At 41.5% G+C, this 72,089-nt stretch overlaps 1 protein-coding gene across 2 annotated transcripts; it reads left to right on the top strand.

Annotated features, from left to right (window-relative positions):
- Positions 1–32,494: 32,494 nt before the first annotated feature.
- Positions 32,495–50,015, top strand: nkx2.2a (NK2 homeobox 2a). 2 transcript variants are annotated; one of them, XM_021584617.2, is made up of 3 exons: positions 32,495–32,669; positions 38,128–38,433; positions 39,093–40,004. In XM_021584617.2, exons 2-3 carry the CDS (start codon positions 38,178–38,180, stop codon positions 39,641–39,643), a joined length of 807 nt encoding a protein of 268 aa, XP_021440292.1. In that variant the 5' UTR covers positions 32,495–32,669; positions 38,128–38,177; the 3' UTR covers positions 39,644–40,004. The 2 variants fall into 2 exon arrangements, with proteins under 2 accessions (XP_021440292.1, XP_021440293.1); XM_021584618.2 differs by lacking the exon at positions 32,495–32,669 and adding an exon at positions 49,540–50,015 and having other exon boundaries at positions 37,778–38,433; positions 39,093–39,395.
- The last annotated feature ends 22,074 nt before the right edge of the window (positions 50,016–72,089 follow it).

A 72,089-nucleotide genomic window follows, 5' to 3' on the forward strand; every position in this document is an offset into this window, starting at 1 on the left:
CCCCAAAAACAACTTTAGTAGTACTTTAAAGTATTTTTACTTAAATACTTTACACCACTGCTCAACAGTACAACCAGAGAACTTCCAACACAAGCTCATAAAGCCTTATCGGCCTCCTCATGTCTTAGTGTAATTGGAAACAGAGCGACAAGGAAAACAACAAAGTCATGGAGGACAGTGATATAACTAGAGTATACAAGAGGCCTATTTTATATCCTGCATCACTGCATACCCATAGCTTGACTTCATCAAACTTTTCTTTTGGACGATTTTAATTGTATCCTCTCATGATCTTGTGTCCTCATTCTACAATTCAAATGAAATGCTTCTACTGAAGAACTGTTTGAAGAGTGCTGAAACCACTGAATTAAAATTGTGCCAAAAGGCCATAAAGAACAGTTTGTTTTCATTTGTCGGAGAATTCCAGCACCAGTTATCGCTTCACACCACACAGAGAGAGAGAGAGAGAGAGAGAATGTGCGTATGTGCTTGCATGCATGTTTGTGTGTGTTAGAGAGAGAGCGAGGGAGAGAGCATGACCGAGCCTTGCTCCTTAACAGTAAATAGGCCCTGGGGTGAACCCCCCCCCCCATAGTAGTTTACATATAAACACCCTGAACATGCAGGTGGAAATAAGGGCCTATAGGGGTGAATAAATAGAATTCTGGCCAACACACAAACAGTGGAATTTTTCAGACAGACTTGGACTTGAACAATCTCTTATGACTCCACTTGTCTTTTGCCACGTAACACTGACAACTTTGTTATTATATAATCTTTGTGCTTGATGAACCAGTAATCACTGAACACATTGCAACTTTAGTATCAAACATTTGTTTCTATATAACATAGGATGATATTATGAACGTCGTAATGATTTTGAATGAGAAGGAATAAAGTTACAGTAAGACAAAGCATTGTGTGACAGAAGAACACATACAAGGACAATTCATGTCTAGATGACAAATAATGTATATAAAGGTCTAAGGTGATAATGCGTAGACAGGTCTAAAGTGATAATGCTATAATGCTGTAATGCTCATAGACTACTATCATAGATCACAGAAAACATTGTAATCCCCCTTCGTATGACCCAATCCACAGCAAAAGGACCATTGTTAACTTATACTCATCAACTGGTTGATGATCGATAAGAAAAAATATTTAACCAAGACGTTCACAATACTACGATCAGGATGAAGTTCTTGTAAAGAGGCCCTGGTTAAATTTCTACCAAGTGCAAATGCACCACCGTCTGGTCTGGAGTGGAACTTCCCTCTCTAAGATCTATTTACATACAGGAAGCCCCATGACACCATGTACATTACTTATTTCCTGGTGTAGGGTGGAATAAGACAATGGTTGCATTCCCCTGCTGACTTTGCATGCATTAACCAATGGTTGTGTTGACACGTCATCGACTGTGTTATCGACTGACAGACTGCTATAACACATGATGTGGTTTGCTGATAAGTAAAACACAGGCGTTAAGATCTGGCAGGCGTCAGCAACGTCTGTGCAGAGGAACGCACCCAATATCAACCTATACTTACTTCACTTCCCCTGAAGTGCAACGGACATTGCCCCTGCTAAGTAAATGATAAATATCTGCATTAAAGCAAAAAATAAACACATTAATTCTGACCCAAAAATCAACTGCAATAATCAATATCATGAACATTTCAATTAAACATATATCAGTTGTTGGTTTTGAAAACAATCCCACACAGGATTTGGGGCACCACTGATGTACTCCACTCTCTTCCCAATCCAGTAGATGGCAGCATAGACCAGAAAAATGAGGAATTGGTTATCCCTGAATAGTCTGAGTAGTCAAAACGATATACTTTGCCCCTCCTAGTCTACATTGCTTCATCTGCACCTCCTGTATCCTTCCGGGCTTAATTCTGAATGTGTATAGCCTTTTAAAGTGTTTTATTCAAACAGATACTATGAAATACTCAAATACAGACATCAGAACATATGTAGAACCACAGGAGTTATTAAAAAGGGAGTCGTCATGAGTTTCATGTTGCACCAGAGGGTTATAGTCTTTACCCAGCAATCTCAGAGCCTGGGCAGCACTGCTCTAACAGGCATATGGGATGAAAGGAGAGAGGAGGAAGAGAGGAGTGTAGCTTACAAAATGTAGACATTGTTTGTAGGGCCGGTCAGAGACATAAATTGTATATACTGTATCTATTATGTTGAGATGATACTCTACTGGCCTTGGTGATGAATCTATCGAGGTTATGAAAGTAGGCACACTGGTGTAAAGCTGGTGTAAGTTGAGGTTTTAACATGTGTAGACCCATCTATTGTGCATGACATGCCCGACCAGGGCGGAATAAGGCCACATTTGATGACTTTCATTGAGTATATTTAAAATACAAAGCAGCTTTACGTATTATGTAGCATTTTAATAAATCTGTTCATTGTTGTAAGACGAACCTTTTCCAATCATTGATGAAAGACTTCAAAAAACCTTAAGGAAGTGCATCTTCCAAACTGACTTAGTAGAGGTCTATGATCCTCTTTCTCTCTGTTGAACATTCAGGTTATGGAATGGTTAACCCCATATTGTTTATCCCTATTCACTGTATTCCAACTTCAAATCTATCATTTCTTTGAGGTGAAACGACATCAATAACTACAGCAGAGACCCGGCAAGAAAACAGAACCACACATCTAATTGAGTTCACACTACATGTCACCCAATTGTGAAAGTGTGAAGAAACAGTCTCTAGAAGTTGAAAAGATACCTCTGATGGATTTGACTCTTTATATGAAGAAATATTGACATCTAAGCAAGGGATTTCTTTGAGGTTTAGAGATATCAGTCTCCCTTGACTCTGCCATTCATCTGTTCAACCCATTCCCCTCCACGGTGAACGTTGAACAAATCTGCTGACATTGATCCTGCTTCTCTGCAGACCTAATTTCATTTCAGTCCAGGAAGAGCCGACTATCTTCCAGAATCTTGACAGACAATTGTATTTACTATTTTCTTTTCACAAGCCAATAAAGGAGGAGCAGTTATTGCATCAGATTATATGCATTTTTTTCATGATTCCAATTTATAACTCTACACTGAATAATGATACAGTTAAGAGATGACAGCCCATGATAAATGGGGCCTCATATAAAACACATTCAGAGTGAAGATTGGCTGGAGATGAATTGCTCACTGATGCAAACTCATGATAAAGCACAGTAAGAGCCACTAGAAGACGTAATAATCTGCTATTCATTTTGAAGTGATTTTGCTGGTTAATAAAAGAGCCCAAATTAAAAATATATTTATTCTGAAAAGACGTTGGGGGGGATATCTCCCCTGTCACACACCTATCCCATCCCGTCTCATCCTCCCCTTAGTTTGAAGCTGAAGCTTTTAAGTCCCCTTCAGTCCCTCTCCAGAGCAGCACAGCGTCTCTGACTCAGTTTTAGAGTATTTGCGATTTCCACCTAGGCATCCGTCAATAGCTTGTCCACAGAGGGGACTCCAGAACAGGCTGATATCACTCATGTTGCTTGGGGAGGCGATTTGGAGTGCATAATGTGGACATACAGAGCTATGACAGACTGCCAGCAATGTAGCGTCTACAGCAAGTCCATACTAGTAGACATGGAGGTGGTTGAGTGTGTGTCGCTTTGAAGGGGTTGATGGTATGCCCCTTAGTTGCCCTGGATGGTTTGAGCTGTCTGGCTGGTGTTGGTGAGCAAGGAGAGGCAGGAAGCAGAATATCCAGTGCATGTTATTTATATTAAGACTCTTGGAGCCGGTGCAGGTATTTACAAAATGTACAAAGTACCCAACAAGATACTGGACCAGGCTCAAAGTAATGTAATGAATTGATAAATAACTAGTCAACTGAAATACACTATGTACTGTATACAAAAGTATGCAATCTCCACAGACAAACATTGGCAGTAGAATGGCCTTACTGAAGAGCTCAGTGACAATTAACGTGGCACCGTCATAGCATGCCACCTTTCCAACTGTTTGTCTGGAGCTTAATAAAATGGGTTTCCATGGCTTAGCAGCCGCACACAAGCCTAAGATCAGCATGCGCAATGACAAGTGCCAGCTGGAGTTGTGTAAAGCTCACCGCCTTTGGACTCTGGAGCAGTAGAAACGTGCTCTCTGGAGTGATGAATCACGCTTCACGATCTGACAGTCCAACGGACGAATCTGGCTTTGGCGGATGCACAGTGCTAACTGTGAAGTTTGGTGGATGGTGAATAATGGTATGGGGCTGCTTTTCGTGGTTCAGGCTAGGCCCCTTAGCTCCAGTGAAGGAAAATCTTAAACCTACAGCATGCAATGACATTCTATACGGTTTTCTACTTCCAACTTTGTGGCAACAGTTTGGGGAAGGTCCTTTCCTATTTTAGCATGACAATGCCCCTGTGCACAAAGTGAGGTCCATACAGAAATGGTTTGTCCAGATCGGTATGCAAGAACTTGACTGGACTGCACAGAACCCTGACCTCAACCCCATCAAAAACCTTTGGGATGAATTGGAACGCCGACTGCGAGCCAGGCCTAATTGCCCAATATCAGTGCCCGACCTCATTAATTGTCTTGTGGTTGAATGGAAACAAGTCCCCGCAGCAATGTTCCAACATCCAGTGGAAAGATTTCCCAGAAGAGAGGAGGCTGTTAAACAGGCAAAAGGGGAGACCAACTCCATATTAATGCCCATGATTTTGGAATGAGATGTTCGACGAGCAGGTGTCCACATACACCTTATATTTAAACTCAGTTTCTCACAATTCCTGACATTTAATTAATCCTAGTAAAAATTCCCTGTCTTAGGTCAGTTCGGATCACCACTTTATTTTAAGAATGTGAAATGCCAGAATAATAGTAGAGAGAATTATATATTTCAGCTTAAATTTCTTTCATCACATTCCCAGTGGGTCAGAAGTTTACTTACACTGAACTAGTATATGGAAGCATTGCCTTTAAATTGTTTAACAAGGGTCAAACGTTTCAGGAAACCTTCCACAAGCATTCCACAATAAGTCGGGTGAATTTTGGCCCATTCCTCTAGACAGAGCTGTTGTAACTGAGTCAGGTTTGTAGACCTTGCTCGCACACGCTTTTTCAGTTCTGCCCACAAATCTTCTATGGGATTGAGGTCAGGGCTTTGTGATGGCCACTGCAATACCTTGACTTTGTTGTCCTTAAGCCATTTTGCCACAACTTTGGAAGTATGCTTGGTCGTCCATTTGGAAGACCCATTTGCGAACAAGCTTTAACTTCCTGCTTCAATATATCCACATAATTTTCCGTCCTCATGATGCCATCTATTTTGTGAAGTGCACCAGTGGCTCCTGCAGCAAAGCACCACCACAACATGATGCTGCCACCCCCTTGCTTCACGGTTGGGATGGTGTCCTTTGGCGTGCAAGCCTCCCCCTTTTTCCTCCAAACATAACAATGGTCATTATGGCCAAACAGTTCTATTTTTGTTTCATCAGACCAGAGGACATTTTTCCAAAAAGTATGATCTTTGTCCCCATGTGCTGTTTTTTTATGGCTGTTTTGGAGCAGTGTCTTCTTCCTAGCTGAGAAGCCTTTCAGGTTATGTCGATATAGGACTCGTTTTACTGTGGATATATATACGTTTGTACCTGTTTCCTCCAGCATCTTCACAAGGTCCTTTGCTATTGTTCTGGGATTGAGTTGCACTTTTCGCACCAAAGTACGTTTATCTCTAGGAGACAGAACGCGTCTCCTTCCTGAGTGGTATGAATGCTGCATGGTCCCATGGTGTTTATATTTCCATACTATTGTTTGTACAGGTGAACGTGGTACCTTCAGGCATTTGTAAATTGCTCCCAATGATGAACCAGACTTGTGGAGGTCTACAATTGTTTTCTGCGGTCTTGGCTGATTTCTTTTGATTTTCCCATGATGTCAAGCAAAGAGGCACTGAGTTTGAAGGTAGGCCTTGAAATTATTTGACAGATACACCTCCAATTGACTCAAATCAGTAGCTTCTAAAGCCATGACATCATTTTCTGGAATTTTCCAAGCTGTTTAAATGCACAGTCAACTTAGTGTATGCAAACTTCTGACCCACTGGAATTGTGATACAGTTAATTATAAGTGAAATAATCTGTCTGTAAACAATTGACCTTCTCAACCGATTGCTCTATTTGGCCGGGCGGCCAGCTCTAGGAAGAGTCTTTGTGGTTTCAAACTTATTCCGTTCCATCAGGATGATGGAGGCCACTGTGGTCTTGGGGACCCTACGGACAATTCCTTCAACCTCATGGGTTGGCTTTTGCTCTGCCATGCACTGTCTTCTGCAATAATTCGGTGATACGGATTGAATCCAGCCCTTAGACTAGAAAATAGTACTGCTTTTTTAGACTAGCGAAATGATTAATAAAGTTTCTGATTTAGTCTTAATTTTTTACTGTCATATTCAATGTTTGGAAAATGATTTTGTTTAGATTAAATACAGGTTGTGCTGACCATTATTAAACACACATGTACACTGAGTATACCAAGGAACACCTTCCATATACTGAGTTGAAGTGCAGTAACTTTTGGGACAGTAACCGAAGGTTGCTTGTTCAAATCCCCAAGCCGGCTAGATGGAAAAATCGTCTGTTCTGCTCTTAAGCAATACAGTAAACCCCCACAACAATTCTTCCTCGGGCACCGAAAACGTGGACGTCGATTAAACCATCCCCCCGCACCTCTCTGATTCAGAGGGGATGGTTTAAATGTGGAAGACACATTTTGGTTGAATGCGTTCAGTTGTGCAACTGACTTGGTATCCCCTTTCCCTTCCCTTTATGAAGCAGAGAGCTATGTTTATTGGAAATATTCTGATTCCATTAACCATGCTTATTTGACATTCATAGTCTCACTGAACATGTAAAAAAAGTGGCAGAACTTTTTAAATCATGGTCAAGTGGTAGACAATGCAGAATATTTGTAGCTGTCTCTGCAGAGGAAAAAGGCTACCACACAAATAAATCCTAAAAAGATAATCGATATTCTTCTACCAAAGCATTGCCAAACAATATCAAACAAGTAGGCCTGTTCTTGTTGGACATACTACAAGTTTTAAGTACTAAGTGCTCTTTTCACTAATCCCGCTATGCCCTCAGACGAACCATCAAACAGGTAAAGCGTCAATACAGAACTAAGATTGAATCCTACTACACCGGCTCTGATGCTCGTTCGAATGTGGCAGGGATTGCAAACTACAAAGGGAGACCCAGCCGCGAGCTGCCCAGTGACGCGAGCCTACCAGATGAGCTGAATGCCTTTTATGCTCGCTTTGCGGGAAGCGACACTGAAGCATGAATGAGAGCACCAGCTGTTCCGAACGATTGTGTGATCACACTCTCCGTAGCCGATGTGAGCAAGACCTTTAATCAGATCAACATTCACAAGGCCGTGGGGCCAGACGGATTACCAGGATGTGTACACAGAGCACGCGCAGACCAACTGGCAAGTGTCTTCACTGACATTTTCAACCTCTCCCTGACCGAGTCTGTAATATCTACATGTTTCAAGAAGACCACCATAGTCCCTGTGCCCAAGAAAGCGAAGGTAACCTGCCTAAATGGATACCGCCCCATAGCACTCTCGTCGGTAACCATGAAGTGCTTTGAAAGGCTGGTCATGGCTCACAACAAGACCATCATCACGGAAACCCTAGACCCACTTCAATTCTCATACCACCACAACAGATCCACAGATGACGCAATCTCAATCACACTCCACACTGCCCTTTCCCACCTGGACAAAAGGAACACCTATGTGAGAATGCTATTCATTGACTACAGCTCAGCGTTCAACACCATAGTGCTCACAAAGCTCATCAGTAAACTAAGGACCCTGGGACTTAACACCTTCCTCTGCAACTGGATCCTGAACTTCCTGACGGGCTTCCCCCAGGTGGTAAGGGTAGGCAATAACACATCTGCCACACTGATCCTCAACACTGGGGCCCCTCAGGGATGCATGCTTAGTCCCCTCCTGTAATCCCTGTTCACCCACGACTGCGTGACCAAGCACGACTCCAACACCATCATTACGTTTTTTGACGACACAACAGTGATCACCGACAACGATGAGACACCCTATAGGGAGGATGTCAGAGAGCTGGCAGTGTGGTGCCAGGACAACAATCTCTCCCTCAACATGAGCAAGACTGAGGAGCTGATTGTAAACTACAGGAAAAACAGGGCCGATCTCACCCCCATTCACATTGATGGGGGTGTAGTGGAGCGGGTCGAGAGTTCCAAGATCCTTGGTCTCCACATCACCAACTATCATGGTCCAAACACACCAAGACAGTCATGAAGAGGGCACGACAACACCTTTTCCCCCTCGGGAGACTGAAAAGATTTGGCATGGATCCCCAGATCCTAAAAAAGTCATACCGCTGCACGGTTGAGAGCATCTGGACCGTTTGCATCACCGCCTTGTATGGCAACTGCTCGGCATATGACGCAACTGCTCAGCATGGCGCTACAGAGAGTAATGCGTATGGCCCAGTACATCACTGGGGCCAAGATTCCTGACATCCAGGACCTATTTACTAGGCGGTGTCAGAGGAAGGCCCAACAAATTGTCAAAGACTCCAGTCACCCAAGGCTCCTTAACAGCTTCTACCCCCAAGCCATAAGACTGCTGAACAATTGATCAAATGGCCACTTGGACTATTTACATTGACTCCCCCATCCCCTCTCTGTTTGTACACTGCTGCTACTCGCTGTTTATTATCTAGTCACTTTACCCTTACCCACATGTAAAAAATAACCTGTACCCCCGCACATTGACTCGGTACCGGTACCCCCTGCATATAGCCTTGATATTGTTATTTTATTGTGTTACTTTTTGTTATATTTTTTACTTGTTGTTAAGGACTTGTAAGTAAATATTTCACTGTAAGGTCTACTACACCTGTTTACAATTTTATTTTATTTGTAAATGTAGTGTACACGGAACACAGAGAAAAAATATTTTGGGGTAGGATCCTGCTGCATCTTCAGGTGGCCTATGAAGTGGATGTTTAGCGCTTGCCCGCCACCCCTAGCCTTTCTTTATTGTTTGGGGCGATGTGCATGGAAAGAGCGATATTGTACACATTTGAATGATAAAAGGTGGCTGGCTAATGAGAAAATGCAAATGAGTTTCCGATGACAGGCAGACAGTGGCCTCAATTTGATGTAGAAACAAGGATGAGGGGAGAAATTAGCGGCGGAGCACATTCAGCTTGACACCTGGGTGACGGATGAGCTCGCCATCATTGTGCTCATGGGTACAGACAGATGCACAGGGTGTCTTTCTGTTAAAGTGTGTGCATGTGCGTGTGTGTGTGTGTGTGTGTGAGGGGGGGGGGGGGGGGGTCAGAGGAAGCTCATCAGGACAGGTGACACCACATGAAGTGGAGGGGGGGCTCTCTGTCTCCAGGAGAAGTGGCTGATCAAATGCAGGATGCCAGGGGTCGACAGGGTCAACCTGTCCCAGTGTCTCTGTGAGTGGATGGAAGGCATCCTCCTCATCACTGGTTCTACAGTCCACAGGTAGAATACAGGATGAACACAGGGGGACTACAGCAACACAACATCAAGAAGCAGTAACACACTGTACGAGTGATCATCTACATAGTCGACATAGAAGAGATATGATGATGGAAAGTGATGATGCATCTGGGGTGTTTCTTCCTGTCAATTACATTTCTTAAAATTACTATTTTTATAAGAACACTTTTAATGCAGGTTTCTTCCTAGATTTTGGCCTTTCTAGGGAGTTTTTCCTAGCCCCCATGCTTCTACACCTGCATTGCTTGCTGTTTGGGGTTTTAGGCTGAGTTTCTGTACAGCACTTTGAGATATCAGCTGATCTAAGAAGGGCTACATAAATACATTTGATTTGATTTGATTTGAAAGGGCTAAACTCAACCAAGAATCAGTGGTGTGTAATCATGGATGTCAAGGGAAGCCAGGCGTCCCCAACAATGCTAACAAAAATAAAATAATGTATAATTTATCCTTCGTCTCTCTGTTTCATAATTGTTCTTCAAATCGCAAGTGGTTGAATGTATCTCACCGAAGAAAGCATCCGAGAGTGCAAAACACCACCCATCTGTCTCAGTATGTGTAGCCCAAAAAGAGTAGTAGACATTGTTGCCGCCCGTAGCATTGAATTCAACAGCAAGGGAAGCCAGCAAGCACTTGGCATCCCTTGATAAAAAAAAGTATAAATAAAAGCCAATCAGTGTTGAGCTAAACTGAGTGAGTTCAACTGTGAATGGTCCTGGAGATGGGAATTGTTAGGTGGCTAATAATATTACAGAGAAACAAAAACAGGACAAATCTGAGGGGGCACCTGCCCCTGTGCCCCTGTGCCCCCTATGTGCATGACGCCGCTGCACACACACACACACACACACACACACACACACACACACACACACACACACACACACACACACACACACACACACATAAATCAGTACAATGGACAGCAACGTGATATTCAGCTTACCTTGATTAGACTAAGTTGTTTTTTAGTATCTTTAAGTTATCACTGTATAGGTGATTTGATGGTATTGAAATGATGAAGTTGAACTGGTGCCGGAATAGTGGAGGCAGCTCCTGATGTCTTTGCAACTTGCAGGAACTCTCCATGGTCCTAAATCAATAGGGCCGAGCAAGGTTAATGAAATATGTAATACAAATCTCCAAACTTCTTTTTGTTTTGTTTTAAAGCACTATTAAATGCTCCAGGGCAAATTCCGTTAGCATTTAGGCATGTTTTTCTACATTTAGAAAAAAATAACATTTATAAAGCCAACATTATCCTTTAGGTCTGGTACAGCAAATACTTTCAAAAATGTAAGCATATGTTGCAGAATAGTGATTATAATATTTTACTGACAAAAAAATATTGACTCCATCAGTGACGGAGTTCACAAGCCACGACAATAGATATTCAAAACAGACATATTTTTTCCTTTAAAAATAAAAGTTCAATACAAACATTTGTAAAATATGGAAAATTATTCATTTGAAAATCCCCAATACTAATAACCACTCTCAGATCTTTCAGCATTCTGATGGCGTTGACTTTAAACAAAAATCTGATGGAGTTGATGTTTTAAGGAGTTTTTTAGTTTTTTGTTCAAGTGGTAGACACAGTAGCATTTTTTTTCCTCAGGAGCTTTGACTGAAACCTAATTAAATGCAATATCTTTGAACCACCATTCATATTCTATCTTTATCTATCATGCAGATGGAATTGATAGGTAATTGTTGTGACCATGGTGATTCCAACATTGTTTGTTTAAATCTATCAACAGTGGAAAACTGAGTGGTCTTGTTGCACTACGTGTAATTACATGAATAAGGGGTCCTTGTTGTATAGTTGACCCTGCTCATTCCTGATTCGTTTAGGATTTGAAACAAATCTGACGGAGTTGACCCAAACTCCGGACACATCTCTTAGGAATTACACTTTTGAGAGAAATCATCTTTAAAGTCAGAAGGCTATTGCAAGAAACTAAATTAGAACATTTTCTGTTAATTTCCATTAATGCCTGTTTTTTTTTTTTTTAAACAACACTTTTTTGGAGACTTTGAAATTGGGATCCTTTGTTTTGGACAAGGGCATAGAGCCGACATGGAAATGAATAATATTGAAAGCATTTAGAAATTTCCTAAAACAAATCTTTCCCTTATACAATTCCCCTAAATGTACATGTAACGCTCAAATAATGTAGCAAAATCCATTTTTTCAAAGATTGTCTTGACTTTCAATAATCTCTGAGCTAATTTTCTGCTGTTCTACACAGTTTGCCTGAGGCTGAGAGACATTTTTATAGTTTTAACACAAATGTCCTATCATTCTGACGTGTTCACATGCTATCTGGAAACCACAACCTCAATTAGCCACATCGTTAGATCTCAGCCAATAGAAACAAAGAAACAACTAAACACATGAACACAATTTGCTGTTGAGGTTGAGATGGCGGATAAGTTAACTTTAGAACTGTTAAAGATGTGCAAGTGAATGAGTGACTAAATACACACACAAAACACAACTTGCTCTTAAATAAATAAATAGGATAAAACCAGAATGTCTTCAGGTGAGGAGCCACTTCCTCACACTGAACCTATTCATTCCTGCCGAAATAAAATCCATACTGTATCTCTTTACAACATTTACTGGCAGCTGATGTGAGCACACACTCTGTAGATACAGAGAGATATGGAGCTCAGTTATATTGGTGTTAACACTGGACATTTTCACAATGCATACCATTTGAATGAGCGGGCACAGTGCAGGCTTGTGCTATTATGTTTCACAAGCAGTTCTCAGAAATCATTCAGCACACCCAGCGTGAGTGGAAAAGGCATTTGAAAAATAAACACTGTGGAATTCTGTTTTTTTTTTTGTTGTGGGTAAATGCAGTCTGGCTGAGCCCAATTCAAAACCACCCACAGATTTAAGGAGAGACACTATTCAATTCATTACCACTCTACCATGACTTTAATAGATTCAACAACTATATCCTTATGTCAGAGAATGGTATATTTCCTCAAAGGACGTATCCAAAAGTGTTAAGCATGTTTTGTCTAACTAATGAAAGATTGTTCCGTTATGCATCAAATGCATTTATAGCTAATATCTCCAATCCTCTAATCCCATATATGACCTCTATTCAGGCATAGAAATGAGCTCGGCTCCTACACCATGAAGGGTTTAGAGCCACATCACATATTGTTAGTCCGTCGCAACTTACTACTCCTACACACCATTCCAGAAAGAGAAAAAGGAGGAGAAGGGGAAAAGAAAGAGAATGGTTTGGGAAGAGCCAGTCTCCGGTTATCTCAGTTGGTCCCCCCCTTGAGATGTTTATCATCCGTAATTACCTGACACCCTGATAGTTCCAGACAACGGGAGCTCTGCTCTCTTCAGCCACTCAGTGACATCCTAGCAACACCCAGTGTCCTCCCCACACAGGCCTTCAGTCCTTGGAGAAGACCCCAGACCAACTTGGAACAACAAGGTCTGAATGGGCCCTGGCCTGGCCTTTGTGTGGCCCCACTGCAGTGTCTCTTTATGTACACAGTCTTTGACGCTGTATGTTTTCTGTCCCTTAATTGCATCGCCCTCTGCTTCTCCCGGTCAATCAATACCTCCTCCCCGGTGACATCAGCCTCTCCTTTCACTGGGGCCATTCCAGGTGATAGGAGTTTCGTGGGAGAGTTGGTCAGAAAAGGGCTTCATCATGCCACGACTCCTGAACCCAGAATGGACGTTTTAAGTATCCTCCCCCCACCCCTCTCCTCAACAGACCCCCCACCCCAAGGGTTATCTGGAGGACTGGAGGTCCAACGGACTCATGGGAGTTGGCCATCAGAGGAGTTTGGGTGATGTTTAGTTTAGTTTATTAATTTGACCATTTAAAAAACAAGCACACATAAAACTTGAAAAAGCCATACATGCACATGAATAAAATCATCGAGGATAACACACAATAAAGTCTGGGACTTATTTCCATTGTGGTCCTCTTGAGACAAGATGGATAGACAAGATGGAACACAGTATGGCAGTGAAATAATAAAACAAAAACATAGAAGAAGAACATCTATCTCATCATTCCAGTTACCTATCTATTATCAGAAACTGACCAAATAATACATACATTAACAGTGTATAACTTAATCTAAAACAAGGGTAGACTGGGACCTTTGATTTCAGCAACATTCAAATTAGGAGATGGTGGAGTTGTACTACTGAGCATCACTCTGGCCCTGTGTCTGCTTTGGCTCCTTCCCAACAGGCCCAATGGACACTTCATGGTGAGTGTGGTTATTGGTACAAACAGCCTCATCAAAAAAAGTATTTTCCTGAACCTTGAGTCTGGAACATTGAGAGAGGGAGTTGACATGCCTTGACTATCAGTGTGTAAGTGTGACCGATCACATTAGCCAAACGAGGCCTAACCCTCTCCTGTATCCAATTCACCAAATATTCCCTCGAACAGCACGATAACAATGTTTAAACACCGCAGGACATAATGATCTTTTTGTGTACTTTAATAAGGAGACATCTGAATGTTCAGTTGACATAAGCACAGACTAAAAAATGTGGTAGAATGATATTATCCCCTTCATTCTACGCAATTAAAACATTAATGATTAATTGGTCCTAACTAACACAACTGGTATGCAAATTCTGGGATTTTAGAGAGTTAAAGAACACAGGGATTTTTTTTTTGCCAAATGGGAGCCATTTAAAGTCGACCTCTTGAAATGTTATTTTTCAATGCAATGTGATGGCGCTGTTTAATTTGAAGAGGTACTTATCTCAAAGTCAACATCTTACTTCTGTTTTTCTGACGCACGCTTGGTCACCGTATATTAGTTGGTAGCCTGGCAACCACAAGAGCAAAGCTTGAGCAAATGGATATGTTTGCAATATGATGGGCCCGGTGCACTCCTCCAGCACTGACCCCGCCAGCCATTTTGTTGTGGCCCGTGAAGGTGTCAGTTATAAACGTTACCTTGTCTAAGCAGGTGTGCCTGTATGGAGAGGCCTGCCGGCTCTGAGGGGGTCACCAACCCCACACTGTTACCCCCATTTATTTAAATAATGGGCCATTAGGACGGCTGGATGTCCAATGTGAAAGTAGCTGTTTGTGGTTCTGGGATAAAAGAAGTAATTACCTGAGAGGGGACGATGTGCTGCTGCTGCTACTGCTACTCTTCCTCAGCTGGGCTCCAGGGCTTAGACTGAATATACTCCCACCATTAGATGGCGACAGAGAGGGGAGTAGAGAGATGTACAATCTAGTCTAGACCCTGAGGAAAACTGGCATGAGAAGCGCACTTAGAAAGTTGTCTGTAAATCTAAAAACCAATACACTGTGATTACTCTGGGGAATGGATATTGAGAAATTAGGACTAGTCCACCATAGTAATAGTGAATAAACTTTGTGATAGCTTAGATACCTCATTCAGGTTCTGTAATAGACATTCAGCTGGTCTATGTGCAGAATAAATATCCTCCCCTTGCTAAATAGCCGCAATCACTTGAATGTCATTCTATTCTATCCTCATGACTGCTGTATTCACATATAATAGTTTCATGAGTATTTTTTATCACACAAATAGTACTTTATTCAGCACCAGAGTTCACTGCTTGAAACAACAAGTGAATTACACATGGTTGGCGGTGAAGACACAAAATGTAAATCATGTCACTGTAAAATTAAGCATAAAGAATAGGTTGCTGTCAAACTTTTGAGAGATTGAAAATATACTTGTTATTCTTAATAGGCATTGTTATTCTTATTCAGCTTCCTACAATTATTAAACTTAGGTGAGCATGTAGAATCGTGTTTTATATTGCGTTAAGCAAGACATTTAGCTAGCTTAGCAATCCACAAATGGTTATTTTTAGTCGATATTATAACCCCCCTTGCTTTCTAGAACCCATAGCTCAAGAGGGCCTTGCCATGCAGTCAAAGGAAAATGTGGATGGGCCTTACCTTTTTAATGGAGTTGTATTCATATAAACCAACAAGATGGCCAATTAAAGATGAGTTCTCAGTCATTAATTTGCCCTTGGAGGTTTATTTTTCAATTGATATCACTTTATAAAGGCGTCCTTTCAATTTTTTATAATGGGAGTCCAATTTTATTACCTCCTCTAATGGATTTCTATCTATCTTCACCACTTTCGAAAAAAGTTTTCACCTCTCCACAAAACGTGTTAATTGCTATCGTGGGCCTGCATAAAAGAATATCTACAACTTAATTATCCTGATATGTTGGCTGCCCATCTGTAAAAGCAACACTGACATTTATAAATTGCATTTTCCCTTTTCTGCTTTTATTTTGGACACATTGTTAATCAAAAGGCTTCAGAAATGTGCAGATGGGTAATGCTTGCTTCTTTAAGGATTGGTCTGGTTCAAGGTGAGTGTTACATCCTTTTGGGCCCTCCTGTTTCACTCCATTGTGCTCTATGGGTGATGTATCTGGATTGGATCTTGATGTTTCACTGTGCACCATACGGACTACTTTCGGAAGCCTATGAACACACACACACACACACATACACACACATAAATGCTCAAAAGCACACTATAAGGTCTACAATGCAGAGAGGCAAGCACTGATTACCAGGTGTGACTCACAGATGAGTGTTCATTGCTGATTTCAGCACCATCTAAGGTCCAAAAAGGCTTTTATTTCCACGTCAACGTGTTTGAGATCAGAATATAAACCCTGAGACTCTGGTAGTTTTCAAAAACTAGATTACTGTATGCTTAGTGCTTACTATGTCAGATTTAGTATATGCCTACATTTTTTCCATATGTAATACATAGGAACTGTTGTCAAAAATAATAAGACAAAAATACAGTTGATACTAGTACAATATGCCTTCTACAGATACAGATATAGGGTATATACTGTAGGTTTATACAGTTCCGGAAGGCGGGGGGGGGGGGGGGGGGGGGGGGCTATCATATCTAATAAAAATAACAATTAGTTTGTTTCTAAGTGAGCTAAATGTCTTGCCTTAAAAATTCTACAGGACTTCTCCGTGACAGAAGACAACTTAATCACATGCAATCACATTTCAAGGGTATTTCACTTGTCATCATTGAACAATTGGCCGTTATCCGAAAGAGCATTGTCATAAAATTCTTTAGAGCTCCATATCATTTCATCTGTTCTCGAGTGAAACATTTTATAGGATTCTTCTTTGTATTAGTGAACAAAGTAGATGAGTCTTTTCCTACCTTCAAAGGCACTTCGATAAAGCTCTCAATAGACTTTCAAATGTAGCTTTAAAGGAGATTGGATATGAAGTACACATGACATAATAGGCCTAATACTCTATGTTGTGTATGCATAAGATAATTATTTGTTTGAAGACTCTTTATATCAACTATGAAGTCCAAGTCATGTAAATGTGCCATGAAATGAAGCACGTTAAGTGCTAACCAAAACAAAGGCTAGTTGAAAGTGCAAATTCTAAGAGTGGTGCTGTTATAATGATGTTGTGACAGTAGCGTAACCAGATATTCATTAGGGTGGGCCAGCAAAAATGTGGGTGTGCCCCCTCCGCAAAAATGAATCATTTTATTCTACACATTTTGTCATGAGGCTGAGAGAAAATCTTGCTGTTTTGATGCTAATTTCCTGCAATTCTACACATTTTGCGATGAGGTAGAGAGGAAAATGTACAGTTTTATGGCTAGTCTCATACTATTCTACACATTTTGCAATGAAGCTGAGAGAAAATGTTGCATTTTAAAGCTAATTAAAGCTGAATTATAGATGTGTTGACTGTGATAAAGGCACTGTCTTATTTTCTAAATGAACAAATGAAATAAGCAGTGGCATGATGCATATAGCCATAGAAGCACAGTGACAGCCTCAATGCGGTCATATTCGTGGCTTATTGGGGGTGTGGCTTTTAGTTAGCTACTTTTTGGCCACCCATCCCATGAGGGTAAATGTTATTCCAGTTCATCTAAATGTCATTTTAGTCCACTGCTTGCTATGAATTCTATCTGATTGTGTTTGTATATTTAGGTAAAAAGACAAATAATGTCCTGTTTGGTTGAGTTGTCGACTAACATGAATTCAATGTGAAATCAACAAAAGAAAATTCACCCTGTCATTGGATTTAGGTACAAATTTGAGTGAAAAATGTTAAATTCCATTACATTGATGACTTTTTGCAAATCCAATCAATTTTCGACATTGATTCAACATCATCACATAATTTTTGTTGTTGTTGAAATGACGTGGATGTCCTGACCTCTATTTCCGTTGTTTTGTATTTATTTAGTATGGTCAGGGCGTGAGTTGGGTGGGCAGTCTATGTTTGTTTTTCTATGTTTTGGGGCATTTCGATGTTGTCGGCCTAGTATGGTTCTCAATCAGAGGCAGGTGTCATTAGTTGTCTCTGATTGAGAATCATACTTAGGTAGCCTGGGTTGCACTGTTTGTTTGTGGGTGATTGTCTATGTTGATGGCTTGTTTCAGCACAGGTCTCATTTTGTAGCTTCACGGTCGAATTTGGTTTATTGTTTTTGTTACTCGTTTGTATAGTGTTCAGTCTTTCTTGATTAAAGATTTACCATGGACACTTACCACGCCGCATTTTGGTCTTCCGATCCATCTCGCCTCTCCTCTTCAGATGAAGAGGAGGACGACCGTGACAGAATCACCCACCAACCAAGGACCAAGCGGCGTGGTAGAAAACAGCGACGACAGCAGCAGCGGCAGCAACAACAACAGCGGCCGGCTTCACAGGACTACACAACTTGGGAGGAGATAGACAGATGGGCCATCGACCCAGGGAGAGTGCCGGAGCCCGCCTGGGATTCGATGGAGCAGTGCAAGGAAGGTTACAGGAGAATGAGGTTGGCGAAGGCAGCAGGGCAGTGCGATAGGTACGAGAGGCAGCCCCCACATTTTTTTGGGGGGGGGGGCACACGAGGGGTGAAGCTAAGCCAGGTAGCAGACCTGCGCTCACTCCTCGTGCTTATTATAAGCAGCGCGTTACTGGTCAGGCACCGTGTTATGCGGTTAAGCGCACGGTGTCGCCAGTACGTGTCCATAGCCCGGTGCGCTATAGGACAGCCCCCCGAGAGTGTCATGCGAGCGCGGGCATCGAGCCAGGGCGTATGGTGCCTGCTCAGCGGGTCTGGTCGCCGGTACGCAGTTTTGGTCCAGGGTATCCTGCGCCGGCTCTGCGTGCTGTGTCTCCGGGGCGCTGGGAGGGTGCAGTGCGTCCTCTGCCTGCGCTCCGCTCGTACCGGGCGACTGTGGGAATGGAGCCTAAGGTGCGTGTAGTAAGCACTAGATCTCCCGTGCTTACCCACAGCCCGGTTCAACCTGTGCCTGCACTCTGGAGGGTCCGGGCTAGAGTGGTTATCCAGCCTGGGGAAGTGGTGCCAAGGTTGCGCACCAGAGCTCCAGTGCTCCCCCACAGCCCGGTCCTTCAGGTGCCTCCTCCTAACCCCAAGCCTCCTGAAGGTCTCCCCAGCCTGGTGGTTCCTGTGGCAGCCCCACGCACCAGGCTGTCTCTCTGTCTCCTCCCTGCAGGTGGTCCTGTCTGTCCAGTGCCGCTGCCGGAGTCTCCCGCCTGTCCGGCGCCGCTGCCGGAGTCTCCCGCCTGTCCGGCGCCGCTGCCGGAGTCTCCCGCCTGTCCGGCGCCGCTGCCGGAGTCTCCCGCCTGTCCGGCGCCGCTGCCGGAGTCTCCCGCCTGTCCGGCGCCGCTGCCGGAGTCTCCCGCCTGTCCGGCGCCGCTGCCGGAGTCTCCCGCCTGTCCGGCGCCGCTGCCGGAGTCTCCCGCCTGTCCGGCGCCGCTGCCGGAGTCTCCCGCCTGTCCGGCGCCGCTGCCGGAGTCTCCCGCCTGTCCGGCGCCGCTGCCGGAGTCTCCCGCCTGTCCGGCGCCGCTGCCGGAGTCTCCCGCCTGTCCGGCGCCGCTGCCGGAGCCCCTCTGCCCAGAGCTGCTGCCGCACCTCTGTCCCGAGCAGCTGTCCCTCTGTCCCGAGCAGCTGCCCCACCTCTGTCCCGAGCTGCCCCTCTGTCCCAAGCAGCCCCTCTGTCCAGTGGGGTCATTGAGTAGGGGGGCCATGGTAAGAAAGCCACGGAGGCGGACAATAAGGCGGACTAAGACAATGAGGAAGTGGAGTCCGCGTCCCGCGCCAGAGCCGCCACCGCGGACAGACGCCCACCCAGACCCTCCCCTATAGGTCAAGGTTTTGCGGCCGGAGTCCGCACCTTTGGGGGGGGGGGTACTGTCACGTTCTGACCTCTATTTCCGTTGTTTTGTATTTATTTAGTATGGTCAGGGCGTGAGTTGGGTGGGCAGTCTATGTTTTTTCTATGTTTTGGGGCATTTCGATGTTGTCGGCCTAGTATGGTTCTCAATCAGAGGCAGGTGTCATTAGTTGTCTCTGATTGAGAATCATACTTAGGTAGCCTGGGTTGCACTGTTTGTTTGTGGGTGATTGTCTATGTTGATGGCTTGTTTCAGCACAGGTCTCATTTTGTAGCTTCACGGTCGAATTTGGTTTATTGTTTTTGTTACTCGTTTGTATAGTGTTCAGTCTTTCTTGATTAAAGATTTACCATGGACACTTACCACGCCGCATTTTGGTCTTCCGATCCATCTCGCCTCTCCTCTTCAGATGAAGAGGAGGACGACCGTGACAGTGGAAAGAACATTGATTCAACCAGTTTTGCACAGTGGGCTTGGCTCCCCAGTGTGTAGGCCCGTGCCTTGATGGCTGTGTTATAATAATGTCAACAAAAATGAACCTCTACAATCACATTCAACCATCTTTACACATCCATAGTTTATTGTTCTATGGAGAACCATTACTGTATTACTGCTAGCACACCACTACATATCCACAGCACAAATGTACAATACCACTATACATCAATATTAAAATGTAAGTGTGTGTACAGTGTGTGTTCCTGTATGTCTCTTCACAGTCTGAGTAGTTCCATAAGGTGTAGTTTTTTCTATAAAATTTTACTCCTTGCATGAGTTACTTGATGTGGAATAGAGTTCTGTGTAGTCATGGCTCTGTGTGGTACTGTGTTTCCCAGAGTCTATTCTGGACCTGGGGACTATGAAGAGACCCGTGGTTGCATGTCTTGTGGGGTATGCATGGGTGTCTGAGCTGTGCACTAGTCGCTTGAGCAGACAACTCGGTACTTGCAACATGTCAATCCCTCTCACAAAGACAAGTAGTGATGCGGTCAATCTCTCCTTTACTTTTGACCAGAAGAGATTGACATCTATGTCATTGATGTTAGCTCTCTGTGTGCAATTAAGGTTCAAGGCGTGCTGCTCTGTTCTGGGACAACTATAATTTGCCTATGGCCCTCTTTGTGGCACTTGAACATATGATTGGACAGTAGCCCAGGTGTGACAAAACTAGACCTGTATGACTTGTTTTGTTGATAGCCTTGTCAAGAAAGCAGAGCAGTGCTTTGTTATGGACATACCTCTCCCCATCTCAGCTACAATTGCATCAATATGTTTTTACAATGACAGTTTACAATCCGTGTATAATGTTGATTCATCGGCATACATAACACAGGATTTGCTCAGTGCAAGTGACAGGTACTACTAGTAAGATTGGAAAAAGTAAGGGGCCTAGCAAACTGCCCTGGGGAATGCCTGACTCTACATGGATTATGTTGGAGAGGCTTCCATTTGTCAGGCATATGTGTATAGGTGGCAGGGAAGTCAGGCGCAGGAGAGTCAAACGGAGTGTAAAATGGAGTCTTTTAATAATGTCATAAAAACATGCTCCATAACACTAAACAGGAAAAGAACATAAACAAATATGGGTACGAAGACCCGTCGCGCACCTATACAACAAAAACACTACACTGACAATAAACAATCTCTGACAAAGACATGAGGGGAAACAGGGGGTTAAATACACAACAGGTAATGAATGGGATTGAAAACAGGTGTGTGGGAAGACAAGACAAAACCAATGGAAAATGAAAAATGGATCGATGATGGCTAGAAGACCGGTGACGTCGAACGCCGAGCACCGCCCGAACAAGGAGAAGCAACGACTTCGGCAGAAGTCGTGACACTATTAAAGAACATCCTCTGTGTTCTGTTAGACAGTGAACTCTCGATCCACAATATAGCAGGGGATGTAAAGACATAACACGTGTTTTTCCAGCAGCAGATTATGAACGAAAATGTCAAAAGCGGCACTGAAGTCTAACAAAACAGCTCCCACAAGCTTCTTATTATCAATTTATTTTAGCCAATCATCAATCATTTGTGTAAGTGCTATCTGTACATGTTGAGTGCACCTACCTATAAGCATGCTGAAAGTCAGATGTTTACTGTTAAATAGCACTGTATCTGGTAAAACACAATTTTTTATAAAAGTTGACTAAGGGTTGGTAGCAGGCTGATTGGTCGGCTGTTTGAGCCAGTAAAGGGTGCTTTGCTATTCTTGGGTAGCAGAATGACTTTTGCTTCCCTCCAGGCCTGAGGGCACACACTTTCCTGTAGGCTTACAATAAAGAGTGGGCAAATAAGAGTGGCAATAAGGTCTGCTATCATTCTCAGTAGTATTCTATCCAAGTAAGCAGACCAAGGTGGCTTGTCATTGTTGATAGACAATAATCATTTTTTCACCTCTTCCACACGTACTTTCTGGAATTCAAAATTACAATGCTTGTCTTTCATACTTTGGTATGTTATGAATGGAAAAGTAGATTCAGAGTTTGTTGTTGTCATGTCATGCCTAAGTTTGCTGATCTTGTCAATAATTTTTTTATTTTACGTAGTTGGAGATATAAATGTGTTTTGTGAGGAATCAATCATCTGATTCAATGAAGGATAGAGCTGTGTTTGCGTTTTTGCCCAAAATTGTATTTAAGTTGCTCCAAAGCTTTTTACCATCATTCTTTATATAATTTATCTTTGCTTATTTGTAAAAGTTTCTTATTCTTTTTGTTTAGTTTAGTCACATGACTTCTCAGTTTACAGCACGTTTGACGATCAGCTGTGCAGCCAGACTCATTTGAAATTCCTTTTTCCTCATCCCTCTCAACCACACCATTTTTCAGTTCCACATCAAGCCACAAGGATTTAGCAGTTTTTACCATAATGCTTATTCGTAACTGGATCAAGCCTTTTCATACAATGCATTCGGAAGTGTTCTGAAGTGGCTTTTTCCACATTTTGTTATGTTACAACCTTACTCAAAAATTAATTACTTTTTTTTTTGTTCTAATCAATCTACACACAATGCCCAATAAAGACAAAGCAAACACTTTTTTGTTGTTGATTTTTTGCTAAAGTATTAAAAATAAAATCAGAAATATCTTATTTGCATAAGTATTCAGACCCTTTGCTATGAGACTCGAAATAGAGCTCAGGTGAACAGGAACGTGTCAAGGGACAGATCTGGGGAAGTGTACCACAACATTTCTGCAGCATTGAAGGTCCCTAAGAACAGTGGCCTCCATCATTCTTAAATGGAAGAAGTTTGGAACCACCAACACTCCTTCTAGAGCTGGCCACCAGGCCTTACTGAGCAATTGGGGTAGAAGGGCCTGGGTCAGGGAGGTGACCAAGAACCCGATGGTCACTCTGACAGAGCTCCAGAGTCCCTCTGTGGAGATGGAAGAACCTTCCAGAAGAACAACCATCTCTGCAGGACCCCTCCTTAGTAAAAGGCACATGACAGCCAGCTTGGAGTTTGCCAAAAGGCACCTAAAGGAATCAGACCATGAGAAACAAGATTCTCTGGTCTAAATAAAACAAGATTGAACTCTTTGGCCTGGATGCCAAGCATCACACCTGGAGGAAACCTGGCACCATCCCTGCGGTGAATCATGGTGATGGCAGCATCATGCTGTGGGGATGTTTTTCAGCAGCAGGGACTGTGAAACTAGTCAGGATCGAGAGAAAGATGAACAGAGCAAAGTACAGAGAGATCCTTGATGAAAACCTGCTCCAGAGTGCTCAGGACCTGAAACTGGGGCGAAGGTTTACCTTCCAACAGGACAATGACCCTAAGCACACAACCAGGACAACATAGGAGTGGCTTCAGGACAAGTCTCTGAATGTCCTTGAGTGGCCAAGCCAGAGCCCGGACTTGAACCTGATCGAACATTTCTGGAGAGACCTGAAAAATATCTGTGCAGCAATGCTTCCCATCCAACCTGACAGAGCTTGAGAGGGTCTGCAGAGAAGAATTGCAGAAACTCCCCAAATACAGGTGTGCCAAGTTTGTAGCATCATTCCCAAAGCTGTAATCGCTGCCAAAAGTGCTTCAACAAAGTACTGAGTAAAGGGTCTGAATACTTATGTAAATGTACAATTTCTGTTTGAATAAATTTGCACAAATCTCTAAAAACCAGTTGTTGCTTTGTCATTATGGGGTATTGTGTGTAGATTGATGTGGGGAGAAATGATTTAATCCATTTAAGAATAACGCTGTAACGTAACAAAATGTGGAAAAGGTCAAGGGGTCTGAATACTTTCCAAATACACTGTAAATGTGTTATGTGCAGCGTCTGGTTGCTCCTCATTACACAGACTGCCAAATATTCTTTAGGTCTTCAACATAGAAATCATTACAAAACATCTTGTATGATCTCTTATACACCACAGTGCCTTCAGAAAGTATGCATACCCTTTGACTTATTCCACATTTGGTTACAGCCTGAGTTCAAAATTGATTAATTCAACAACAAAAAATCTCTGACGAAGTGAAAACCTTTGAATTAGAGAGTAGGTAAAGTTACTCCTATTAGAGAGACGGTGAAAGAGCCAGTTCCTCAGTTTAGGGTTCTTTAATGTTGATTGGAGATGAACCATTTTTGCAATTCTGTGCCATGTCACCCAGCTGTGATTATCCAATTTACTGTCCTTTTATCCATACAAAATGTGCTCTGGAAATAATAATAAACATGTATACAATGGCATCAATACTAAGATACGGCACATATTCATTTAGCAATAACAAAACAAGTTATACAGCTCTCATCTGTTATAATAATCCAATGACTGAAATGAACATACAATTAGCAAGCAAGATCAGACTAACCAGCAAACAATTACAGGTGAAATGTTTGCTAACAATGTTAGATAGTTAGCGTCAAAACGAGATACAGAAAGCTGTAATAATGATGAAAAATGTTTTTTAAATTCAAAATACAGGTCAACAATTTACATTCTTACATCATACAAAACAGAACGCAGGTGTTAACGAGAAAATACTGAAACAAACAAAAGATATAAAAAAAATAAACAATTCTAGTGCAATTGGAATCACTCTGAAAAAATCTTATTGTTATTGTTCACAAGGGTTAATGTTTTAATAAAATCTAATTCAATCAAAAATATGTATTTGGTATAGAATTTTTGAATTTTTGTTTGTGTATAAAGTATTTCGCAACAAGAATAAAAAAATGCACAATAATTTCAGTGGTCTTGTTATCATTGCAATAGTAACATATTATATCTTTCATGTCAAAAACATAGGTAGTGTTCATAATGATAAATAGGAATTTTGCAAGGTTTTGCAATTCTGACACAAATTTACATTCAAAGAACTAGTGAGACAGATTCTCACCTTCTTTTTCACAGAAAACACAGATATCGTCAATTGCCACAAATTTGGATATCATATGTATAATTGCACTTCCTTAACTTTGTTTGGTATACAATATTTGTAAGGACTTAACCATGCATTTTTCCAGACAATGTCAGGAACAAGCGTGTTCCAGAAAAACTTTCCTCTCGGTGTAAGTTGGTTTTGTAAATGAAGAATTTGTCTCATATATTTATTATAACAAGATCTCTCAAGTAAGCCCATGCCTTCCAATCTGAGTTCTGGATAAACTTTGTGATCATTACCAAAGCTAAGATTAGTTTTAATTAGTGTAGTTAGACCACTGGGAATGGCTTTGATCACAGAAAAAACTCTCTCTATTGGAAACTCTTTCAATGTTATAAATTGTTCATATGTGAGAATATTACCTTTGTCAAAAACATCAAGAACAAAATCAACATTCCTCTCATGCCAGCTGGGGTAGAATAATGACTCATTCCTTATAGTTATGTCTGAATTATTCCACAAAAGAGTTTTATGTGTGGAAAAATTGTGCAGGAAACATATTTTCCAGGTCATTAAAGCTTGTTGGTGAAACCTAGCCAATTTAGCAGGTAATCTTTCAGAAATATAATTACATTTCAGTAAAAATTGAAGACCTCCCAACTTATTAAAAACATTGTTTGGAATGAAATACCATATTGAACCAGTTTATCTTGAAAGTGTTATTTATGTCAACAAAATCCAACACTTCTAGTCCGCCTTCAGCTCTTTTGTTAGAAAGGACTGACTTTTTAGTTTGTGAGACTTATTTTTCCAGATGAAGTCAAGAAAGGTGTTATTGATCTCTTTACAAGTAGCAGGATTTACACATAACGATAATGAGGGGTACTCAAAACAAGACAGAAGTACTTTCCCAAGTATAGAAAGATCTCTTTGGAGCCAATTATTGAATACATTTTTGGCTTTCTTAATTTTAGGAGAGATATTCAAATGTTGTCTGACTTAGTGTTTTTTTGACAGATGTATTCCTAAATATTTAACACGGTCCTTTACAGGAATATTTTCTATTTCTTTATCATCAGAGTCAAATAAACATAAGATTTCACATTTAGAAACATTCAGTTTTTATCCTGATGCAATAGGTTAATGAACTGAACACTCTGTCAGCTTCTGATAGCAGTGACATCAACACTGAGGTCTTAAAGAGACAGGCTTTCTTAAAATGTTCTGAGAAATTTCAGCAAATTTGATGAAAATGAAATACAGAAATATCTCATTTACTTACAGTACCAGTCAAAAGTGTTAAACAAATCAAACCATATTTTATATTTTGCATTATTCAAAATAGCCACACTTTGCCTTGATGACAGCTTTGCACACTCTTGGCATTCTCTCAACCAGCTTCAGGGGTATTGTTTTTCCAACAGTCTTGATTGAGTTCCCACATTTGCTGAGCACTTGTTGGCTGCTTTTCCTCCACTCTGTGGTACAACTCATCCAAAACCATCTCAATTGGGTTGAGGTCAGGTGAATGTGGAGGCCAGGTCATCTGATGCAGCACCATCACTCTGCTTCATGGTCAAATAGCCCTTACACAGCCTGGAGGTGTGTTTTGGGTCATTGTCCTGTTGAAAAACAAATAATTGTCCCACTAAGCGCAAACCAGATGGGATGGCGTATCGCTGCAGAATGCTGTGGTACAATGCTGATTAAGTGAGCCTTGAATTCTAAATAAATTAATGACAGTGTCACCAGCAAAGCACCCCCACACCATCACTCCTCCTCAACCATGCATCACGGTGGGAACCACAAATGCGGAGATCATCCATTCACCAACTCTGTGACACGCTGGTTGGAACCAAAAATGGCAAATTTGGACTCATCAGACCAAAGGACAGATTTCCACCGGTCTAATGTCCATTGCTTGTGTTTCTTGGCTCAAGCAAATCTCTACTTATTATTGGTGTCCTTTAGTCCTTTAGTACTCTGTGAAGTATTTATTTGGGCTGCAATCTGAAGTGCAGTTAACTCTAATGAACTTATCCTCTGTCGCAGAGGTAACTCTGGGTCTTCCTTTCCTGTGGCAGGTCCTCATGAGAGCCAGTTTCATCATAGCGCTTGATGGTTTTTGCGACTGGCCCTCCGATTTGACACACTGAACTCTATCTGAGAAGTAGTTGGTGAACCAGGCGAGGCAGTCATTTGAGAAACCAAGGCTGTTGAGTCTGCCAATAAGAATGCAGTGATTGACAGAGTCGAAAGCCTTGGCCAGGTCGATGAATACAGCTGCACAGTATTGTTTTTTATCGATGGCGGTTATGATATCGTTTAGGACCTTGAGCGTGGCTGAGGTGCACCCATGACCAGCTAGGAAACCAGATTGCATAGCGGAGAAGGTACAGTGGGATTCGAAATGGTCGGTGATCTGTTTGTTAACTTGGCTTTCGAAAACTTTAGAAAGGCAGGGTAGGATAGATATAGGTCTGTAACAGTTTGGGTCTAGAGTGTCATCCCCTTTGAAGAGGGGGATGACTGCGGCAGCTTTCCAATCTTCAGGGATCTCAGGCGATACAAAAGAGAGGTTGAACAGGCTAGTAATAGGGGTTGAAACAATTGCAGCTGATAATTTTAGAAAGAGAGGGATTGTCTAGCCCAGCTGATTTGTAGGGGTCCAGATTTTGCCGCTCTTTCAGAACATCTGCTATCTGGATTTGGATGAAGGAGAAATAGGGGAGGCTTGGGCAAGTTGCTGTGGGGGGTGCAGAGCTGTTGACCAGGTTAGGGGTAGCCAGGTAGAAAGCATGGCCAGTCGTAGAAAAATGCTTATTGAAATTCTCAATTATCGTAGATTTATCGGTGGTGACCGTGTTTCCTAGCCTCTGTGCAGTAGGCAGCTGGGAGGAGGTGCTGTTATTCTCCATGGACTTTACAGTGACCCAGAACTTTTTGGAGTTTATGCTACAGGATGCAAATTTCTGATTAAAAAGCTAGCCTTGGCTTTCCTCACTGCTTATGTATATTGGTTCCTAACTTCCCTGAAAAGTTGCATATCGCGGGGGCTATTCGATGCTAATGCAGTACACCACAGGATGTTTTTGTGCTGGTCAAGGGCAGCCAGGTCTGGAGTGAGCCAAGGGCTATATCTGTTCTTAGTTCTAAATTTTTTGAATTGGGCACAGACCTGGATAGCATGACAGAACTCTGCAGGCTGTCTCTGCAGTAGATTGCAACTCCACCCCCTTTGGCAGTTCTATCTTGGCGGAAAATGTTGAAGTTGGGGATGGAAATTTCAGAATTGAGAGTCCAAAAATATAATAGGCTCCCACTGGCCTTATTTCCATGAGGCCATCTTTTGTGCAATGTCCTTCTGATATTGTACATGCTTGTCCTTTATTCAATATCATCCCATGTCCATGTTTTCCATATATTATGTAGGTTTAGGAATGTATACAATAATTCTATATGAGCTTCCTCTCTCCACTATTTCACTATGAACCTATGGCGTTGAGGCAAACCAAATATTTGATCACTGCACAGCTTTTGAAGTTGAAACTCCAAAGCGGTCCTTAAGGGCTAGAGTGCGCGAGCAAGGACTGGCTCACTTACCTGGGATGGATCTGGCCTTGGTCTGGCTAAGGATTGTTTCCCGATCAATGGCAAGGTGACTGGCTGCAACTGCAAAAGATAGAAACCTCTCTGAAACCCCCCCCCCCCCCCCCCCCCCCCCCCCTCGTGGAGAATAGTTTGGTACATGACTGCTCCGAGAGACCATCAGATCCCAGCATTTCCATTTCGTTGTGACAGTCTGCTTGCTCTTTATGCAGTTACTTTCTTTCTCTGGCTTCTCCACCCATTATAAACACCTCCGCAACAGTGAGCAAGACATTGTTGAGCTGGTCATAACCGTGTGCCTTGATACTGCTCTTCAGTTTTCACCATGGTAAACACTTATTGTCCACCTTGATGGAAAATGACAGTGTGGAAGTGAAAGAGCACCTAACAACGCTCCTCCCGCAATAGACATTGCTTATCGAACCTAACTGTTTTGAAAGCCTCATCGTACAGATGTGGTCCATGTCTAACAATTGGTAGACAACTATTGAAAGCCTTAATGTTTGAAGTATATTAATTGGAAGGCATTTCAACAGTGACCATGTAGCAAATCCTGGGAGCGTACTCACCATTCCACTGTAAATGTGTTTCGCTCGTCTTTCCATTGATCACCGGTCAAAAAGATGGTTTGCACCATTCAATGAGACAGTGTGAGTGCTGGTTTTAATTCCAGCCAATTACAGCATTTAAGAATTGACATGTAGTACTTTGTCAATGGCAACAATTGTTGCTCAACGTTGCCTTTTCAGTACAGTGTGTGACTCAGTATGTAACCAAGTAAGCCAGAAACAATCTGAATTTTGAGTTTGATGCCATTAGTTAAAGGCCTTGAGTATGGCATGTATGTGTCTGTATTTGGCATGTAATGTGTGTCTCAAGACTCATGTGGCAATAGTGTATTCAGCCTTCTAGGTCCTTACCTATGCTATACAGGAAAATGTCTTGAGTTGTTTATTGAAGTTACTGGCCTAACCCTGAACAAAAAGCATTCCACGCCAAGAGTTGTTCATTTCAAAATCTCCACCCAAGATACATGTACTTTAAGTTCCATCCATGTCTCCTTACCTTTGCCTTTCCAAGAGGAACTGTGAGAGGATGGATTTTTTTGACCCAGCACTCCACAGCTCCTCTCTTCCCACATTGTGCCATCACCACACAATAAGTGATAGTATTCTCCAATCTCTTGAACCAACCAGTCTATGGAAAACAAGGCTTTTATTTCTACTTTCTCTCTCAGCTCTTAGTGGGCCAAAGACTTCCATTCATCAGGACTGGCACCCATGGCTAGGACTCCTAGTACCTCACCTCTATGAGTGCATTTATTGCTGACGAAAGATTGCTGGGCCTTTTAATAGGAGAGGCCTGTCTATGATACAAACCAAATGTAATGTATATTAACAACTCCCAGACCAGGAGTCTCAGCCACTCTGCAGGGCTCACACAAAACCACACAAGTGTGCCCTCACGTTGATTAAACATTTTCTCCGAAAGTGCATCTTCCCGTGAAAATCAACCCCACTTTCCCTGGCATTCGTGAGAGGAGAAGCTCTCCCTCTCTCTGCTCTCCTCGAGTGGTCGATATATTAAAACTTGAACAGATTGATTTGAGAATGCCATGCCGTCGGTGTCTTGATATGGCCGTTGACTACATCTGAAGTGTCTTAGTCATCGGGCTTCAGACCAGGGATTGATAATAGCTTGACCGCTGGGCCTATCTTATTCATCCTTGTTCAGGAGGTGTTGTATTTAGTCAACAGAGCACTTATGATGAATCTCAAACAGCGCAAGGGGATTCACAGTGCGGTTGAGTGGAAAGTATTTCTCACTCCTCGGGACCTCATGAATACATCCCAACTCTAACTAACTACTTTGGCTTAATGTGGAATTTGAAAAGTGGGATGAGGCCAATTTATTTATTTGTATTCCCAACGACTTAGCTATACTCTTGAACATGATGATGGCAGGGAGGATAATCTTAGTCTTTCAGCAGTAAAGTGGCTGTGCACAAAACCCCCATCAGTAATGTATTCTGTATTGATTGATGGTCTCTCCTGCAGTACTAGGCAACAGCATTATTATCATGCAAAGATTCCAAACTGCCCACAATAAAATCATTGTGCCTTGATTCAAGTTGTCCTCCCCCAGGGTGTCATAATACCACAGCTGATGATGCTTCATATCACTTTCTTCACAGCAATCATTGGCATCCCTGCCTCATCCTTACAATAGATATAGCTACTTAGTCCTGTTAATGCAATCTACTAAAGTTTTCTGAATTAAAGACATGTCTTAATCCATGCAATATCATTTCGATATATATGATTAGATATTCTATTTGATTTTAAATTCAGTTGGCACCAAATGTCACAAGACACTCCACTGCATTATGAATATAGTTTTTTATATCCAGCTAAAATATCATTTTTTTTTAACTTATTTCCTATGATTCTTGAGTCATATATAAATGTCCGCCATGTTTACAACTTAGTCTACATATGAATATTATAACGAAGCCTGCATGATGACCGACTAACGTTCTACCACGGTGAACGTAACCCTGCTTCGGTAATAGACTAATGAACACTTGCAGCCTACATCATATCTTTGGAAACTCCCACGGTAGTGTATAATGAGAATTTACAGCTAAATTGCTGAGATGATCAAAACGCACTGTTATCGGGGATGAGGCGTTGCTTACTGTAGCCTATGAATAGCAGCATGTAGCATAATTCATTTTAGTATTGGATCAAAACGTGTGGGCTATTTGATATTATGCAAAGGTGTGGGTTCATGTGGCTACGGCTTAGTTGAACCCTAGTCCCTTGAAGTGCATTTTGCGATGCATGATCGTATAGCAAGCAGCCTTGGACCTAGGCTATAACCTAAATGTTAAATATATTAGACTATTATTATATAATTGATCAAACACATTGTTATAATTATTGTTGTTATTGCTATTATTTATATTATTGTTTGTATTTATATTATAAATGTATACTACAGCCCTAATTGTTAGTGACATAGAAAGTAGCCTATAGCAGTTAAACATGAACGCTATAACGTTCATGTTGAGATATAGATTAAATCTAATATTGATTGTGGTGAAGTATGTTTTTTGGACTATACATTTCGATTGATTCATATAATGCATGAACTGTAAAATACGTATTTTCTTTAATGTCATTATTTCCACGCTTGTTGCATATGTTTTGTTATTCAGTTATTAGGCTACTACTGTGTGTGAACTACACCATTGAGAGAATGGCTTACAATTGCAAAGATTCATAGTGACCTTGCTATCAATCATTGTATCAGTGTATCTAATGTAAACGGGGGTGTTGCATGGATAACATGACACATCTGGTCACTTGGCATCGTTGTATCTTGGTTACCAAGCGATTTATTAGAGATCCTTCTGCGCAACGACTAGGCTACGAGCCACGGTCTAAAGAACCGACAAACTCCTGAGCTCATTTTCAGTTCACTTAAAAAATATATCTAAGTTTCACATATAAAAACTAAAGTACCATCTTAAACATCGTAATTTAGCGGCACAAAAAGCAACCTGAAAGAGAAAGTCTGGTTGGCTCAGTTAAAAGCACCATCAAGAGACAGCAGTGTTATCTCTCATGACCAATTTATTGCCGATGAACATATGGCCAATATTTTGTTTCACGTCATAGCAGGGGGAAAACAAACATCATGCAATGTTAGCGAGTCAGCAAGAGCAGAGCCACTTGGCCAGCTATGCAAACGCACTTGGACCATATCAGAAGAGCACCACTTGCTTTCTGGGTATATAAACCGCATCAAGCTTATCTCTGCACGCACTCCTGACTCCCATTTGGAGATATTTCATTAACCGCGCGCTGTCTTAACGCAGGCTACACAACTCATCCAATTCCAGTCATCAGTCACCAGGTGAGCGCAATATGCCTATGATCGTTTAACTCCCTCAGATACTGTGCATTGCAGGTGATGTAGAATAATACGGTTTATTTTTTCTCGCTGTGTCCCTGTGTTTGTGTGTGCCTTTGTGCCTGACACCATTTCCTAACAACAAATCCAGAATGTCATAGCCTATATGTCCATGTGTTTCAGATGTTCTAATGCTAGCTTGTATTGCATTTGTGATGTTCCTAAACTGGAATGTGTATCACAACTAGTTTTGAATTACTATTGGAGCAGTGGATGTTGATGGTTTTACGCGCACGCAGTTTCACTATGACAGTCACTGTGCCCACATTTCCCTCCATTTCCCTCCCTCAAAACAAATAGGATAGTTAAATCAATCTCGTGTCCACAGTAACTGCATGAACCACAATTTAAACGATATGCTAAAAAGAAAAATACACTATTTCCAGTGCTTTTGTCTGCCTGTGTGTCATATAATGGGAGGACTTTAAGTATTTTTCTATGGTAAAATCGATCCAATAGTTAGGATTAAAACGTGAAAATAATATATATTATTGAAGTAAGATAGTATTGATTTTGTTCTGAGTCAAATTTGAGAGAGAAAACTGACCAACGTTTAATTAACACGGGCCTGCATCCGACGATGTTTCCCCTTGTCATGTCACTGCTTTGTCAGTAGAGTCCGCTAGAGTACTACAGATGCCTCTCAAAAGACAGTTTAACGCCATTGTCTGCCCTGCATAAGGACACTGTGTCAGTATGTTTACGTCATATTAGTGACTCTTGAGCCGTTTGCTGCTTGGTATAGGTGACGCGAATTGTTTGGGGAAATGTAATCGTGTTTGCAGGGTGAATGCATGCACAAAGTGTGAACGGTTGCTTCTCGTATGATTAATTTCAAGCAGGTCGCAGAGACTCAAGCAAATTGTTCCTTATAGTCTCTATGTGAGACAATAAAAGGGGGAAGTGATTAAAAATAATAAACCGTTTAGCAATTTGTCTCAGAGAACCAGATAAAGGCCTGCCCATACACTAACAGTGCAGCATGAAATTCAACGTTACAAATAAACTGGTGGTTTAACAAATGAAGGCATCTCCTCTGGGCACGGGCGCAGCGCTAATCTCGTTGTGACATGTTTAATCATTAGAAGAAGGGAGACGAATAAAGGCATTGGGTTTGCCCGCAAGCGAAAGGTGCTTGGATTTCTGGAATCAAAGTTCTCCAAATGATTTGTGCCTCGGGCCACCCTCCCCGGGCCATGACTTAGTCCCATAAATAAACCGGATGTGGGCCTACTTTTACCTGCATATTATATATAGCCTTTTAATCACAGAGGAGGGGAATCGGTCTTGTCACTTTATACATTTATCATGAGCACCTCGAGGCAAACGGGGTTACCGTTATCAAAGCTTAACTCCCAGCCTGAGGTGTCGAAACACACTGAAATTCAGAGATTAAAGAAAGGAATGATCAACGTTATAATACATCGTCCTGGAGCATTCTTAATTCATTCAATCAGAAGATGTATTTAATCAACTGTATAAAAGGCCTTTCTTCATTGGTGAACAATAGTTTCTTTAAAAAATTGGGAAGATTTGGGTGGGAACTATCTATTCGTCCGAAGGCCTTTTTTGATTAATTTGAAAATTAATTAGGCCTAGGCAATGTGATGATGGTGAATGCATGTGTCTGCATTGGTTTGGCATTGTATTGTAACAATTATAAGCATGAGAACCGTCTTATAAAATAAGCTGTTTTACAGCGAACTTAGCTCCCTATTATTTATTTGTGTAAAACACAACTAAACAAATTCAACATTATGCCTATTTTTTCAAGTGCTGTATAATTATTTAAATCACTCGAATATTACAGAGCTTTATACATGCTCCGTTTTAGTTACACACACAACCAGTGATGAAAGAGCTAGGAATTCCCATGTGAATTCAAAATACACTGGTAATGTATTGTTTAGAGTGTATCCAATGCATTTAGCGACAATTACACTCAACTGGGCGGTACATGCAATCCACGAGCCTCGCTCTATCTGTTGCAAAGCGCCAATAAAAAAACAAAAAAGTTTAGGGTTGCATCTTGGTTCTTCTACACATCAACACTCTCTCTGTCCGATCATTACTGAGTCCGATACACAGCAGAAGATACACTCACTCACCCCCCGTCAACGCTGCGCCTGAGACTCTCTAGCAGCCGTGCATAATGCTGTGTTGTCATCCTCAGCATCCGTAGTTTTCTGGAGTTAAATATAACGAGAGAGGAAACGATTTATTACAGTTTTATTATTATTATCATTATTATAAACGTCATAAATATTACATCCTAAATAGTATCAGTATTAATAATATGATTCATATTTCCATTGTGTATATCATTACTGGTATCATTGCAATTAGTGTGCTTTTTATTACATTTTTCGTGTGAAATAATATATACATAGTAATAACATAATCATGTAGAATATGTAGGCTATTCATTCATTAAATAAGCTTTAGTAAGCTAAGCTCACTTCGTGCAGTGGGCTGATTGAACGGTGCATACATTTATTATAAGTCACTTATTGCCAGGAATCGGTCCTGTCAAGTTAGCTGAACCTGCTTTGTTAAAATGCCATGCACTTATTTATTTTTTATTTCACCTTTATTTAACCAGGTAGGCCAGTTGAGAACAAGTTCTCATTTACAACTGCGACCTGGCCAATATAAAGCAAAGCAGTGCGACAAAAACAACAACACAGAGTTAGTTACACATAAACAAACGTACAGTCAATAACACAATATAAAAATCAATGTACAGTGTGTGCACATGTAGAAGAGTAGGGAGGTAAAGGCAATAAATAGACCATACTCAGAGTGAAAAGGCAAGCGGCCTGTTTGAGCTACATGTGAAAGTAAACAGGTAAACACAAGGAGATGGCTCTCGAAGTGAAGTAGGCACGGCCACTTTACCTCTTCCTGCCGAAACCCTCACTTCAATTGTTCAAATACATCCCCAATAACTACCCACAGACCGCGTCGTGCGCTCCTACTACCATCAACACCAGCGTACTCTTTCATTTTGCCACAAAGAAGAATGGCCAAGCGGAATGACATGACTATAAATAATGCATCAACTTAAGTTTTACTGAACATAACAATTAGGCTACTCGTTGTAAAAATGAAGTAATTGTCTCATATTGCATATATTGATGAGATGTGCACATAGGCGTTGTAACAACAACAACAAAAATACACTGTTGTAGCCTACTTCTTGTGCTTGTTTACTGCACACGGAGCGAGCTGGATACCCCCGAAGGTGTCTCTCACACATCGCATTTATGCAGCATACTCGGCAGAGGTCAGGCAGTAACCTATTTGCTATGTCACGGCTCGACTTTGATCAAACCCCGTTCAGTTCAATTGACTCATTGTCGCTGTTTGAGACAGTGTGGTTAATTATATAGCCTATGCAAAAACTATTTACCTTTCAGGTCAGGTGCACTGCTAGCTCCGTGGGTGAAGGAAAACAGACCTACCACCATCCAGTGTGGATAATAAAAATAACAAAACAATAATAATCAAAAAATTATGTTGATATTATCTTTCAAATATTTTGTATTTCAAACTGTGGAAGGACGGGCTTTCCTTCGTGAAAATTGCCTCTGTGGGCGGGAGGGTAGGAAACCCCACAAACTTTAGCCAGTAAAGTAAATGGCATGTTTAGGCACTGAAGAACATGTTTTGACACCTTTCTCGTCTGCGTCCTAGAGAGGGAGAAGGAGAGTGTGTCTGTGTATGTATGTGTCTGTGTGTGTGCTAAGATGAAGGACTTTCCTTAATAGGCTATTGTGGAAGGATTCAGGACGGAATGAAGAGATAGTCCATTGAAAGCAGTTGAATGCCATGACAACTAGGAACAACCTCAGATTTATTCCAAACAGTTAGAAAGCATTGTACAGGGGCGTCAATCATCCATTATTTCGCCCCTGAAATAAATGCAAAAACTGCACCCAGACAAAAGCTTCCAACAGGAGCCGGACATTTGTCTACATTTCCCCCATTGTCTGCAGCTTAGCAATCGGTTTGTATTTGTGTTTGGCCGGGTCCGACCACCCAGGATGCGCAGAGGACTTTGCTAGAAACGTGCAACATTGTCACCCACATCACATACTAGATAGGAGGCAGAGGGGCAACACCAGAGAGAGGGGAAGCTAAAAAAAAGTATTGAAGGGAGGAAAATAAACGAATCTACAATGATACTTTGCTTTCTATGAAAGAGGTGACGATGGAGCACTTATAAAGCACGTCGAAGGAGCCTGCACAAACAATACTCTGCTGTGTTCTTGGGGGGAAACGCACATTGAAGCAATTTCCCAATAATGCAATTGGAAAAATGTCTTTAAAAAAGTTCCTAGAGCATGCTGTGAGAACCTGTTCTGTTCAATTCAATAGCACGTTCAAAACCATCATTGTCAAGATTAGAATAGTCTTCAAAAGCATGCATAAACGCAAGGTTATTCTTCATCTCGGCTAAAACGCTGCTATAATTCCGATGTATTATCATTATGTATTATTATAATTATTGTTATAGGCTATTCATCAATATTTTATTGGCTACAGGTTATCATTCATTGCCCTTATTATATCCGAAATTGTTTTCCAAACAAATATAATCCGATGTATTTAATTTAAGCCCCTTGTCCCTAAACCTGAATCAAAATATTGACTCAAATGGTTTACATAAATAAGTGTTAAAAATTCAGACAATGTCTTATTTAGGAGAGAAAATATGATAGAAATTAATAGGCTATCGAACGGGTATCCAGACCACAGTTTTGTACAAACCATCAAAAATACGTTTTCCAGCTTAATGATTCAATATTTTATATATGCGGAGAGTACAAGGCAAAAGCTTTTTCAGGAGCAATTTGTTAAAACGAGCGTTCAAGTATTCGGAGTGTAAAGCTACTTGGAGGTCCTTTGTATGTAAATAGGGTGTAAAAAAGGCCCTCCCCATCTTTGTAATTAATTGACACGTTATACCACTCATCATGTTCTGAAGCACCAATGGTAGAGGCTCGGATCTGCCCAAAACCCACAATTTCACATCTGCAAACACTGTCTTCATCCACTTGACTCCCAAGACCCGCCCACACGTGGCCAACCTTTTGCGTTTTTAATGCTTTTTCACTGCAGGTTCATGTGTTGAGACCAACCTTATATGGACTGATCGGACCGGTAATGGCTTATTTCCCCCTAGCACCCAGCAGTAGCACAGTATACATGAGCCAGATATAGCACTTCAGCCACTTTGGCATTCTTCCTGGACTTACAAAACTGATTGCTCTTCTACTTGGTTAGGTAATGCTTATCGACAGAGGCTCATGATTTGCTTTGACTGTAGTTCAACCTAGAACGGAACTGAGAGATCCTTTTTTTCTGAACAGCGATTGTGTTTTGTCTTTTAAAACAGCGGATTGCCAAACTGGTGCAGCAACTTTCCTGCATACATTTCCCCAGAATATGTCGTTGACCAACACAAAGACGGGCTTTTCTGTAAAGGACATTTTGGACCTCCCTGACACGAATGATGAAGAAGGATCTATCACTGGACCGGAGGAAGATAACGAGGGATCAGAGACAACAAAAAACACTGGAGTTTTGGTGCAAAGTCCTCTAGAAAACGTTCAGAATCTGCCTATAAAGAACCCCTTTTATGATAGTAGTGACAATCCTTACACAAGATGGCTTGCCACCACGGACAGTATCCAATATTCGCGTAAGTACTCTTTAAGAATGTTAAGTTAATTTGCATTGCACATACTGTTGGTGTTAAGACTTGTCTTCTGTTTTGTGAGTGAGAACGCGTCATATATGTGTTATCAAATCTATACTTGATTGAATGCAGAATCACTCAATTCCTTAGTGTCGGGGCTCATTGGTGCCCTTGAATGATGTGCAGCATTCGTCTTTATTCACCGTGCATTGATTGCTGCGCTCGATTTAAGGCGTTACCACCATTAAAATAATGTCATGTTTACTCCATTTATATTAAGTAAACAAGTGTTTCGAATATGATCAATAGAGACTTGTAAATGCATCGACTATAAAGCCACATAGTATCGTCTTCAGAAATGTGACCCTGTGTATTACATTTTAGCATGATGAGGATTTGTATGCAGACAATGCATGGTGTTGCTGCTTCAGTAAATCACTTTCTTTGGGGACTGATGGGAAACATTTTTGTGGGTCCCAACATAAAAAACGACATGAGCTAATAACATTGTATTTTAGCTGTAGCCTACAAACGAAGTAAGTTACTTTAACATGTTGCTTTGAAAAAGTCCTAAATGTTGCATTTCCATGTGTGCTTGGCAGGTGCACTTCAGCCAGTCGAGAACCCAATTTTAACGGTTGTATTTTGTCTCTCCCACGCAGTGCATGGTCTATCAGCTAGTTCTCAAGACTCAGCCAAGTCCCCAGAACCCTCCGCGGACGAATCGCCAGACAATGACAAGGAAACTTCAAGCAACGGCAGCGACTCCGGTAAGAAGAGAAAAAGAAGAGTGCTGTTTTCCAAAGCACAGACGTACGAACTTGAGCGTCGATTTAGGCAACAGAGATACCTTTCCGCGCCAGAGAGAGAACACCTCGCGAGTTTGATTCGCCTGACTCCAACTCAAGTGAAAATTTGGTTCCAGAATCATCGATACAAAATGAAGAGAGCGCGCGCTGAAAAAGGTATGGAAGTGACCCATCTCCCCTCTCCCCGGCGGGTGGCCGTGCCTGTCTTAGTCAGGGATGGAAAGCCTTGTCATACTCTTAAAGCTCAGGACTTGGCGGCCACATTTCAGGCTGGATTCCCCCTCTCGGCATATAGCGCCCAGACCCTTCATCAAATGCAATATAATGCTCAGTACAGCGCCGCCACCACGCCACAATTCCCTTCAGCACATCACTTGATGCAAACGCAACAGTGGACTTGGTGAACTAGTAGAGACTGGCGGGGCTGCCCTTTAAGAGCACGATAGGGGGTTCACTACAAAATAAAGACTTTTCATTTTGCAGCTTGACCCATAGGCCTATTTACCATTTTTTGGGGGGCTAATGTGTGCGCCATGTTTACATGTTTTCGTTAAGAGAACTGGGTCCAGCCTCTCCCTAGATTTAAGAATGTCAATGCTCTTGTGAAATTTTGTAAAGTATGTTTGTGTGTTGTAGAAATGTTTTCTTTTTGTCCTTCGTGTTATAAGCACGTACAGAACCACTTTATAATTATAGAAGATTTCTTGCTTCTTTTACAATGGACCGAAAATATTTATGGCCATGAATAAACATTGGCAACTTTTAGCTTTTTTCCCTTTGTTTTTTGTAAATACTATGTCGTGATTGTTTGCAAACCAGAAACATGCAGGATCGTATAAGTGGAGATATACATATTTCCAATTAAAAAATAAGGAAGAATTTGTGGCGAAATTGTCATGACTGTCGTAACAGATCTCATATGATTATGTGAATAACAGTTCAATCGCGCGCTGATGGGGAAATATACCGATTTTTATAAGGATTTTAATAAAATGCTGTGTTGAAGAAATTACCTTTTGGTTTGCGTGTCTTAACTACGTTCTATTTGATTTATTGAATACATACGCTTAACATTGGTAAGGAGAGGGACGATAGCCTACGTGTTGCGTAAAGTGGCAGAGAGAGAGGAGGTTAATTTATCTTTCGCGCACTTGAATTCTTTTTTTTTTTTAACCTACATTAATCCTTATACATTCTTAGAATTTGAACACGTCAATAATAAGGAGACTAAAGTCACTTTTGAAATGGGCCTAAAATCCACTCACTTAAGGGGGCATCTTCAGCTAAGAAGCTTTGAGTCAAAGCTTTCCTTTTCAAGGTCTCAAACTGCTCTCGTATTGGGGTGTGAAGTGGTATATTTTTACAATTGATTTAATGCAAAAACGTTTTGATTTTACGCACGGTTTTACGCACGTGACTGTTGTCAAGCAAACACGGAACGTGAAAGGAATATCAGTCAAGTCACGTATAGCCTTCAATATCTCTTGCTCTATGTTAGCCTATGCATTATACTGTAGCTTTTAGTGGATGGGTTATATAGGCCTATAGAGCGATGGGCTACGAATGTTGTCTGTATACAAATAGGTATCTAAAACAGGGTACCCAGCAAAGTACTCGATACAAGGACCAAATTGGTCCCAAGTGAATCACAGAGCGCATTGCGGATTGTCAGACCCAATTCAGTATCCTGGGTAAAATCATTCATTACCTTTGACAAAATCCTAACTGCATTGTAGTTGTCCCAGCACCGAGATCTTACTGAACAGATGTTAGAGTCGCCCTCACTATCATTGAACAAACAGCTACATTGACACGAATTGCTAATTATTTACAGAATTCTATCTCAAGGGGACACTGCTTTTGGTCCAGGCTACAGAGACTCAATATGTTTTCTTCAGAGAGGCTACAATGTTTACATTTGCGAGCTGTGCCGGGGACTTATTCACTAATATTCGCTAAATTAACTAGTTATTAACGTAATCATATGTGTACAAGCTAATGGCCGAGTTGTATCGCATTGTTTTTTCACAATGAAGTTGTTGCTTATTCCATAGGCTATAGATTATTATTTATTTTTTTACAGTGGAAATAGCATTCCTTGAATGACCTATAGGCAAATAGTTTCGATTTCATATAGCACTATTGGGTAGAAACCCAGGGTCCTACAACGTTTTTTTTTAAAGGGCGCATATATGTGGAAGGGGAAATAAACAATATAATTTAAGTATAGCCTAATTTATCGCATTTAATTTTATTTCCAACATAATGTTTATAGATTAGACTATTGCTGCCTGCATTTTCCGTTTGCCTTCACCTCGAGTGAAATAAAAACTTCATAAAAAAATATTACATTAATGTTAAGACTATACAACTAGACGTCACAACTAGGCTACAATGATACATTCCGATAAACACCCCTGGCTATAGCAACCCGCGTAACACAGCGTTGACATCATTTAGGTTCCGTTTAAGTCAATAAAACATGTTGATTTCTGTGTGGCCCTAACCCCGATGCCCCGAGATTTACTACTGTGACGGGGCAGTAGTGTGCAGTCCATCGTGGCACAATATACAGTACACCACACAAAAATCACACAAAGGCCTAGGGCCGGTTGTGGTGGATGTTAGAGGCGTGCATATTAACGAGGAGCCATAGTGGGAGTGCAGACAGTGTGGATAGAGAGACTGTCAGAGTTTCTTGGTGCTATTCAGTTCTTTTATCTTGACCAGTGCATCTCCGAGTCAGGGAGATGTATCCTTGGGTTTTTGTCGAGCCTGTCAGTTGGTGCCATTGTGATCCTTGATGTACACGTTGTATCCCATATGGACAGCTGGGCTCGGGCAAGGAGAAAAGGATCCCTCACAAACCCAAATTGTGTCCAGCTTTCAAATAAAGCATTGTTGTCTCAAAGAAAAACGAATCAAAAATTCGTGCTATATCTATTGTGGAAAAAGAACCCCCATTCACAGATAACAGGGAGTCCTTCTTCCTTGATAGAGCTATGCTAACAACAGCCCCTCTCATTGCTTTTTCTCTCGCTCTCCTCCCAACTCAAAGAACGATTATTGTCTATCCCCAGAAGTGTGTGGTCGGTCACTGGGTAGTAAAACTATTTTAAAACTCCTAATTTCGAGCAGTCTTATTTCCTGTTAGCTTTATATCAGTTTCATGGATAGCATATTTCTGATCTCTATGGAAAATATCTGATTTGATTTATATAGGCCTACCATAACACGAGACAAGACATTCAAGAATTCAGGAATCTGAATGCAATACTAATTTCCCGTAGCTTTATCCATTCGCTTTTCCAGACATTTCTATTTCAATATTTTTTAGAGTAGGCTTATAAACGTTTATTTTTCAACAGTGACGATATAATGAATGCAGTAGGCTTACCAATAGATAATACAGAGCACGGGATATTGATTTTGAATGTAGAAATCCGAATGTAGGCCTAAATGAATTTCTCCGATAGCTCTAGGCCTACTTGTTTATTTATGTATTTTGTTTGTTGTCCTTGGGAGAAGAATCAACTATAATAATAAAGACAAGTCTCCGTGCAGACCTAACGCGAATGATTATCCTTAACAATTACTAACTTGCTGAATAGCACCTAGTTCAAGGTCTATCACATTCAGGCGCAGTTCTACATTTTTTTACCGGATATAGAAGTATAAATATTCTCCATGACGCACATTCACCTTGGGACCAAATTTCGGTTCTTATATTATCATTAATACACGAGGAAATGATGCAGCTTCTCAATGCTAGAACAGTAGCGGCGCTATGTTTATCTGAAATTGCTTTTGGATGCACGAGGTGGCGGGGGTGGGGGTGGGGGTGGGGGGGTGGGGGGGGTCTCAACAACAAATAAAAAAAACATATCGGTATGTGCAACATAGTTCACCCCGTGGATAATGCTATTATATGCGTTAGAATAGAATACTTCAGGAAATATGCACTTGGGACTGTGTGGGGCTTCGTCATCCTGACCGTTTGAACCTCGACATAAATCATTTTGGAAGGTGTACATCTCCAAATAAACGAGGGTTTATTTCAAAGCTATAATAAGCGGAGCTTTCATTTAAAGGAAGCAATCTAGTTTATTGCCTTAAAGAAGATCTAGATTAGATTCGCCTAGTGCAGTGGCACAGTGCAGATATTAGAGAGAGAGATGTCAGCAGTTACGCCTGGTTGCCACAAGATGGAAGCAGAGGTTTATAGTTTGAACCTATATTACACCGTTGTCCTCAAAACTCACAGGCCTACAGTATTACCATTATAATTTAATTCATTTAAATGTTATTTTACTTATACATCTGATGAACAACTTGGCATATTATCAATAATGGTACATTTTAAAGAGAACAAGTATGCAATGTATGATTTAAAAATAGGTTGAATTAGAAAACAAAGACAAACTTTGTGTTCAATGTAGACCAATATTTCAATGACCTGCATTCCAATATTATATTGCACTTTCGAAAATAAAGCAAATTACGCACCCTCATTGAGAGAGAGAGAGAGAGAGAGAGAGAGAGAGAGAGAGAGAGAGAGCGCGAGAGAGAGACCAACTCCACAGTGTGGCGCAATTGGATTATGAAATACATTTCAAATAAAATATTTTCAACATTTTCCATATCAGTGATTGCCATATGCATGACACGGATTAATATGTTTTATTATTGTAGCACTGAGGACATATAAGGGCAATTGCAACATGCCATTTTCAAAACGTTGGTGGGATATATGTGGATAGAAAGCTGCCTATATGATCAGCGGCAGAGTTGGAAAAAGTAATTCTGGTAAATGACCCATGTAAAATTATTGATACTTATATTAAAAATTAAATTTCACTGTAGCAGCATCATCATCCTGCACTCCCCCCTCCTCATCCTCATCATCATCTTGGAGCAATGGCGCCCTGCTCATACAAACGATTGCAACCAGGGTGGGCTGTATTTACGCACACATAAGCAACAACAAAAACTGCAATTTTTAACAACCCCTCTACAAAAAGCCTGAGTCCGTATTCTCTGGATTGATATTGGATGAATTTAGCCAGGATAGGTTACCAATACCATCCATCATTTTGCGGCAGCATGTACGTGATTTATAGCCAGGACAACAGGCCGGTGGAGTTGGCGCTGGTAACAAATAGCTTACTTTTGTTAGCTTTAATTTGATCATGTCAAGAGGATCACTTTGATGCACATAAAAGCGATTCACTGTGTTTTAGAAATATAGTGAGTAGCCTATGGAGATGTTTATATACATAATTGATGGAGATGCAGTGGGGGAAGCATACATTTTTTTATATAATGATGACTGACTTGTTCTCAAGACGCTTCATTGTGCGATATTCCTCAGAGAACTTGGAGCATTTTACAACGTAAGGGTTTATAACACCTTGTGTACTTGCAAACAGGACAGTCTATCAGTTTCAAACTTTGTACAGACTCTCCAAGGCAACAAGTAAACATCTGTGAATCCGGAAGAATAGGACAGGCAGCGATTCTCAACCCGGGCGGAAACCCTAGAGGGGCGTATTTCCTCATTTAAGAGAATCAAAAAATACATACAAATATTATTTTCAATAGCCTAAGCCTATCATAGCAGTTTTTAAAATCAGAATAACTTGCATATTTAACCAGCAGACCAAATATTTAGCATTTCTTTAACTCTTCAAAATGGTGGCGAACCTCTGGATAAGGCCTACTTCTTCAATACCAGCTGGTAGGAAAGGACTACTGAGGACAGATGAATAGTGATGTGTATTGTTTAAATATACTGTTATGGGTACAGCTCATTGTATTATAATATTTTTTTAAATACACTGAAAATGTATTGGCCAGATTAGTCTATTTCTATTTTGAGCCTGCGTGATGCCAGCCTATCCGGGGAGTAAATTTAACCAGACATTCAGATCTGGGATTGGCAACTGGCGAGCCTGCGGACGGCACCCCCTTTGTAGGCCTGCTGACCAATAATAAAAATAAAAATACAACTTTATAAAAAAGTTATTATAATTTGGAACTCAGTCGTGGGATGAACTTACTATTGAGAGTTATAATAATATAATACAGGCTCTACAATTTCAAAATGTGGTTGTGCATCAGCAGTCACTCAATTAGCCCGTGTCAGTTTTTTTGAAAGATTGGTCAATTATTATAGTGGCCAGCTATCTAAACTTGTAGTAAGCATAATCGAATTATCACCAGGGTGGGGCCCATTGATCATCATTTGTCATATTAAAAACAGCTAACATTTGCCTCCACCCTATGGCAAAATATGTAGAATTGCAGGAAATTAGTTATAAAATTGCAAAATCTTCTTTCCACCCCATGGCAAAATTTGTAGAATTTCAGCAAATTTGCTTAAAAACAGCTAAATGTTCTCCTTGCTCCATGGCAAAATGAACTTGAAAATATGTTTTTAAATGATCCTTGCTGTCACAATGGGGGCCGCTAAAATGTTTTCCTCGCAAGGGGGATATGCAGACCCACGAGCCACTGCGGCCCCTCATGATTAGTTCTGTTTTTTTGTGGCCCCCATCAAAGTTACCCATCCCTGATTTAGACTATAGGAGCATCTCTCCTCTATGGAATGGTACGGTCCATGGGTGCTTTCTGGGTGGACTGTACCACAACTGCAAGTATTTGAATCATCCAAATATCTACTGGACTAACAACTACCATGAAACCAGGGAAAGAGGTGAGTAGAGACAAATATAACTGAATCTGGTTGCGTGTTAAAATAGCTTTGCTGTAAACCGTGTGTGGATACCGTGTTGACATACCCCATTGTTTATGTTTTCATTGAAGAAAAATGTATGAGCCATAAATCATGTTTTTTTAAAGTAATGTTGCTCTCATGGAATGCCATTGGACATTACAAAATCTAGTGCTATTTGCATGTGAAAAAGCTCAATGTGTTTGTTGGTGGTATGCATACCTTACAGATTGTGGATTTAAGAGCTCACTTTTTAGAGCTCTGTGTGTGTGTGTGTGTGTGTGTGTGTGTGTGTGTGTGTGTGTGTGTGTGTGTGTGTGTGTGTGTGTGTGTGTGTGTGTGGTGTTTGTGCGTGTGTGTGTGTACGTGTGCATGTGTATGCACGTGTGTGTATGTGTGTGTTCTATCCCTACCAGGTCTAATGGTGGCCGGAGTACCTCCATGCCTGCAATGTAAAAAAAAAAAGTGTATATGAGTGGAAACTAAATGCTTTGAGGTGCCCTCTGGGTGAAGGCTCAGCTGCCCATAGGATATGGCTGGATGACTTGGGCCTGGGGAAGCTGGGTGGTGTGTGCCAGCCAAAAGCCATGCAGACTATTGAACTGCTGAACAGTGTGTGAATCTCATGCAATGGGATGATGAGGATCCAGATACACTTGCAGCAACAAAGATATGAACACAAAGACTGAGTAACCACCAGAAGCCAGTGGGGCATAATGTTTAGAAATGTAATGTGACATTATAGAGCAAGACATAGTTCTGCATTCCATGTGATGGAGCGTTAATGCACATTCTATGTTACATTTATATCTGTAGTGTTCCGATCAGTTTGATCATAGGACTTTTTATTGCTCTCCTAGACATACAGTAATTTTGTAAGTTCAAAAAACATTTCCCCGCCCCCAACCAAAAAAGATCATGTCATAATTTCTTTCCTCCTTGCCTTTGTTAGTGTAAAGTGAGGTGAATAAAGTTAGTATTTTCTGTGCCATGTCTTTATTAAATATGATAACATTCAACTCTTCTGTGTTGCTTCTTCTTCGCACCCTCTGGCTCTCCCCAATCCAAAGAATAAGGGTTTTGCTTTGCCATGTGACACATGAATGGCCCTGAGTGATGGAATAGTGGACATGCTATATATATATATTTTATCTATACAGTAATTAGAATTGGGAAAAATGAATAACAAATAAATATTTAAATGCTACTTTGCATCTGGGCATAGGTGCCTTTTAATAAACCTGTTGAAGGTTGAGATAAAAACAGCTCTATTCCTGTTTTTTTCAGTGGGTGTTGTGTACCATTGTTAACCAGTGACCTTCACTGGTCGTGAACCCAGAGATGTCAGTGCTGCCTGTTTCCATAACGACAACTGTCTCAAGGTCTCAGCTGACTGCCCTTGCTTGCTTTCTCAAGACTTCTACAGCATAGCACATCTACACTGTGTATGAGGCCAAGGCCACGTTCTGTAGATTCCAAACTGGAGTGAGAAATCCTTTTAGACAATCTTAAGTATAATTGATTCTATTAGAGAATGATTAATCTTGTTTGATGACAACTGATCGTGACCCAGTTATGTGGCTTTGGAGTCACTTCAAGTCAAATCAAATGTTATTAGTCACATGCGCCGAATACAACAGGTGTAGGTAGACCTTACGGTGAAATGTAAGGTCTACACTTTACATCTACACCTTACAACCAGGCAGGGCTCCCGAGTGGCGCAGTGGTCTAAGACACTGCATCTCTGTGTAAGAGGTGTCATTGCAGTACCTGGTTTGAATCCAGGCTGCATCACATCCAGCTGTGATTGGGAGTCCCATCGGGCGGTGCACAATTGGCCCAGCGTCGTCCTAGTTTGCTAGGGTAGGTTGTCATTGCAAAATTAGAATTTCTTCTTAACTGACTTGTCTAGTTAAACAAAAAAATAGCTTACTTACGAGCCCTTAACCAACAATGCAGTTTTAAGAAATAAAGTAACAAATAATTGAAGAGCAGCAGTAAAATAACATGTACAGGGGGAACCAGTTAATTGAGGTAGCAGATATGGGTAGAGTTACTAAAGTGACTTATGCATAGATAATAACAGAGAGTAGCAGCAGTGTAAAAGAGGGGGGGGGGCATTTAACAAGATGATCAGGAGTCTTATGGCTTGTGGGTAGAAGCTGTTTAGAAGCCTCTTGGACCTAGACTTGGCGCCTCGGTACCGCTTGCCATGTGGTAGCAGAGAGAACAGTCTATGACTAGGGTGGCTGGAGTCTGACCATTTTTAGGCCCTTCCTCTGACACCGCCTGGTATAGAGGTCCTGGATGGCAGGAAGCTTGGCCCCAAGGAACTTAGAAAAATTGCTTTTATTTACCTTGGTTTCACAATAACTTTATCCAGTTACTGCTAACATGACCCCCATTTCCTCCAAAACACAATACAATAGAGGCAAGATACTTGTCCACATGATTAAGCATGCATTTATTGTAGCAAAAATGACATGAACTAATTTTCAACCAAATGAGCAGTTACTGCCTTTTTGCTTGGTAGGGCAGTATACTCAATGTGGTGCATTGAGTAAAGGCAGTTTGTGAGTTAATGTCTAGGGTCTGATTGTTCCATTCACATTTTACTGTTTTGTTTTGTTATGGTTTACTGTAACATTGCCATTACATTACATTACCAGTCATGAGAGTCGTGGAGTTGTTGACAAAAGTTACTCTAATAAGTATGTACAACACAGGAGGTTGGTGGCACCTTAATTGGGGAGGACACGTTTTCTGGTAATGACTGCAGCGAAATAAGTGGAAGGGTATTAAATCAATCAAACACATGGGTTTCATGTGTTTGATGCCATTCCATTTGTTCCTTTCTAGCCATTATTATGAGCCGTCCTCCACTCAGCAGCCTCCACTGAAGTACAATATATGTTGTATGCTTACCAGGCAAAACCAGCAACTTCATTTTGTTTTCAGAGATGCTGAGTTGGCTGTTTTTAAGAAAACTGTGTTTTAAGTATCTTAGAGGAGACATCCATCAGTTTGTTTAGTGCCGTCGAGAGAGAACTTGAAGTTGCTTACAATAAATCCCAATCTTGAAAAGGAATATAGGTTGAGAACACAATTGGCAAAGTCTCCAAAAGCCAAGCACACTGGAGGCCTATCAAGTAACCTGTGAGGGGGAAATGGCAGAGGGTTTATATCATTCTTCAGTGTTTTGTAGCATTCTCAGTGTTGAAGTCTCATGCACTGTTTAGTTGTGATACTCATATTCCAAATTCTCTCAATTCTCTGTGTAGTATAGCCTGAACAATGCATCAGGCTTCATTGGGAATGCTTCAAAAAACGGAAGATTGTTTCCTGTCTTATTTCAATAGCTGATTCATTCGTAAAAAGTGTATGTCAACTACACAACAAATATCGTATTTACATTACAAGACACATAGCAAGTAAATTATTACACAATATACACTCCTGCACTAGATTTCTCTCCATTCAAAAGTGTTGTTGCTGTGAGGTTACGGTATTCTCATTTCTGTATGGTCTTATTTTCTTTGTCTTCTCTTTCCCAATGTTCCACCTCAGGACTTGAAATGTCTTGTATAACAAGCACATTCTTTTCAAGTAAGATGGCCATTGGAGACTACGCCAACAATCATGTTCCAAGAGTTGATTGTTTATGCCTCTCGCTAAATGGATTGTCTCACCTTCTTCACAAGATGAACCTGAGGTGCTTCAGATGCCAACAGTGTGAAGCGATGCTTGGATTTTCAGTTTGATAATGACTACCCATCATCTGTCTCAGACAGACAGACTGACACAATTCAATCAGAGGACAATTTAACCTGCACCATGATAACAAGACACAACTTTGGATGGAAGCTCTGTGCATAATATAACAACTCAAGTCTCTTTAATGTTGTGAAATGTCATAGATGTAAGTTAACTATCATCAACCTCTATATGTGGGTCCCTGAAAAAGTCACATTTGTGTTGATTGTATTATGTTAATGACCAATGTTATTTATCTGTGTTTGACCGTAGTGAAATAAAGTTAAATCTGTCTCATTTTATGAAAACGTGTGTGTTTTCTTCCCAAAAAGTTAACAGTTTTATGTTGGAGTCCGCTGAGGTACATTCTGATCAACAGAAGAGACAAAAAGCACTGTATGTAACCAGGACAGCACACTACTTGTAATCATTTGATTGGCTCACATCAGGACCATGGCCTTCCTTCAAAATGTTGTGTGTGTGTTTGTGTGTTTGTGTGTGTGTGTGTGTGTGTTTTAGTCAGCTGCCTATACACTATTCATACATTTGAGTAACTCCTGAAAATGTACATACAGTATAACATCCAACTGATAAGACGGTGGAAATGAAAATGTATGACATTGATTGAAAACAAATCAAAGTGTTTTGGTGTCTACAAGCCCCTCTAGAAAAGGCTGTGCTTTCATGTAGAGCATAACTACAAGGCTTTGTGTGTGTCTGGCTTTAAGATGATCAGGCAGAGTTTCAGGATCAGAGATTACGGACTTTATTTTATGGTAGGCCTACATAAATTACCATACAATTACATACACTATAATTACACTCTTATAACTTAAGAGTGAATTGTTAATGTGTTAAAAGTTCAACTTTACCTTTACATTGACATTTATACATTAAGACTTTAGGTTAGACTTACCTAAACCATAATTCTTAAAAACGGAAACCATAAAATTGAACAGGGAAGGGTTGATAAAAACGTAGGTAACTGGAGGTCATGAGATCATGATGTGATACACACCAACTCCACATAGGAACTATGAGGTCTGTTACAAATAGGAAGTTGATTTTGCCTATTTAAACACCATGACAACAAATAAACAAGTAACTTGCTCCAAGAGGACCCTTCTCTGTTCCAGTGGAAACAACAAGTGTCTCTCCATGGCAAGTCTCTTCAAGTCTGCAAACAGTTCTACAACAGGACCAAGACCCAAGGTAGGAAGACTCTTGAGGAGGAATTTTAAGGTACATTAAAGAGCATCTTGTACATTGAAATTCAATATAATTCAATGACAGTAGAGCAAAGACATGTACACTGCTATGAAGTCACCATATCACAGATAAATGCAACCCAGTCTCCTGAGCGAAATGTTTCATTTCCACATTTTTGCAAAGTGAACACACAGCTTCATTGCTGTACAGTAGCTGTCTTTTCTCATTATAATCACATAATGACTTTACATACCAGAATAACCTACCAGTGTGGTCTCCCGTCATTGGTTGAGGTTTCCAATTATCAGAATAAGAAGCACTCTATGAGCACTCTGCACTCTACACAGGATGTAATTAAAAAACAAAGACACTACTGTTTTCCTATGGCAGGTTCGAATGAGTTCCTGTTTGAATAGTATTAGAATGTAGCCTACACCAACAGGATTGGCCAGTTTAGGTGAACAGTTTAGGAGGCACTTGACAACAGGCACAATCTAGATGACAAGGTCATAAAAATGCATTCCAAATGCAAAATAATTAAATAACACAGATGAAACTGTATGAACAAAGTCAGCACGAGTCATTTGGCACATTCTGGATATAGGGTATTCCATCTTATTCCGACACAATAAGCCTAATCTCCGTTGAAAGATTCTTGTTGATGTAGCCTAGCTGTCATGCGCAATTGAATTTGCATGAATTCGAGTGTAGTTAGTGTGAGTCAGTTAGTGTACATTGCAAAAGGTAAAAACGGAACAAAAACAGACCTAAAACAAAGCCTTTACCATACATTGATATCAGTGCGCCTCACTCCGGAAGTTGGAGAATTTAGCATTTTTCAAACACCATTTTAAAAAAAAAAGGGTTTTCCTGTAATCATTATAACTAATACTACTTTTTTTCTCTGCATAGGTTATCTAACCTTACCTCTTCACCTGTTCAATTGTCATTTTAATAAGGGTGTCATTCTGACTGTTGTAAATCACACATCTCTATCAGGAATCAGGGTAAGACCCAAGTGCAGACTGTGTGAAGTAAGAATGTTTATTGTAACAACAGGGGCAGGTAAACAACAGGTCAAGGCAGGCAGGGGCCGATAATCCAGAGTAGGAGTAAAGGTACAGGACGGCAGGCAGGCTCAGGGTCAGGGACAGGCAGAGTTCAGTAATCCAGAGTAGGAGTAAAGGTACAGGACGGCAGGCAGGCTCAGGGTCAGGGACAGGCAGAGTTCAGTAATCCAGAGTAGGAGTAAAGGTACAGGACGGCAGGCAGGCTCCGTTTCAGGGACAGGCAGGGGCCGATAATCCAGAGTAGGAGTAAAGGTACAGGACGGCAGGCAGGCTCAGGGTCAGGGACAGGCAGAGTTCAGTAATCCAGGGGTGGAGCAAAGGTACAGGACAGCAGGCAGGCTCAGGGTCAGGGACAGGCAGAGTGGTCAGGCAGGCGGGCGTCAAAACCAGGAGGGCGAGAAAAGAAAAACTGGAAAAGGTAGGAGCTGAGAAACAAAACGGTGGAATGCTTGAACAAACAAGACGAACTGGCGCAGACAGAAAACACAGGTATAAATACCCAGGTGATGAGTGGGGAAGATGGGCGATACCTGGAGGGGGAAGACAAGCACAAGGACAGGTGAAACAGATCAGGGTGTGACAATCTCAATATACTGCACTAAGATGTTACATCCAAATTACAACACAGTACATGGGATTGTAACACACATCAATTCAGGCACATATCATGACATCATAATTAATACAGAAAAACCATGACATTATCATAAGGTGCCAGATTATATTTAAAACAAGTATTTTTCTGTATATCTAAGCATACCTCTTGAGCTATCTGGATCCTCTTGACTGGCTATCTGAAACTGACTATGCTTCTCTGCATCACTGCTAAAATCTGGGTAAAGATATTTCATGGAATGTGAGTCTTTTTCAGTACATTTAGTTATTGCTTGCTTTTCTAAAGTCTAGCAACCTTGCCAGCAGGCATGCCAGTTAAGATAGCTAGACAAGCTATTATAACCTGATTGATAGCCCGAAATGGCTTCCTACTGGGCACACACTGATTGAATCAACGTTGTTTCAACGCTATTTGTTACCATCCTTCATATACACGACAACATCCAAAGGTAATATCATGCATTTGACATTCTATTTGTAGGGCTAACGGCAACTACTTCTAAACTTCCAAAGATCAAATTAACCATGGATGAATGATAGTACACCTAGCTACACAGTGAAATGATTTGTTGGGCAAATCAGATGTAACTGTAGCTTACATAAACCAAACCTCATCTCTGAATTTTCTTTCACATACAGCTTGTGCAAGAAAAGTTTGAGGAGTTACTTTCAACTATTCAATGTGATTTAGGTAGTCTACACATATGAGTATGGAAGCTAATCAATGTCTAAATGTGTTGATGTAGCCGATGTGAAATTGCTAGCTAGTTAGCGGTGGTGGGCGCTAGTGGCGTTTCAATCGGTGACGTCACTTGCTCTGAGACCTTGAAGTAGTGGTTCCCCTTGCAGAGGGGAACCGCGGCTTTTATGGAGCGATGGGTAACGATGCTTTGAGGGTGACTGTTGATGTGTGCAGAGCATCCCTGGTTCGCGCCCAGGTCGGGGCGAGGGGACGCACGTAAAGTCTATACCGTTACATTGACATGATACGTACACAGCTTGTTTCCAAAGCTAAGCTGGGTACATAGAGGTAGGCGTCTGGAGGATAGACTTGTTCTTACTGAAGTGATTTACCCGTCATATACCAGTAGGAGTCACTGTTCAGGCAGGAATCATTCGACTGTGGCTACACATTATATTTTCATGGCATGATGGCATGACATTGAAACATTTATTTTCATTCAAACATAGCATTTTACTATGAACATTGAAAAAAGGTCAAATAATATATGTCTTATCAAATATGAAATTCAATATAATTTCAACCACCATTGAATATAGGAAGAAAAAGATTACGGGGAATTTTCAATGCAATTTCTATGTATACATAGTTCTGATAATTATGTTGAAATAACATTGATGTAGCAACCTGTTAGTCAGGTTAGGTCAATGTATTTAAGTTGACTTTTACCTTAATTTCAATGTTCACTAGGCTGGTTGAAATGAGATAAAAAACAGTGGCCTACTGGTTGATTACTTTTTTTGTATTGATATTTATTTATTATTACTTTTTTCACCTTTATTTAACCAGGTAGGCAAGTTGAGAACGAGTTCTCATTTGCAATTGTGACCTGGCCAAGATAAAGCAAAGCAGTTCGACACACACAACAACACAGAGTTACACATGGAGTAAAACAAACATACAGTCAATAATACAGTAGAAAAATAAGTCTATATACAATGTGGGAAAATGAGGTGAGATAAGGGAGGTAAAGGCAACAAAAAAAGGCCACGGTGGAGAAGTAAATACAATATAACAAGTAAAAAACTGGAATGGTAGATTTGCAGTGGAAGAATGTGCAAGGTAGAGATAGAAATAATGGAGTGCAAAGGAGCAAAATAAATAAATACAGTAGGGGGAGAGGTAGTTGTTTGGGCTAAATTATAGATGGGCTTTGTACAGGTGCAGTAATCTGTGAGCTGCTCTGACAGCTGGTGCTTAAAGCTAGTGAGGGAGATAAGTGTTTCCAGTTTCAGAGATTTTTGTAGTTCGTTCCAGTCATTGGCAGCAGAGAACTGGAAGGAGAGGCGACCAAAGGAAGAATTGGTTTTGGGGGTGACCAGAGAGATATACCTGCTGGAGGGCGTGCTACAGGTGGGTGCTGCTATGGTGACCAGCGAGCTGAGATAAGGGGGGACTTTACCTAGCAGGGTCTTGTAGATGACCTGGAGCCAGTGGGTTTGAAGATGAGTATGAAGCAAGGGCCAGCCAACGAGAGCGTACAGGTTGCAATGGTGGATAGTATATGGGGCTTTGGTGACAAAACGGATGGCACTGTGATAGACTGCATCCAATTTATTGAGTAGGGTATTGGAGGCTATTTTGTAAATGACATCGCCGAAGTCGAGGATCGGTAGGATGGTCAGTTTTACAAGGGTATGTTTGCAGCATGAGTGAAGGATGCTTTGTTGCAAAATAGGAAGCCAATTCTAGATTTAACTTTGGATTGGAGATGTTTGATGTTAGTCTGGAACGAGAGTTTACAGTCTAACCAGACACCTAGGTATTTGTAGTTGTCCACATGTTCTAAGTCAGAACCGTCCAGAATAGTGATGTTGGACAGGCGGGCAGGTGCAGGCAGCGATCGGTTGAAGAGCATGCATTTAGTTGTACTTTTATTTAAGAGCATTTGGAGGCCACGGAATGAGAGTTGTATGGCATTGAAGCTCGCCTGGAGGGTTGTTAACACAGTGTCCAAAGAAGGGCCAGAAGTATACAGAATGGCGTCGTCTGCGTAGAGGTGGATCAGAGACTCACCAGCAGCAAGAGAAACATCATTGATGTATACAGAGAAGAGAGTCGGTCCAAGAATTTAACCCTGTGGCACCCCCATAGCAACTGCCAGAGACCCGGACAACAGGCCCTCCGATTTGACACACTGAACTCTATCAGAGAAGTAGTTGGTGAACCAGGCGAGGCAATCATTTGAGAAACCAAGGCTATCGAGTCTGCTGATGAGGATGTGGTGATTGACAGAGTCGAAAGCCTTGGCCAGGTCAATGAATACGGCTGCACAGTATTGTATCTTATCGATTGCCGTTAAGATATAGTTTAGGACCTTGAGTGTGGCTGAGGTGCACCCATGACCAGCTCTGAAACCAGATTGCATAGTGGAAAAGATACGGTGGGATTCGAAATGGTCGGTAATCTGTTTGTTGACTTGGCTTTCAAAGACCTTAGAAAGTCAGGGTAGGATAGATATAGGTCTTTAGCCGTTTGGGTCAAGAGTGTCCCCCCCTTTGAAGAGGGGGATGACCGCAGCTGCTTTCCAATCTTTGGGAATCTCAGACGACACGAAAGAGAGGTTGAACAGGCTAGTAATAGGGGTGGCAACAATTTCGGCAGATAATTTTAGAAAGAAAGGGTCCAGATTGTCTAGCCCGGCTGATTTGTAGGGGTCCAGATTTTGCAGCTCTTTCAGAACATCAGCTGACTGGATTTGGGAGAAATGGGGAAGGCTTGGGCGAGTTGCTGTGGGGGGTGCAGTGCCGTTTACCGGGGTAGGGGTAACCAGGTGGAAAGTATGTCCAGCCGTAGAAAAATGCTAATCGAATTTCTCAATTATAGTGGATTTATCGGTGGTGACGGTGTTTCCTATCTTCAGTGCAGTGGAAAGCTGGGAGGAGGTATTCTTATTCTCCATTACATTTACAGTGTCCCAGAACTTTTTTGAGTTTGTGTTGCAGGAAGCAAATTTCTGCTTGAAAAATCTAGCCTTGGCTTTTCTAACTGCCTGTGTATATTGGTTTCTAGCTTCCCTGAAAAGTGTCATATCACGGAGGCTGTTCGATGCTAATGCAGAACGCCATAGGATGTTTTTGTGTTGGTTAAGGGCAGTCAGGTCTGGAGAGAACCAAGGGCTATATCTGTTCCTGGTTCTAAATTTCTTGAATGGGGCATGCTTATTTAAGATGGTGAGGAAGGCATTTAAAAAAAAATAACCAGGCATCCTCTACTGATGGGATGAGATCAATATCCTTCCAGGATACCCCGGCCAGGTCGATTAGAAAGGCCTGCTCGCTGAAGTGTTTCAAGGAGCGTTTGACAGTGATGAGTGGTGGTCGTTTGACCGCTGACCCATTACGGATGCAGGCAATGAGGCAGTGATCGCTGAGATCTTGGTTGAAAACAGCAGAGGTGTATTTAGAGGGCAAGTTGGTTAGGATGATATCTATGAGGGTGCCCGTGTTTACGGCTTTGGGGTGGTACCTGGAAGGTTCATTGATAATTTGTGCGGGATTGAGGGCATCAAGCTTCGATTGTAGGATGGCTGGGTTGTTAAGCATGTTCCAGTTTAGGTCGCCTAGCAGCACGAGCTCTGAAGATAGATGGGGGGCAATCAGTTCACATATGGTGTCCAGAGCATAGCTGGGGGCACAGGGTGGTCTATAGCAGGCGGCAACGGTGAGAGACTTGTTTTTAGAGAGGTAGATTTTTAAAAGTAGAAGTTCAAATTGTTTGGGTATAGACCTGTTTGTTTTGTTTACTTTATGTTACAGTACAGTTTTGTGAGAGACCTTGGCTTTATATTATGTGTTTGACTACAGGTTCACCAAAAATATGTAATGGAATTTCCAACACCCTTATTGGACATATTCCTGACATTTGCATTCAGGTATTGAGTAAACAATATGTCTGAGATAGTAAAACATACATCATGGAACGTGAGTGGACTGAATGGACCTGTTAAACGGAAACAAGCTCTAATGTACTTGAAAAAGCTAAAGACTGACACTGCGTTTATACAAGAAACACATCTAACAGGGTTAGAACATAAAAAGATGAGTAAGGAATGGGTGGTCAGGTTTTTGCTTCTTCATTTAACACAAAGACACGGGAAGTAGTTGTGTTGATCAATAAGAATTTACCCTTCTGTGTAACGAAAGCAATTATGTTACGTAGTGTTCCATGGCAGAATGTATTTTGAATCTTGGACCTTGTGATATTTATATGCACCTAATTATGATGATCATATTTGTATTCAAAATATATTCCTCAAGGTAGCAGTGTCAGGGAACCCTCTTGGTTAGGGGTGACTTATATTTTTGTCTGGATCCGATTCTGGATAGATCCACAGCTAAAGCTACCTCATTGACTAAGTCAGGCAAATGCACTTTGGCTGACTTAGACTTCAATTTGAGAGACGTGAAGACACCCCCAAGACAGAGAAGACTCATTCTACCCCTGCCCTCATAACTCTCATATCCAGATGGATTATTTTCTCCTGTCAGCAAAGTTAACCCATAGAGTTGTGGAAAGTTAGTATTTATCCAGAACCATCTCAGATCATTCTCCCCTCACACTTTCTGTGTTGATGGCCAATGGAGTTCAAGTGACCTATAGATGGCGTCTAAACCCAGCTCTTTTGAATTTTGTCAATTTATCAGTAACCAAATCATTTTATTCTGTGACACAAACTGTCCTTTCCCAATAGTTTTGTACTATTGGATAACATTAAAGGCCTTTCTAAGGGTTAAAAAATAATAATTAGAGAATGAAATCCTAGTATTACAAAAGGAACACCAAAAAATCTCTCTTAAAGAAACATACCGGTCATTGGTGAATTAACAAAAATATATATAATAACTTAAGTACTTACAAAAACGACAGCTAAAAGATTAGGACAATATTTACCAAACCTGATCAACACTGATCAAACAGGCTTTATACAGAAAAGATCCTCCACTAATAATTTGTGCAGGTTATTTAAAGTCATTTCATTGGCCAGTGTGAGGGGCGATACTAGTACTGCAGTATCTCTACATGCTGAAAAGTGGCCATACCTATTCAAATAGCTAAGTTGAACTTTGGCTCTTCGTTTGTCAACTGGGTTTAGACTTTATAGCATAAACCACAAGCCAAGATCACCACTAATGGCATGATGTCAGCTACTTTCCCACTCTTTAGAGGTAGTATGCAGGGCTGTTCACTTTCCCCACTCCTTTTTGTGTTAGACATAGAACCCCTGGCGGAGGCCATAAGAACGGATCCTGGCATAAAGGGCTTTCTGTTTTGTTTTATTTAACTAGGCAAGTCAATTAAAAACAAATTCTTATTTACAATGACGGCCTAGGAACAGTGGGTTAACTGCCTTGTTCAGGGGCAGAACGAAAGATTTGTACCTTGTAAGCTCGGGTATTCAATCTAGCAACCTTTCGGTTACTAACCACGAGACTACATGTCGCCCCTGATGGGCCAGATAATGCACAAGATCTCATTGTTCGCAGGCAACATTATTTTGTTCGTCTCTGACCCGACCGTATCCCTCTCAAAACTACAGACGCTTTGGGGTCCATAGAGCTCTATATCAGGTCATGTCAACATGGACTAAAGTAAAATACTTCCACTGACTCGCTTTGATTACAGCATCTGTGAACAGACAGGTACTTTCAGATGGTCGCCACAGGGCTTCAAATATTTAGGAATCACAATTGATAATGACTTGAGAAATATGTATAAGCTAAATGACTCTGTCTTGGTTCAGAAGGTGGTGGATGACTTGAATAGATAGATAGATCTGCCTCTTACATTGTTTGGGATAATTAATTCATTGTATTAAGATGAACGTTTTGCCGAAGATGAGGTATCTATTTCAATTTTTACCCATATCACTACCAAATAGTTTATTTAAGTCCTTTAATGAGACCATAAGATAATTTGTGTGGAACAGAAAACTCCAAGGGTGAGTCTGGACAAAAAAAGCATGAGAAGCTATTATCTGATAGCATGCACCCCCCCCCCCCCCCCCCCCCCAAAATACCTGAAAGAGAACTAAAACAATAGATTTTGCGGTAGCCGGCGCTACGCAAAACGCAGAAATAAAATATAAAACATTCATTACCTTTGACGACCTTCTTTGTTGGCACTCCTATATGTCCCATAAACATCACAATTGGGTCTTTTTCCCGATTAAATCCGTCAAAGTATGCCCAAAATGTCCATTTATGAAGGCTGTCTGATCCAAGGAAAATTCAACTTTACAAGACGCAACGTCACTTTTTAAAATTAAAAAAGTTGCCTATAAACTTTTACAAATCACTTCAAACTACTTTTGTAAACCAACTTTAGGTATTAATAAACGTTAATAATCGATCAAATTGATCACTGGGCGATCTGTATTCGATAGCAGCAAGTCTTGAAATCATCGTCCATTTTTTTCACTTTCATAATTTCCTGGGTGCACCCCAAGACAGGAAGTGCCTATACGTCATCCCACCAAGGATAAACTCGCAACGAAATGCCAGTATTGGCGACATCGTGTGGAAGCTGTATGCGTTGTAAACGGAACCTCATCTATTTTCTATCGCCTTAGACAATTCAAAGACTGGCGGATTAATATTTTTTTGTGTTTTTGGTGAACAGTTTTCCCTGTTCTGTTATAGCCACAGACATGATTTAACCAGTTTTAGAAACTTCAGAGTGTTTTCTATACACACAAACTTACAGTGCCTTGCGAAAGTATTCGGCCCCCTTGAACTTTGTGACCTTTTGCCATATTTCAGGCTTCAAACATAAAGATATAAAACTGTATTTTTTTGTGAAGAATCAACAACAAGTGGGAAACAATCATGAAGTGGAACGACATTTATTGGATATTTCAAACTTTTTTAACAAATCAAAAACTGAAAAATTGGGCGTGCAAAATTATTCAGCCCCTTTACTTTCAGTGCAGCAAACTCTCTCCAGAAGTTCAGTGAGGTTCTCTGAATGATCCAATGTTGACCTAAATGACTAATGATGGTAAATACAATCCACCTGTGTGTAATCAAGTCTCCGTATAAATGCACCTGCACTGTGATAGTCTCAGAGGTCCGTTAAAAGCGCAGAGAGCATCATGAAGAACAAGGAACACACCAGGCAGGTCCGAGATACTGTTGTGAAGAAGTTTAAAGCCGGATTTGGATACAAAAAGATTTCCCAAGCTTTAAACATCCCAAGGAGCACTGTGCAAGCGATAATATTGAAATGGAAGGAGTATCAGACCACTGCAAATCTACCAAGACCTGGCCGTCCCTCTAAACTTTCAGCTCATACAAGGAGAAGACTGATCAGAGATGCAGCCAAGAGGCCCATGATCACTCTGGATGAACTGCAGAGATCTACAACTGAGGTGGGAGACTCTGTCCATAGGACAACAATCAGTCGTATATTGCACAAATCAGCTCGAGCTCAGTGAGGTTGGATGGAGAGCATTTGTGAACAGCAGTTTTCAGTTCTTTCCACAGATTCTCGATTAGATTCAGGTCTGGACTTTGACTTGGCCATTCTAACACCTGGATATGTTTATTTTTGAACCATTCCATTGTAGATTTTGCTTTATGTTTTGGATCATTGTCTTGTTGGAAGACAAATCTCCATCCCAGTCTCAGGTCTTTTGCAGACTCCATCAGGTTTTCTTCCAGAATGGTCCTGTATTTGGCTCCATCCATCTTCCCATCCATTTTAACCATCTTCCCTGTCCCTGCTGATGAAAAGCAGGCCCAAACCATGATGCTGCCACCACCATGTTTGACAGTGGGGATGGTGTGTTCAGCTGTGTTGCTTTTACACCAAACATAATGTTTTTCATTGTTGCCAAAAAGTTCAATTTTGGTTTCATCTGACCAGAGCACCTTCTTCCACATGTTTGGTGTGTCTCCCAGGTGGCTTGTGGCACCTGGGAGACATCTGGACACCTGGATATCTTTAAGAAATGGCTTTCTTCTTGCCACTCTTCCATAAAGGCCAGATTTGTGCAATATACGACTGATTGTTGTCCTATGGACAGAGTCTCCCACCTCAGCTGTAGATCTCTGCAGTTCATCCAGAGTGATCATGGGCCTCTTGGCTGCATCTCTGATCAGTCTTCTCCTTGTATGAGCTGAAAGTTTAGAGGGACGGCCAGGTCTTGGTAGATTTGCAGTGGTCTGATACTCCTTCCATTTCAATATTATCGCTTGCACAGTGCTCCTTGGGATGTTGAAAGCTTGGGAAATCTTTTTGTATCCAAATCCGGCTTTAAACTTCTTCACAACAGTATCTCGGACCTGCCTGGTGTGTTCCTTGTTCTTCATGATGCTCTTTGCGCTTTTAACGGACCTCTGAGACTATCACAGTGCAGGTGCATTTGTACGGAGACTTGATTACACACAGGTGGATTGTATTTATCATCATTAGTCATTTAGGTCAACATTGGATCATTCAGAGATCCTCACTGAACTTCTGGAGAGAGTTTGCTGCACTGAAAGTAAAGGGGCTGAATAATTTTGCACGCCCAATTTTTCAGTTTTTGATTTGTTAAAAAAGTTTGAAATATCCAATAAATGTTGTTCCACTTCATGATTGTGTCCCACTTGTTGTTGATTCTTCACAAAAAAATACAGTTTTATATCTTTATGTTTGAAGCCTGAAATGTGGCAAAAGGTTGCAAAGTTCAAGGGGGCCGAATACTTTCGCAAGGCACTGTATATATCCTGAGCTTTCTTATATCTCTTAGATGTAGGAAAGACAATTAAAAACCTTTTCTTTATGATTTATTTTTTTACTGTGTTATTCAATGCATTTCTATGGACTATAGTAATAAAGACGAAATTCAATATTTTGTCAAATAATTTTTATATATATTTTTGGGATATCTAAAATGGGTCCTAAACTTCTATATCAAATAGCTAAATGAACCATGGCATGACCATAAATACAGTTGAAGTCAGAAGTTTACACACACCTTAGCCAAATGCATTTAAACTCTGTTTTTCACAATTCCTGACATTTAATCCCAGTAAAAAATCCCTGTTTTAGGTCAGTTAGGATCACCACTTTATTTTAAGAATGTGAAATGTCAGAATTATAGTGTTGTGAATGACTTATTTCAGCTTTTATTACTTTCATCACATTCCCAAAACCGGAGAAGAAATCCAAACAGGTAGTGGGAAGTTGGTTGGTCGATTTTCAACTCAGCCCCTATTGAATACACAATGGGATATTGGTTATGTTGCACTTCCTAAGTCTTCCACTAGATGTCAACCGTCTTTAGAAACTTGTTTGTGGATTCTACTGTGAAGGGGGAGAGAATGAGAGAAGATTGAGTCAGAGGTCTGCCAGCAGTCACGCACTGGTCAAGCGCATTTCACATGAGAGGTAACTCGCGCTGCTTTGCTTTTCTGAAGATAAAGGAATTCCCCGGTTGGAATATTATTGAAGATTTATGTTTAAAAACATCCTAAAGATTGATTCCATACATCGTTTGACATGTTTCGACGGACAATAACGGAACTTTTTGACATTTCCTCGGCAACTAGTGAAAGCGCTTCGTAACTTTGGATTTGTTTACCAAACGCGTTAACAAAAGTAGCTATTTGGACAAAAATAATGGGCATTATCGAACAAATCAAACATTTAATGTGGGACTGGGATTCCTGGGAGTGCATTCTGATGAAGATCATCAAAGGTAAGTGAATATTTATAATGTTATTTCTGATTTCTGTTGACTCCAACATGGCGGATATATCTATTTGTTTTCTGATCGCCGTTCTCAGATTATTGCATTGTTTGCTTTTTCCGTAAAGCTTTTTAAAAAATCTGACACAGCGGTTGCATTAAGGAAGGTTTATTTAGATTTCCATGTCTAACACTTGTATTTTCATCAACATAATGAGTATTAATGAGTATTTCTGTAAACTGATGTGGCTCTCTGCAAATTCACCGGATGTTTTTGGAACTACTGAACATAACGCGCCCAATGTATACTGAGATGTATTGATATAAATATGAACTTTACTGAACAAAACATACATGTATTGTGTAACATGAAGTCCTATGTGTCATCTGATGAAGATCATCAAAAGTTGATTCAAAAGTGATTCATTTTATCTCTATTTGTGCTTTTTGGGGATACTCTCTTTGGATGTAAAAATGGCTGTTTTTCTGCGGCTTGGCTCTGACCTAACATAATCGTTTGTGGTGCTTTCACTGTAAAGCCTATTTGAAATCAGACACTTTGGTGGGATTAACAACAAGATTACCTTTAAAATTGTATAAGTTACTTGTATGCTTGAGGAATTTTAATTATGAGATTTCTGTTGTTTTGAATTTGTCGCCCTGCACTTTCACTGGCTGTTGTCATATCGATCCCGTTAACAGGATTGCAGCCCTAAGAAGTTTTAAGCCATTTTGCCACAACTTTGGAAGTATGCTTTGGGTCATTGTCCATTTGGCAGACCCATTTGCAACCAAGCTTTATCTTCCTGACTAATATCTTGAGATGTTGTTTCAATATATCCACATAATTTTCCATCCACATGATGCCATCTATTTTGTGAAGTGCACCAGCCCCTCCTGCAGCAAAGCAGCCCCACAACATGATGCTGCCACCCCTGCGCTTCAGGGTTGCAAGCCTCCCCCTTTCTTCCAAACATAACAATGGTCATCATGGTCAAACAGTTCTTTTTTTGTTTCATCAGACCAGATGACATTTCTACAAATAGTACGATCTTTGTCCCCATGTGCAGTTGGAAACCATAGTCTGTTTCTTTTTATGGAGGTTTTGGAGCAGTGGCTTCTTCCTTGCTGAGTCGCCCTTCAGGTTATGTCGATATAGGACTTGTTTTACTGTGGATATAGATATGTTTGTACCTGGTTCCTCCAGCATCTTCACAAGATCCTTTGCTGTTGTTCTGGGATTGATTTGCACTTTTCACACCAAAGTACGTTCATCTCTAGGAGACAGAACGCGTCTCCTTCCTGAGCGGTATGACAGAATTTTTTTCTGAGGTCTTGGCTGATTTCTTTTGATTCTACCATGATGTCAAGCAAAGAGGCACTGAGTTTGAAGGTAGGCCTTGAAATACATCCACAGGTACACATCCAATTGACTCTAATGATGTCAATTCGCCTATCAGAAGCTTCTAAAGCCACAACATAATTTTCTGGAATTTTCCAAGCTTTAAAGGCACAGTCAACTTGGTGTATGTAAACTTCTGACCCACTGGAATTGTGATACAGTGAATTATAAGTCTATAAGTCTGTAAAGAATTGTTGGAAAAATGACTTTTTAAAACGAGTTTTAAAGACTCCGACCTAAATGTATGTAAACTTCTGACTTCAACTGTATGTAGCTTAAGAATGTATTTATTGGGGACAGGGGGGCAGTATTGAGTAGCTTGGATGAATAAGGTGCCCAGAGTAAACTGCCTGCTACTCTGTCCCAGATGCTAATATATGCATATTATTAGTAGTATTGGACAGGAAACACTCTGAAGTTTCTAAAACTGTTTGAATTATGTCTGTGAGTACAACAGAACTCATATGGCAGGTGAAGATCTGAGACAATTCCAATCATGGAGTGGGAAATCTGAGGTTTGTAGTTTAATTTAAGTGATTGCCTATCCAATATGCTGTGTCTATGGGGCCAGATTGCACATCCCAAGGCTTCCAGCAGATTTCAACAGTCTTTAGAAAGTTGTTTGGGGCTTCTATTGTGGAAGGGGGTCGAATAAGAGCTGTTTCAACAAGTGGACTAGGCTGAGGCCAATCAGTTGTTTACTGCGCGGTCACGCGGGCGCCGTGCCTTCTTTTTCCTCTGTAATGAATACGCTTTTGTCCGGTTGGAATATTATTGAAGATGTATTTTTAAAAGACCCTAAGGATGATTCTAAACATTGTTTGACATGTTTCTACAAACTGTAATGGAACTCTTTTGACTCTTCGTCTGGATTTTGCGCTTGCGCATTGTACCTTTTAAATAGTGAACTAAACGCACAAACAAAACGGAGGTATTTGGAGATAAATATGGACGTAATCGAACAAAACAAACATTTCTTGTAGAAGTGGGAGTCCTGGGAGTGCATTCCGACGAAGATCAGCAAAGGTAAGTGAAGATTTATAATGCTATTTATGACTTTTGTTGACTCCACAATTTGTCGGGTAACTGTATGGCTTGCTTTTGTGGCTGAACCCTGTTCTCAGATGATTGAATATTGTGCTTTTGCCGTAAAGCTTTTTTGAAATCTGACACAGCGGTTGCATTAAAACAAGTTTCTTTAATTCTATGTAAAACATGTATCTTTCATCAAAGTTTATGATGAGTATTTCTGTTACTTGATGTGGCTCTCTGCAATTTCTTCGGATGTTTTGGAGGCATTTCTGAACATGGACATTGGACATTGGAACGGAAATGGCGCCACACCAAACCGACTAGCTTGGAAAGACAGTACCGTGCAGTACCGAAGAGCCCTTACTGCTGCTCGATCATCCTATTTTTCTAACTTAATTGAGGAAAATAAGAACAATCCGAAATTCCTTTTTGATACTGTCGCAAAGCTAACTAAAAAGCTGCATTCCCCAAGAGAGGATGGCTTTCACTTCAGCAGTGATAAATTCATGAACTTCTTTGAGGAAAAGATCATGATTATTAGAAAGCAAATTACGGACTCCTCTTTAAATCTGCGTATTCCTTCAAAGCTCAGTTGTCCTGAGTCTGCACAACTCTGCCAGGACCTAGGATCAAGAGAGACACTCAAGTATTTTAGTACTATATCTCTTGACACAATGATGAAAATAATCATGGCCTCTAAACCTTCAAGCTGCATACTGGATCTAACCCTATTACAGGGGCTGAGTCACTGGCTTACTGGGGCTCTTTCATACCGTCCCTGGGAGGGGTGCGTCACTTGAGTGGGTTGAGTCACTGATGTGATCTTCCTGTCTGGGTTGGCGCCCCCCCCCCCCCCCCCCCCCCCCCCCTTGGGTTGTGCCGTGGCGGAGATCTTTGTGGGCTATACTCGGCCTTGTCTCAGGATGGTAAGATGGTGGTTAAAGAAATCCCTCTAGTGGTGTGGGGGCTGTGCTTTGGCAAAGTGGGTGGGGTTATATCCTTCCTGTTTGGCCCTGTCCGGGGGTGTCCTCGGATGGGGCCACAGTGTCTCCTGACCCCTCCTGTCTCAGCCTCCAGTATTTATGCTGCAGTAGTTTATGTGTCGGGGGGCTAGGGTCAGTTTGTTATATCTAGAGTATTTCTCCTGTCCTATTCGGTGTCCTGTGTGAATTTAAGTGTGGTCTCTCTAATTCTCTCTTTCTCTCTTTCTTTCTCTCTCTCGGAGGACCTGAGCCCTAGGACCATGCCTCAGGACTACCTGACATGATGACTCCTTGCTGTCCCCAGTCCACCTGGCCGTGCTGCTGCTCCAGTTTCAACTGTTCTGCCTTATTGGACCATGCTGGTCATTTATGAACATTTGAACATCTTGGCCATGTTCTGTTATAATCTCCACCCGGCACAGCCAGAAGAGGACTGGCCACCCCACATAGCCTGGTTCCTCTCTAGGTTTCTTCCTAGGTTTTGGCCTTTATAGGGAGTTTTTCCTAGCCACCGTGCTTCTATGCCTGCATTGCTTGCTGTTTGGGGTTTTAGGCTGGGTTTCTGTACAGCACTCTGAGATATCAGCTGATATCAGGCTATATAAATACATTTGATTTGACAGCCCCAGGTCATTCACTAGGGGTGAGATCTTGCGTGGAGCCCCAGATCGAGGGAGATTATCAGTGGTCTTGTATGTCTTCCATTTCCTAATAATTGCTCCTACAGTTGATTTCTTCAAATCAAGCTGCTTACCCATTGCAGATTCAGTCTTCCCAGCTTGGTGCAGGTCTACAATTTTGTTTCTGGTGTCCTTTGACAGCTCTTTGGTCTTGGCCATAGTGGAGTTTGGAGTGTGACTGTTTGAGGATGTGGACAGGTGTCTTTTATACTGATAACAATTAATACAGGTAACGAGTGGAGGACAGAGGAGCCTCTTAAAGAAGAAGTTACAGGTCTGTGAGAGCCAGAAATCTTGCTTGTTTGTAGGTGACCAAATACTTGTTTTCCACCATAATTTGCAAATAAATTCATAACAAATCCTACAATGTGATTTTCTGAATTTTTTTCTTCTCATTTTGTCTGTCATAGTTGAAGTGTACCTATGATGAAAATTACAGACTCATCTTTTTAAGTGGGAGAACTTGCACAATTGGTGGCTGACTAAATACTTTTTTGACCCACTGTATTTTGACTCGCTGTGAGCGTTGGCTCAGGAAGTCCAACAGCCACAAAACCAGCCCCCCATCTAAGGAGAAGTCCCGAATGAGTATCTGTGCCAGAATGTAAGGCTGGATTGTGTTGAAGGCAGAAGAAAAGTCAACAAACAGAACCTTGACATGGGATTTGGCCCCCTCTAGATGTCTATAGACCATGTTAAGGAGGGTAAGAATGGCATCATCAACTCCTCTGCTAGGCTGATAGGCAAACTGAAATGGGTCGAGGAGCTTCTGGGTGACACTGAGAATATGACTTTTCACAATTTTCTCAAGGCATTTCATTACCAAGGATGTCAAGGCGACAGGGCGGTAGTCATTCAGCATAGTGGGATTAGATGCTTTAGGAATTGGTATAATTATTGAGTTTTTCCACAATACTGGCACGTGTTGCTGGTCAAGTGAGGATTGGAAAATGTCTGTAAAAACACTAGCCAGTTGTTCAGCACAGTGCTTTAACACACATATTTTATCTGGGCCTGGGCTGTTGTGTGTGTTACATCCCCATAGCACCTTTAGAACATCAGACTGTTGAACAACAACTCTCTCAGACATTTGTAATGATGCTTCCATTTGCTTTACCTCCGACACAAAGATGTCTGATTCAAATCTTGAGAAGAAAACATTCAGTTCATTAGCCATGTGCTGGTCCTCATATCCCCCAAGGTCAGCACTGGTTTTTCCCCTGCCTATGTGGGAGGCACTAGCCATGGATTTAATCCCTTGCCAGACCACCCTTGCGTTTCCTGAGGAGAGACTCCTCTCCACCCTTTGCTTGTATGCCTCCTTGTCCACCAGTATCTCTCTTTTGATCTCACGTTGTACTCACGTCTCACTCTCTTAAAGTCTGTCTATCACCCCCAGCATAAACTGCCTTCTTCCTATCATGTAGTGATTTTAGATGTTTTGATACCCAAGGCTTGTTGTTAGGGAAGATTTTACAGGTCTTAGTAGGCACAACTGACTCACCACAGAAGTTCACATAGTCTGAAATAACATCTGTGAGTTCATCCAGATCAGAGCTGCTGTCCTCAAATACCTCCCACATTGTACAGTCAAAACACCCCTGGAGACAAGTGATACCCTTGTCTTTCCAGATGTGGACAGTTTTAACTGTGGGTTTCTCCCTCTCCAGGAGCCAAAAGTAGGTTGGCCTGAAGTAGACCACAATGTGGTCTGATGTCCCCAGGGGAGGTCTGGTGGTGGCAGAGAACGCCTTTGGTATTGTCCCATAGCACAAGTCAAGAGTCCTATTTTTCCTAGTGTGACATTTCACATACTGATGGTATGTGCGCAAGACTTTGTGCAAGGTACAGTTGTTAAAATCCCCTCAAATAAATTTGGGTGAGTCAGGGGAGATGGATTCCAGTTTCTGTGACAGATTAAAAATTATCTCTGATGCCTTTGTTATATTAGCTTTAGGTTGAATGTACACAACGGTAACAAACAATTGGGGGAACCCCAGGAACAGATAGTAAGGTCGCAGTGACACAGGAAGCAGTTCAATGTCGGGGGTACAGAGTCTCTCTCTTACCAGGATCGATTTACACCACTGGTCCCTGACAAGCACGCCCCCGTCGTGAAGTTTCCCTGTGACTGTCAGATCATGGTCCGCTCTGACTAGAGCGGACCGGCTCCACTTCTCTGTCCGGGACTCTGTCATCCAGCCAAGTCTCAGTAAACGCCAGCAAACAGGCCTCCCGATATTCGTGTTGGAAGCGTAGATTCGCTGACAACTCATCCGCTTTCCCCCTCAGTAACTGGGCATTAATCAGCAAGGTGGTGGGTAAGGGAAGTTTGTTCTTACATTAAGTCTTTGTCTGATTCCCCCGCGTTTTCCACGTTTGCATTCGGGTTTATAATCCCATTCGCAGACAATCAGGTATTAGATGGGCCATTGGGATATCCATCGCGTTCGTATTTGAGTTGCATTGTAGTAAGAACTCTCTGCTGTATTGGAATCCGCTGCCAGCAGCATTTTCATAATTTAGTCCGTTCGTAGCGGGTATGAACACGATCAACAAGATCAGTCCAACACCCCACCACTGTAAATCCATAGTTGGCAGGTTGTTTGTAAACTAAGTGTACAAATTAAAAACATAAAATAACGCCACACCAAACGTTACACACACTGCAGGTCGCAACAGAGCCGCGCCCCTCCTCCTGCGGCTTTGTCTGATGACGCATGAAGCCCAAACACACACACTAGGACCATGCCTCAGGACTACCGGGCATAATGATTCCTTGCTGTCCCCAGTCCACCTGGCCGTGCTGCTGCTCCAGTTTCAACTGTTCTGCCTGCGGCTATGGAATCCTGACCTGTTCACCGGACGTGCTACCTGTCCCAGACGTATTATTTGACCATGCTGGTCATTTATGAACATTTGAACATCTTGGCCATGTTCTGTTATAATCTCCACCCGGCACAGCCAGAAGAGGACTGGCCACCCCTCATAGCCTGGTTCCTCTCTAGGTTTCTTCCTAGGTTTTGGCCTTTCTAGGGAGTTTTTCCTAGCCAATGTGCTTCAACACCTGCATTGCTTGCTGTTTGGGGTTTTAGGCTGGGTTTCTGTATAGCACTTTGAGATATCAGCTGATGTACGAAGGGCTATATAAATACATTGGATTTTTTTTTATACAGCCTGACAGGAGGCTCTCAATTGTGCATCTGAAAATGTTTGTGAGGGTCTTAGGGGCCAAGCAGAATTTCTTGGGTGCACCTTCTTCACCACACTGTCTGTGGTCCCGTTGATGTGGATAAGGGCATGCTCCCTCTGCTGTCTCTTGAAGTCCACAATCAGCTCCTTCGTATTGTTGACGTTGCGGGAGCGGTTATTTTCCTGGCACCACTCCGCCAGGGCCCCCTCCTCCTACCAGTAGGCTGTCTCGTCATTGCTGGTAATCATGCCTTCTACTGTTGTGACATCTGCAAACTTGATGATTGAGTTGAAGGCGTGCTTGGCCACGCAGTCATGGGTTAACAGGGAGTACAGGAGGGGGCTGAGCACAAACCCTTGTGGGGCCCGGGTGTTGAGGATCAGCATTGTGGAGGTGTTGTTTCCTACTTTCATCACCTGGGGGCAGCCCGCCAGGAAGTCCAGGACCCAGTTGCACAGGGCGGGGTTCAGACCCAGGGCCTTGAGCTTAATGATGAGCTTGGAGAGTACTATGGCATTGAAGGCTGAGCTATAGTCGATGAACAGCATTCTTACAAAGGTATTCCTCTTGTCCAGATGGGATAGGGCAGCATGCAGTGCGATAGCATCGTCTGTGGATCTAATGTGACAGTGTGCAAATTGAAGTGGGTCTAGCCTCTTAAATGTAAAGTCCCCATATTAGATTTTTTTTCCAATTCAGTCTGTTATGAGAATGGTAGCCCATATCTGCAAAAGCAGGGAATCTGCAGAAAGCTGAGTATCTTGGCTATTGGTCTGTGCATACCATATATGGGCATACAAGTGTATAAGGGCAGGCCGAGCCGATGACCTCATTTCAAGATGGCTGCTACCTACATTCGGGTTAGTGTTATGGAGCATAAACAAAATAAACACTGAATATGTCGATTCACACCGAAAGCCGGGACTCCACAGACCATGATGATGTCTTATTTATCTGCCTTTGACTTACCGTTATTGATCACCAGCCCTGAGAGTCACATTTTTTATTTTACACAACATTTTCATCAATCAGCAAACATCTTCCAAAGTAAGCTTCGATTTGGTCTGTGTTTGAGTTGTAAGTACATGAGGGTTATGACTTAATGATAACATTGAATGTCCACCGAGTGACTATATCAATGGGGGGCAAAGTACGACCCGCGGGCCTGGGCACTTCAATCTAGCCCGCGAGACATAAAAAAATGTGCCATAAACAAAGTCAACTTCCCACAACGACAGGTGGGAAAAAGGGCTACCTAAGTATGGTTCTCAATCAGAGACAACGATAGACAGCTGTCCCTGATTGAGAATCCTACCCGGCCAAAACATAGAAATACAAATAATAGAACATAGAATACCCACCCCAAATCACACCCTGACCAAACCAAATAGAGACATAAAAAGGATCTCTAAGGTCAGGGCGTGACACACTGCTTCTTGACACAATGCCAGCTTAACCCGGATCCCAGCCGCACCAATGTGTCAGAGGAAACACTGTACACCTGGCGACCGTGTCAACCTGCATGCACCCGGCCCGCCACCGGAGTCTAGAGCACGATGGGACAAGGAAATCTAAGCCTGCCAAACCCTCTCCTAACCCGGTCGATGCTGGGCCAATTGTGCGCTTCCTCATGGGTCTCCCAATCATGGCCAGCTGTGACACAGCCTGGGATCAAACCCGGGTCTCAAGTGATGCCTCAAGCACTGTGATGCAGTGCCTTAGACGGAGGCCCCCTCAAATTGATTTTAACAAAAAATTGGTCC

This window comes from Oncorhynchus mykiss, chromosome 25 (genome assembly GCF_013265735.2).
Source record: "Oncorhynchus mykiss isolate Arlee chromosome 25, USDA_OmykA_1.1, whole genome shotgun sequence".
Taxonomy (NCBI): domain Eukaryota; kingdom Metazoa; phylum Chordata; class Actinopteri; order Salmoniformes; family Salmonidae; genus Oncorhynchus; species Oncorhynchus mykiss.

What these genes read in the sequence shown, in the direction of transcription:
- nkx2.2a (XM_021584617.2), top strand. Translation starts at nt 38,178, where the DNA reads ATGTCGTTGACCAACACAAAGACGGGCTTTTCTGTAAAGGACATTTTG. An exon ending in GGACAGTATCCAATATTCGC is followed by an intron (nt 38,434 to 39,092) that starts GTAAGTACTCTT and finishes TCTCCCACGCAG; the next exon opens with TGCATGGTCTATCAGCTAGT.